We start from the raw sequence: 72089 nt of genomic DNA on the forward strand, positions 1-72089 counted from the left end.
TTCAAGACATGAACTACCTTATGCAACAACAACTAAAACACATTATGATTGCTGTCCGATCGGCTGGGCTAGCCGATCGGCTGGCATCTTCAATGAAGAACAGTTTGAAGAACATAAACTGATGATTCAAAAATTTTATGCTAATTATTACAAATTGAGCACAAATCCATGTTCCTGATGTTGTCGCGATCAAAACCCTATGTTCATTCTTGTCTAATTCGTCCTAAACAGAGTCTAATTTCTCAAAGAACATGCCGACTGCCGTAACCATGTAATCCTAGATCTATCACATTTAAACAAGATTTTTCAAAAATTGATCCGGTAAATATGTAGATCTTTGCATTGCGAACAAAACCCTATAACCAGATTTCATCAAATATTTCTAAATCTTCCTAAATCTAAGTTCAAAGGACCGACTGATATGAACATGAAGAACAATAAGGATTTCAAAGATTTTGAAGTTAGAAAAATATACCTTTGCCATTTGAAATGATGAGTAAGCCAACAAATCAAAGATATTGATGCAAAGAGAAATCAATGAAAACAGTGTAAACAGTGAGTCGGCTGAGAGAGTTTTTAGTTCGATCGAAGTGCGAAAAGGTACAAATGAAGCATGAACTCCTATTTATAGGCTGTCAAAGAACCGGCTAGGCAGTTCGATCGGCTGGTCCAGCCGATCGACTGGCCTGTTCGATCCAAGGCACTTTGACTTTCAAACCGATTTGACTTTTTAACCCTTTTCACATTATCAGTGTTCGAGAAATCCACTTAAGTATCTAGGTCCAAGTTAATGACCCTAGGTACTTAATTTGTCGACCAAGTTCAACTTAATGACCTTGGTTGACCCGAAGCAAAAACAAACTGATATTTTAAACATTTTTCGGAAAATTTTACAAGTTTCAACTTAATGAACTTGCATTTTGACCTTTTATATTCTCTGTTTGTATCAAGATTAGCTCCCAACTTGCATTTCCGCTCAGAACAACTTCCTGCAACTTGCATCAGACTGTGAATCTGAAGATCAACCCTCCGCTTTGGTTTGTCAAAAATAAAGCAGCAAAAATGCAAAATTTTTTTTTTTTTTTTTGAGTTTTCAATGCAGATTCTAAACTAAAAAAGTATAACTGAAATTGAAAGACAAAATGTAAGAAGGAAATCTATATACAAACATATTTTTGTGAGCGTGTCAGGGAATCATATCAGCTACCGACATGTTACAAGTACCGTTAAGCTTAATTCATACTCAGAATTAAACAATTCACCTAGATTGTCGATATACTGATCCATTTTAAGTTTTCTCATAGATTTCAATTTATTCAGGATACGATTTAGATGTCTTATTAACTTGACTCATTCATGTGTCCCACCTTTTGAATATACTCCCGTATCAAGTTCCCAGTATTCAGTCTTACATGTGAGTATACCACAAAGGATATCTGTAAGGGGTTAAATGCGAGGGCCGTGAGAGCTCAGGTCGATACTTCCGTATACGCAGAGAGAAGACGGCTTCGACTTTTCGGTGTGTCCCCTTTAGAGGATCTTTTGATTTCAACAGCAGCGACTATCAATTTTATTGTTTCATCAGCTTGCTGAGGGTGATGCTATGTTTCAAGCATTTTGCGAAAAGTATTATTCAGGGACTAGGTCAGAACTTCCATTCAGCAGAAGTCCCGGAATAATACCCCAGATATCACTGAGTATAAAAACCTAGTATCTCAGAATAAGGGACCTATCAAGTGAGATTTCAGGGGTTACCTATATATCCAAATAGTGTTCCCCACAAAGTAAGTCTCGTTATGAATTTTTAAGTTTATATCCCGAACAAATCTACTGACTGTGTAAAAACCTATCGACACATCATTAGTGAGACTGTTTAAACCTTTTAAAACTTTACAAATCTTTAGCATACCGTAACAGTCTAGCTGATGTACTATCATTTTCCCTTTTTACACAAGCTCTTTTACATTTTTATTGTTTTTGGATTTTGAAATTTTATCATGTTTTTGGCTTTTTGATTTTTTTAATGTTTTTGGCTTTTCTAAAAAATATATACAAATATACCTATCTCCCCCTAAAGACCAAAACAGGTAAAAAATCGACAAACCATTGCAGATAGATTATCAACATCATCTACAGTGGTATCCTCATCAACGCCAACAATCCCATCCTTCACTGACAAAAGCATCATACCATTCAGTTTTAAAAGATATTTAAAACATGTTCTATCAAATGCTTTGGTATGTAAATCAGCTTTTTGCTCGTCAGTGTGGATTTTCTCAATTCGTATCAACTTTTTCTCGAAACAATCGCGAATAAAGTGATGACAAATTTCTATATGTTTGGTTTTAGCGTGATGTACCGGATTTTTTGTTATATTTATTGCGGCCTCATTATCAACAAAAAGAGGAGTGTTAAGAAACTGCAAACCGTAATCGCGCATCTGTTGCTGTATCCACAGGATCTGAGAACAGCAACTGCTGGCAGAAATTTACTCTGCTTCACATGTGGATAGCGCCACAGATGTTTGTTTCTTACACTGCCAGGTAACCAAGCGAGGTCCAAAGAACTGGCATCATGCAGTTGTTGATTTGGCATTGACTTTGCAGCATCCGATATCCGAGTCGGAATACCCTTCGAGCGTAAAATCGCCTATTCTAGGATACCACAACCCCAACGATGGAGTTCCCTTCAGGTAACGTAATATCCTTTTCACAATGATCAAGTGCAAAGCTCTCGGGTTAGATTGAAATCTTGCTGCGAGGCACGTTGGATACATAATGTCGGGTCTTGAAGTAGTTAGATACATCAATGAACCAATCATGGAACGATAAAGTGTTTCATCTGCCTTATCTCCGGTGAGATCTGGGTGAATTCCATGATTTGTTGCTAATGGGGTTGCCGCAGGAGTAGAACCTGACATTCCAAATTTCTCTAGAATATCATGAACGTACTTTGTCTGGTGTATGAAAATTCCTTCAGGAAGTTGATTAACTTGGAGTCCCAAAAAGAATTTCATTTCCCCCATTGATGACATTTCGAACTTTTGCTTCATCACTTGTTCAAAATCTTTGCACAAGTCCTCGTTTGTTGACCCAAAAATTATGTCATCCACGTAAATTTGTACTATCAGCAGGTGACCGTCGACTATCTTTGTGAAGAGGGTGGCGTCTATTGTTCCCCGGATGAAGTGATTGGCTAGCAAATGCTGAGATAATGTCTCATACCAGGCTCTCGGGGCCTGGTGTAAGCCATATAACGCTTTATCCAAGAGATACACTTTATTCTTGTGGTGTGGATCGACAAAACCCGGTGGCTGTCCCACATACACTTCCTCCTTCACTTTGCCGTAGAGAAAGGCCGACTTCACATCAAGCTGGTAGACTTTAAAGTTTTTCCATGATGCAAATGCTAGGAAAATTCTGATTGCTTCTAGTCGTGCAACAGGAGCGTATACTTCGGTAAAATCAATTCCCTCCTGTTGACTGAAGCCCTGAACAACAAGTCGAGCTTTGTTTCTGATCACTACTCCTCTGTCATCCCTCTTACACTTGAACACCCATTTGGTGTTTATTTTCCTATGACCTTCAGGTAAATCCACCAGTTTCCAAACACCTAATTTCTCAAACTGGTTCAGCTCTTCTTGCATCGCGTTGACCTAAGATTCTTCAGTAAGCGCCTCTTTGTACGTTCGAGGTTCAATCTGCGAGATAAAACAACATAGTGAAAATTCAGTTTGTAGAGGTGCTACTGATGAATAAAAACTAGTAAGCCCTTGGTCAATTTGATGTCTGGTGCGAACTCGTGATTGAAGCTCTCCGATGATCAGCTCCTCTGGATGATATGAAAGAGTTCTGGGCATTACTTCACTCGGAACATCTACATTGCCTTCCAGATTAGTGACATTTTGATTTGCACCTTCTTCACTGATAGGATCTGCTTGACCTAAGATCTGGATTTGCTCCCCCTCAGATTCTGAATCTCCATGATCAAAAGTTGGACCAACATCAGATGTTGTATCATCATTTGTTGCTGTCTGATTCTCTTGAGTTTGTGGAGTATCATCTTGTTCACCAGCATTACTAGGACCTGCTTCATCATCATTTGAAGTTTTCTGAGATTGCCTAGAATACTGTGCTGGAAATCTTTCTTCTGATGACTCATAATCTCTAAGAATATCCCACTCATCAAAGAAATCTTCTTCATCTTCAGGTTCTTCCATCACATCAAATGAATCCCACAACGTGTCGTAGTGGTAACGCCATGAATCTCCTGGGTTCTGAGGCGGCATCGTATTACCTTGACATTCAACATTTGCAGCTTCAATAATCCGCTTTTCACTTGGCACAAAGACACGACGCAGAGGACTTGCATATCCAACAAATATACCCTCAATGCACTTCGGACCAAATTTTCCAAAAGGTTCTATCACCGTACAGGGTGACCCGAACGGTTCAAGATACTCCAAGTTAGGCTTGCGGTTATTGATCAATTCAAAACATGTTTTGTTGAATCTCTTGACAGTGAGAACTCTGTTGAGAGTATAGCATGCGTCAGAAACAGCTTCAGCCAAGAAATTTATTGGAAGTTTTGAATCTGTGAGCATAGTTCTGGCTGTCTCGATTAGTGTCCGGTTTTTGCGTTCTGCTACTCCATTCTGCTGCGGAGTGTACAGAGCACTAAACTCATGCAATATACCTCTTTCTTCACAAAATTCTTCCATCTTGAGGTTTTTGAATTCAGTACCATTATCACTTCTAATTCTTCGGATACGCCTCTGGTACAAATTCTCAATCTTTTTGAATAACGCCATCAGACTGTCAAACGTTTCATCCTTTGTCTTCAAGAAAGATACCCAAGAAAATCTAGAATAATCATCAGTGACGACCAAGCAATAGTAATCTCCTGTAATACTTTTGACATTCACAGGACCAAATAAATCCATGTGAAGTCTTTCCAACGGTCGAGAAACTGAATTGACTTGCTTTTTGGGGTGCGACTTTTTCTTCTGTTTACCTTTGATGCAACTTATACACTCCCCTTCTAGATGAAAACCTTTGATGTGAACTCCTGTAACCAGATCATTGTGCACCAAGTGATTCATTTTTCTAAGATGTATATGCCCCATCTTTCGGTGCCACAATCTTGACTCCTTTTCAGTTGCTCTTGACACAAAACAATGAGCCTGACCCGTTGTTGTCGTTGCTATGCTCATATCCAATACATGCAGGTCGTTGACTCTTGGTGCTCTCATGATGATCCACTCCTCAGGTACAACAAATCCCGGTTTTAGTATCAAACATTCTTTGTCAGTGAAATGAGTGGTGTACTTTCTGTCACAGATTTGAGAAATACTTAGTAGATTATTTTCCAGCTCAGCAATGTAATTGACTCTTTCAAACGTTACAATCCCATTGGATAACGTTCCTTCACCAACTATACGACCACCTTGATTGCCCGCAAATCCAACATATCCTCCATTTATATTCCTCACATCGTACAATAATGCAGTCTTCCCTGTCATATGTCTGGAAGCTCCACTATCCATGATCCATCTTGAAACAAGTTGTGGAAGATCCTGCATATAAACCAACATGATTAGAACATATCAATTTAGGATGCCGATTCATGCTTCGCGATCAAGGAAGCTCCGGCAATTCAAATTGTTTAGTCAAACATCGAGTCCACCCAGGCCTAATCAGCCTTAGGTGTAACTTTGACTCTTGCAATTTGAATTTTGAAATTTTCAGCCTTGAGAAGTGGAAAATTTGCATCATAATCAACCGTAATTGATTCTTCAGACTTTTTCACCTCAGAAATTGAAATTTTCTTCTCACTTTTTGGTTTCCAAACTTGTTGACATAATGGAACCCTTTTCTTTTCAGGAACACTCATCTTTACCGATGTGGTAGAAGATGATTGTTTTTCCATTTCAGAAACTTTCGGCTTCCATGTTTGTTGAATTGTTGCGACCCGTTTGTAAAATTTGTCATTTTTAATTATCATCTTCTTTATGGGTTCAGTTTTGGCTTTGGTGTTGTCATTTTTCAAACTCTTTCTCTCAACAACCAATGGAGCCTTTTCTTTCTCATCATTTTTCTTCTTTTGATTTTCAACAACATCAGTCTTAGGCTTCAAGTTGGTACACTTTCGTTTGATTGCATCTGAAACAAGTTGAAAAAATTTCAGGTTCTTCATTTGAATATGAACTTGAACTGTTCACAACACTTTCCTTTCAACAGACTTCTTGTTTTGAGCATTTTTCTTCTGATAAGACTTACCCACCTTGTTAGTGCACTACATCTGTTGATTGCGTCTAAGTGTCTAGGATCAGATCTTATGTAGTATTGTATAGCATAGGGCACGTAATACGAGAAAACAGGAGTCTGTATAGGTTTTATAGGCTAGGTCCGCTCATAGGGGCATAGAGTACTAGGTTCGCTTATTTGTCATGATGGTCCGCTTTTGTGTACCATTGTGGTCCGCTCTTATGGTCATGTGACACATAAGCGGACCCAAATGTCTATATATAGGGATTGTTCGAGCGGACCTTATAACGTGATTGTCGGATTCCACGCCGAAGCTCTGCCGGTGTGACGATTGAGCTGTAAAACGTTTCAAATCAATAAAACAAGCAGTTAGGAGGAAGAACAAGCTATATCTACTTGCATTTCTTATTATTCCGCATCTGAAACGCAAGAGACAACCTCTAAACGACTCGTTCGGGTCAACAAACGATCCTACAAGTGGTATCAGAGCTTGGGAGGAGGTTTTCTGCAGATTATAACCGGATTTCATCATTTCTTCTCACTTCTACACCTTCTTTTCTCATTTCAAAGAGATTTCACGGTCAATTTTCGTTCAAAAGCTCACAGATTGTGTATTATCATACAAAGGCAAACCCTTGAAAGTTTCAGGCAGAAATACAGCTTAAAAACAGGTCAAATCATGTTCGGTATATGGTTCGCTCGTACTGACGTCATCAAGATCCGCTCTTAGATCACGTCTGGTTCGCTTTTCAGGTCGTGGTTGATTCGCTTATTTGTACACGTTTAAGTCTGGATCGCTCCAAATTAGTAGTTTGGTTCGCTAGGGTGTACATTTTTGCTTCTGGTTCGCTCAAAATCACTTCAGGTCCGCTTATCTGTCAACACTGGTTCGCTCCAAGGAAGTCTTTTGGTTCCGCTCCAAAGTACATGGTCGGTTCGCTTTTTTAACCAAATTAGGTCCGCTCCAAAGTACATGGTCGGTTCGCTTTTGTAACCAAATTAGGTTCGCTCCAAAGTACAGTTCGTTTTTGTGAACATCTGGTTCGCTTATTTGTTCAGTGTTGGATCGCTTTTCTGTCATCTGTTTAGTTCGCTTATAAGTCAGTATGGATTCCGAGTTTTACAACGCTTTTGCTACATCGACTACTCCAGCCGCAATTGCTCAAGCAATGAATTTAGAAAACGAGACGGGAACGACTCAAAAGCCCCCTAGATTGATGAGTATTGAGGAGTATTATGGATGGAAAGATCGGTTTGAAAACTGGGTTCAGGTAAATCATCTCAGATCATGGGAATGCATATTGAATAAGTACACTTTGCCTCGAACAGATTTGCAAGTTATTAAAGAGATATCCGAGTTTACTGATCAAGAACGAGCAATGTATAGAGCCGAGAAAATGATGATCAGTTTGTTGCAGCAGGCGATTAAGGAAGATATATTCATTTTGTTACAGCACGACAAAACTGCTAAGTCAATATGGGATGCTCTTAGGGTTAAATTCGAGGGAAGTGAAAACATGATCAAAAGCAAGAAAGCATTGTTAAAGAAAGAGTTCGATTTGTTTAGCTGTTTACCGGGAGAGGATACTAAAAAGCTAATCGAGAGATACTGTCACTTCGTGCGATCGTTGTCTATGTTGGGAGTTGAAAAAGGTCGTGAGGAATGGGTGGATAAATTGGCTGACGCGTTACCTCAGAAAGAGTGGGGAACGTATTTGATGATTTTAAAGAATACTAGTGTGTATGACGGGCTGACAATTTCACAGTTCATTGAGAAAATTGAGAGTCGGGATCTTGAGCAGCAGAAGATCGCAAGGATGAATAGTCCGAGTGGTCAACAGGATGTGAAGATGTATTACCGAGGTAGTGTTCCAGTCACTGAGTCTGAAAGAAGTCCGAAGATACAAACTGCATTCAGTGCTGGTGATTCATCTGAAAAAGCTGATCAGGGTTCGAACAAGAGTAGCAGCGGGTTTTCATCGTTTCCGAGTGTGAATCCGAAAGAGACTAACACGAGTTTTCAGTCTCAGAGTACAAAAACCGGAAATGGATACATAATTCAATGTAACATAGCTCTTAATCTTCCAGAAGGTCAAAGCTTCTCTGAAGACACTGCTAAAGACCACATGGCACTTCTGGGTTCCGTACTGTTATCTTATGAGGGTCTTGTTGTTGGTCGGATCGGAAATCCTATGCTTACCAAAGAGGATTACGATCAGATAGACGCCGAAGAAATGGAACTCATCGATATCAAATGGTGTCTTGCTAGTGTTCTTCGACGAGCTGAGAAATTCAAAACCATTACCGGGAGAAATGACTTTCTTGATGCACATGTCTCTACTTTAGGTTTTGATAAATCTAAAGTTACTTGTTTTCGATGCAGGGAGAAAGGTCATTTCAAGCGGGAGTGCAAGGGAAGAGAAGCTAGCGGAGCACAGAATCCATTCGGGAAAGATGATTACTATCGCAAAGCTATCTATCAGCAAGTTGGTCAATCCCAAGAACCGCAGACAGCTCACGGAAGAAAGATTGAAGCGAAGAGAGCATGTTTGGTAGATTTCAGCTGGAGTAATTACATATCATCTGAAGCCACAACAGCACGCATTAGTGATCAAGATGATGAGAAACTACCAGAAGGTTTCAGTTGGGATATGTTTGTGGATAAGAAGGGAGAGTTCAAAGCCTTCATTGCCAAGATTGTCCGAGAGCCAGATTTGTTCGCTACTTGGATGAAATCTATTGGAGAGACTGTGAAAAGCGAAGATGAAAAGTCTGTGTCATCTGATGAAAGTTCAGACAGTACTGATAAACTTTCAGAACATTCTGGGGAAGTTTCAGAAAGTTCAGATGAAGAATTACAAAGTTCTGATAAAAGTGTACAAAATGAAAATGTTCAAGAAAAAGAAGTTGTTTTTGATAAAACACCGTCTGATTCTGATGTATCAGATGGTGATTCTGATAAGTCTGTACAGTTTGATCAATCACCTGATCACAGCAGCAGTGATGATGAGGAAGAAAAACACATAAATATTGCAAAAACTCATCTTTCACCTGAAAGTTTTCATTTCTATTTTGCAGAAAGAATGGAGAAACTGAAGGAGAAACGAGCTGCTAAAGAACAACATTCCGAATCTGAAGGTGATATTCAAAACGCTGAGAATGTTGTTGAGAAGATTACTGAGGTTGTGAAAGAAGAGGAAAAGGTGATTGAAGTAGAAAAAGTGGTAGAAGTTGTTAAAACAATCGAAGTTGAGAAGATTGTTGAAGTCGTCAAGCCGTGTGAGAAGTGCTTGGAAGCTTGCAAGGATTGTGCTGCTAAAAACGACATCATAGCTGAGTATGAGATGAAGAAGGAGCAGTTACTGTTCAACCTCAACTATGTGAAAGAATCTTACGATGTTTTGAATAAAACAGTAACTGGCCTTCAAAAGACTAACTCAGAGAGGGAACAAGCACTGACGATGTTGAATGCAGTTTTAATGACAAAACAAAAAGCAATAAATTTCTACATCGAAGAGAGTGCTAAGTGGAAGCAAGAGTTGGAGACGGAAAAGATAGAGAATGAGAGAATTAGACGCTTATTGCAAAGTTATTCTAGTTCTGATTATCTCATTGATCGTATTTACCCAACTGTTGCAGGTATGGAAGCTTTCAAAGATGAGAAGCTAAAAGACAAGAAAGACTGTGGTAAGAAATCGACTGTTAGTTACAACAAATGTCCACCTCCGATTTGGGATGGTTATTCACCTAGGAGACCAAATGAGGAGCAATTGGAAAAAGCAGTCAATATAAAGCTTAAAACCGACACAACTGACGTTTTACCAGATAACATTGATGTCACGTATACCTCGTCCGATACTGATCATGAGTCTGAATTAATCAAAAAGGTGGTCGATCAGGTGTTGGATATTGATGAGGAGTCTGAGTCGAAATCTGGGGTTGGAAAGTCAAATTCGTCAGTCAAAAGTCAAAATTCGTCGGATAAACGGTCCTATAGTAAAGAATTTTTATTGTCAAAAGCAGATTTGAATGATGAAACATTCGAAGTTGTGTATACTTTGAATGGTTCGGACAAATTATATTACAATAAAGAGTTCCCAATAATGAGTATTAAAACGGAACTAATAAACAAAACTTTCAAATTAATAGAGATTAATATTCCAGAATTAAAAGTTTTGAAAAGTTTTGAAAAATCTAAAAAATACACTTCTAGAGTTCAGCAACGTTTAAATAAGAAAAAGGGCAACAATTCTGGTTCTGTTTTTCAAAAGAAATCTAACCAGAATCGTAGCTACAAAAAGAAAGGTCTTGGTTTTGTTCCACCCGAAAATGATAAAAATATGAAAAATTCTAAAACAAAATCGGAATTTGTGTCAGGTGGAAGTGCTGAGGAAGAACAGCAGAAACCGTTCTGGAGACAGTCTAATAAAGAGTTTCTTGCTGAGAGAAAGATGAAGGGAGCTGATATTTGTTATCAAAGAGAGACTATAACCTGTTATAAATGCAATGAAACTGGTCACATTGCATGGAATTGTTCGAATAGTGATAAATCAAAACAGGGAGTTTCTCAGAAGTTGAAAGAGAAAGTTGTTGATGTTGACACACCAACCAATAAACCTAAAATTTTTGAGAATTCAAAATTTGAGGTTGGTGAGTGTTCGGAAAAGAATTTTTACAAAAAGAAAGGAAAAGACAACCAGGTGTGGGTTGCGAAGAAAGGTGAAGTGAATGTTGGCGATGAATCTGGTTCCACAAAGCCAGAAGAGCCACAGGTTGAGAAGAAGATCTCAGTGAACGATGAGGAGTTTCCATCATTGAAGTTTGAGGAAGTAAAGAAGAAAGTCGGAAAAACTGAGATTTCTAATCAGTTTTATAAAGAAAAAGATGAATTTGATGTCGAGAAAACATTCAACGGGAATGTTAAAAAGATATTTGGGAAAATGTTGAGTGGGAGAGCTAAAGGGGTAAAAGATTTTTACGCGACTAAAAAGGCAACATACAACCCTACGGCTCAAGAGTTGAAAGCCATCAAGTCTGAAAAGACTTGGATGGAAGTTTGTTTCCCATGATAGTCGAAGGACTATGCCGGAGATCCCAAGTTTATATCGTGGATCAGGAATCGGCATCTTTCTAGTGTTTGAAAAGTTTGTTTGTAAGATTTTGAAATGTGTTTATGTTTGCAGGATGAAGGACTACGCCGGAGCTTCCAGGTTGGTAAGTGCGAAGCAGGAATCGGCATCCTGATTGGTAAAATGGTGATGTAGACGTAACATTCCTACAAGTGGTAATCTTGATCTTACAAGTGGTATTTGTGATTATATTTTGAGATGTTTGTATTTTTACAAGTGGTACAGAAGGTTCTAAAATGCAAATGGTAAATCAGGGACATTAAATTGTACTTGATTTACTATTCATGGAAAAAGATAGACAAGATGATGAACCACATCCCCGTTCTTAAAATTGATAAATCTACAAGTGGTTTTTATCAACACAAACTCATTTTCCGGAAAAGTCATTTCGATTAAAACAAACTTAAGTGTTTTGAAATCTGAAATGTGAAAATGGTTTGTGATAGGGGGAGTTCTGATTGTTTATGCTGAGTGAATGGCGATTTGATGTGATTCAGTGTCAGTTGTCAAGTTTCTGTACAGTTTGTATTGTTTTCTATGTTTTTCAAGTGGGTCAAAAGTCTTTTATTTTCAAATTTTCTTTGAAATGTGTTTTCATTTTAGGGGGAGTAAGAAATTTCTGAAAATCCAAAAACATTAGAAAATTTGAAAAAGCCAAAAACATGATAAAATTCAAAAATGAGTTTCGTTGTAAAAAGAGGAAATGATAGTACATCAGTGAACTATCACGGCATGCTAAAGAAATTTAAAGTTAAAATGTGATAAACAATCTTACTGCGGATGTGTCAGTAGATTTTCGCACATTTAGTAAGTTGAAACGAGATATAAACCTAATTCAAACTTGCTTGATTCTTGAATATATGGGTAACCCCCGAAATCTTGTTTGAAAGGTCCCATATTCTGAGATACTAGGTCTTTATACTCAGTGATATCTGGGGTATTATCCCGGGACTTCTGCTGAATGGAAGTTCTGACCTAGTCCCAGGATAATACTTTCTGCTAAAGCTTTGAAACATAAGCTTCGCCCTCAGCATGCTGATGAAACAATAAAATTGATAGTCGCTGCTGTTGAAATTCAAAAGATCCTCTAAAGGGGACCCACCAAAAGTCGAGCCGTCATCTCTCTACTGAACGAAAGTTCTGACCTGAGATCTCACGGTTTCGCATCTACCCCTATACAGATATCAGCTGTGGTATACTCACCTGTAAGACTGAATATTTGGGATCTGGATACAGGAGTATATTCAAGTGGAGTGATACACAATTAAGTTTAAGTCTCTAAAACATTAATATCGTATCTCGAATCGATTGAAATCTGTGTGAGAATTTAAGTGGACAAACATACTGACAATCTACGTAAATTGTTTAAAGCTTAAGATGTAATGAAGCTTAACGGTGTTGGTGACTTGTCTCATAATACTGATATAATCCTCTTGCATGAACTCACAAAAATATGTTTGTAAATATTTCATTCTTTGCATTTTATTTCTTTTCATTGAAAAATCCAAAAAGATTTTAGTGTGTTTTAGCTAAATTTTGAAAAAGTCAAAAAGATTTTCGACAACTGATGTTGGAAAACTGATTTTCAAAATTCCGAGTGCTAAACATGATGAGCAGCATTTGAGGGGGAGTGTTTGTGTAAATCTAACTGTTTTTGTTAAATCTAACCTTCTTCAAGTGGTTCATCATAGAGATTTGAGAGAATCTGAGTTGTTGCGATTATATGTTTGTTTAGTAAATATGAGAGTCTTAGTTGGTGTTTATGAGGGGAGTCATGTGTTGGTACACAGGTATTTGATATGTGATAAAATTAGAAAATTTATTTCTGGGTTGAGATTGTGCAAGTAGCCAGGTTTCGAAAATTTATTTCTGGGTTGAGATTGTGCAGGTAGCCAGGTTTCGATTCCTGAAGATCTCTGATGGAAGAGAGCCAAGTTTCGATCCTGGAAATCAATTCTGAAAGAATGAGTAGAGTCAGTTTCTGATCCTGAAGATCACGTCTATCGTTGATGCTGATGAACTTAAGGAATCAAGAGATCTGATCAAGAGAATTAGAGTGTTTTAAAGACAGACAACGATCCTGAAGATGTTACTGAAGAACAAAAGAATACCAGTAAATCGAGAAGGGGAGCCTGAAGATTGAAAGAAGATAAAGCCCAGAGACTGATCTAGACTGAAGATGTGAAGATACAGTTTTGCTGTCAAGGTGTATTGGCGACTCCATCAACATCTGAGGGGGAGTCTGTTAGTGCACTACATCTGTTGATTGCGTTTAAGTGTCTAGGATCAGGTCTTATGTAGTATTGTATAGCATAGGGCATGTAATACGAGAAAACAGGAGTCTGTATAGGTTTTATAGGCTAGGTCCGCTCATAGGGACATAGAGTACTAGGTTCGCTTATTTGTCATGATGGTCCGCTTTTGTGTACCATTGTGGTCCGCTCTTATGGTCATGTGACACATAAGCGGACCCAAATGTCTATATATAGGGATTGTTCGAGCGGACCTTATAACGTGATTGTCGGATTCCACGCCGAAGCTCTGCCGGTGTGACGATTGAGCTGTAAAACGTTTCAAATCAATAAAACAAGCAGTTAGGAGGAAGAACAAGCTATATCTACTTGCATTTCTTATTATTCCGCATCTGAAAAGCAAGAGACAACCTCTGAACGACTCGTTCGGGTCAGCAAACGATCCTACACACCTGATATCCACCAGACCAATTGTTTCGATTGTTATTAGAAAAACGTGGAGGAATAACAGGTTTCTTGTAGTAAGCTTTATCTTTTTCAAAATTCATTTGTCTTTTTGTTTGGTTCAAATTCTTCACTTCTGTCAGCTTAACTTCGATCAATTTGTAAACATTTTTCAATTTGTTGACATTTACATTCTCAATCGGAAACTTAGTATCCGAAAACAACTTATCTGAACCCAACATCTTGTACATGACAAGATTTGGTTCTTCATTTAAGTTGTTCTTGGATTTTTGTTTCGGAATGTATTTATCCAAGAAACAACCATCATCTTCATTTGGATCAGACTCTAAGACACTTTCTGCCATGCTTTTGACAATATCAGTCTGAACACTATCATCAGATGATGATGATGAGAATGTAACATCAATCGACTCTGGAAGTTTTATTTCATCTGAATTTTCATCATCATTAACCAGTCCGGACTTTTTCTTTGAGAAATTGTTTAAAACAGGTGGTGGGACTTGATGATATCCCACTCCAGTTCCGTCCGAAAATACATCTTCGCCAGCTTTGTTTTCCCGATGGGTTTGGGAACAATGTGCTGCAGAACAAAGCTTGCGGAGTTGTAACTGGTTAATTTTAATTGGATGCGTTCGTTTTCGATTTTTGCTTCTTGAAATTTAAGCTTCAGGTTAGCAATTTCATCCAATTGTTTGTTTATTAACTCCTCTTTCACCCTTAACACACCCGACAGTTGAACATTTTCTTTTGTTGTTTTCCCATTTCGATCATCCGAATCTTTAACCGTTCGCTTAAGCTTCTCAAAATTTTCAGTGATGTGACGATTTTCAAGAATGAGTTTTTCATTTTCTTTCTTATTCTTTCTATGTCACTTTTATCACTTTCAATTTTTTCAGTTAACTCTTTTGCACGATCATTTGAAGCTTTTAGCAATTTATCCCGGTTTAAGATTTGGTTTTCAACCTCTCTGACTCTTTTTGTCAGATCTTCAACCTTTTTGTTGTTGAGATAAGCGATAGTACTACAATCTTTGCAGTTTTTCTTGCAATTCTTGCAGTCACTTTCGCTTTTCTCTTTCTTACCTGACAATTCATTCGTGTTAATCTGACTGACCTTGCTGTTTGACTCAGTTCCAGAACTAGAATCTACCTCCAGTTCTTTAGCAGCTAGAACTTTGTCTGCCATCTTCATCAGATTTTCGGCTGTGAGCTCCTGTGATGTATCTATCACCCCATCATCGATCTTCTTTTCTGCCGACTTCACCTTTTCTTCTTTTTCTTCCACTTTCTTTTCACCTTCACCCCACCATTCTCTTTGTCTAGCTTCCTCTTCTTCAGCATATTGCTGAATGATTGCATCAACACTGAGTGAATTTGGATCGATTGCGATATTACCTTGAGGATCAAGGTAACATTCTCTGTCTGGATCCCACCTTTTAGCCCTTTTTGCTTCTTTGTAAATGGTATAGATTCTGCTTACTTTTGTTTAGACTTTCATTCTTCTGTTCACAAACTTTTCTTCTTCTGTTCTTGTATCTTTGAACGGAACAATCTTCCTGCTGCGAATGCGTAACCAACTGCATCTTCTTCAGGAAATATCTCACTCCAGTCGTATCCCTCATCATCATGAATGACTGCTAGAGCTCTTGACTTTTCCTTATCTTTTTCTTCAATCTGCTTCAGCCTTGGAGGTTCCGATTTGTTCTGATGATAAATGGCTTTCTTATTGTAATCTTCTCGGAACGGATTAGCAGATTCATCAGCATACTCGTTTATGCACTCTCGTTTAAAGTGACCTTTTTGTTTGCATTTGAAGCATGTCACTTTAGACTTATCGAAACCCAATTTGGTAGATGGACCACCAATTGTTTTCCTGCCAGTTATTTCCATGAAACGCTGTGCTCGACGAACAGCACTGGCCATAGCCCAACGAATATCGATTAGCTCCATTTCTTCAGGATCTATTTGATCGTAATCTTCCTTCGTCAGGTTGGTATTGCCAATCTTCCCAACGACTAACCCTTCATATGACTCCAATACAGATGCTAAGAAAATCATCTGTTGTTTCGCCGACTCCTCACTGAAATTTTGACCATTTTTCAAATCAACAGCGATATTACATTGAAAGACATTCTTTGGTGCAGTTTGCTGTTGGTTTGATGTGCTTGAAGATGGTCCTTGACTTGGATTGTTGGAAGACATTCCACCATGAAAACCACTGTGTGAGGTTTCTTGAGTCGTTGGTTGTGAACTTTCTGCAGTGAAGGCTGTTTTCGGAGATCCTGTCTTTTGCATCAAGCTCTTTGGATAATAAAGTTCCACATTTTGTTGATATAACGAGTGATTGACTTTATGTGTTTTCTTTATTTCGAGCTCATGACTCTCAAGTTTCTCTATCAGCAAATCAACTGTTAGAACACTTGGCTGGATTGTATTTTTGATCATCATTGCGAAGTATTGCCAATCCATTTCGTCTGACAAAGAATCAAATAACTTGTCTACAAGCTCTTCTTGAGTAAACACAATCCCATGCCTGGCCAACTCTAGCTTTAGATGCCCGAAACGTTCAATCATTTTTGGAACAGACTCATTCTTAAGACATCCGAACAGATCAAATTCTTTTTTTAGCAGTTTCTTTTTGTTTTTAATGATTTCTGTAGTACCGACACATTTCTTTTGTAATTTATCCCAAAGATCCTTTGCGTTTGAATACTCAATTAGTGAGATTATATCTTCTCTCACTGATTGGTTAATCAAAGCTAAACATTTTTGTTCGGCCACAAAGTATTCAATCTCTTCACTTTCTGACATGTTCTCAAAATCTTCTCTACCATTGCTAAAAACCATTTTTTAAGCTTTTCCAACTAGGGTACGCGAAGGCTTTCAACCATTCCTCGAATCGTTTTGCCCACCGGTTATAATCTTCAATTGCTAACAGCTTTGGTGGCTTATTATAGGTTCCATAAGCGCTTTCCACACTAAGTGCTTCCGGCAACGTCTTTCTCGTACTTGGAGTATTCTCATTCGTTCGGTTTGTTGAATCATCTCCACTGTTACCAGCAAACGCATACATTTCACTGAATGGGTTCATGAATTCTTCCACTGTTAAGTACTTGAGATGTTTATCAAACACTTAGAAAAATTTTGGAGTTTTTAAAGATGTAAACACAAGGACACTTGGATCGAATGGCTCGTTCGATCGATTAGCACACCCACAATCGGCTGGCTTGTTCGATCGATCAGCTGGTTTGATCGGCTGACAAACACAAATATGTAAAAAGTACACAATTACTGTCCGATCGAGTGGCGTATTCGATCGAGTGGCGTATTCGATCGGCTAGCAATATGATTTCAGCAACAATATCAAGAGTCAACAATGCTGTCCGATCGAATTACTCGTTCGATGGGCTAACACTGATGATGTCAGCAACACTTTTTAACAGAAAATATCTGAACGGTTATTGAACTAGAATGATGACGTCAGCAAGTACATGAATTGGCTAGGTCATTCGACCGGCTGACATCAGCAAACATGAACAGTTTTCCATAGATTTTGATCAATTTGAACAAGTTTTAGATTGAATCTGATTGTGAAACTTTGTAGGATTGTAATTCTAATGATTGCGATTCGATTGATAGCAAATTTGTCAATTTTTAACCGTAAAATCTCACTGAATTTTAAGTTTTTCCGGTTTTATGATGTAAAAGTGAAAAATAAAGCTAGATCTGAGAAGAGTATAGAAGAATCGGTCAAATTTCCGGCGAAATTTGAGTCGGAATGATAGAAATAACAAATTTCCGGTGAAATTTGTTTCTGAAACAGCAAACACGACTTGAATTCCGGTGAATTCGTCTCTAAATCAACAAGAACGGCTTGAATTCCGGTGAATTCGTCTCTGTAGGTCTCGATTCAGCTTCCTAAAGCTCTGATACCACTTGTTCCCTCGGATGGGATCTTCTTGTTCGAAAACGTAGTTGAATCGTAAATGATTAATGCGCGGAATTCATGTAATCACATAGCAGATATACAAAGACAATATTCTACTCTGAATCACCGTCTGAAATTCTATTGAATGATGTGAAAGTGTACAGGAACCAGAAAGAACTCAGACTTACAAAAGGTAGCTAGAAAGTGAAAGTGTCAAAAGGTTCTCAATAAACTGACTGAGCAGCTATTTATAGGCAAGGACAGAATAAGAGAGTGATGGCCGATCGGCTGGGCTAGCCGATCGGCTGACAATGCTAACCGATCGAATAGCCTGCTCGATCGGCCGGGCTGTCCGATCGGCTGGCAGCATAAGCACTTAACAAAAACTTCACTGTATTCTGTCCTGCTTTACATATAAACATACAAAACATATACACAACTATACAAAATGTGACTACATGTTGACGGAAGCTACAGACGTTATTGCACTAACATCTGATGAGGTCAAATTTGAAAAGTCATTGAAAGAACTTAGAAACAAATTGGCTGAAAAAGATAAAGAGATCAGCAGTTTAAAAGAAGAACAAAGCATAACCAAAACTCAACTCCAAACTATGGTAGAAAAATACCAAGTTTGCAAAAAGGAGTTAGAGTCTACCCAGATCACCTGTGAAAGATGGGTGGAGTCTTGCAAAGGGTATGAGGTTATGCTTGAGAAACAGCTTAAAAGCAATGTCAAGTTTGGTATAGGTCATAGAAAATATGATGATATTGCAAGCACTACTGCAATGCAAGCTGTTTCTTCTGAAATCATACCAACCAACAAAAATGGCCAAGAGGTTAAAATAACCTACAAACTTGGTAACAAAATTACTCTGGAAAGATCTGTGGGATCCTCAACTTTTGAGGAAATTGAGAAATACCAATTTAAACCCACATGGTCTGATGAGTGTGATATCCTTGAAAATTTCAAACCAATTGTTGGTGCACTTCATCTGTTGACTTCGTCTTGGGTCGAGTCATTCACTTAGACTGTTAGATCAGGGCTCGAATTACGAGATAATAAGCAATTGTATAGAGTTTGGCTAGTAGGTTCGCTTTTAGGTCCATTAGGTTAGAGGTTCGCTCGAACGGTCTGATTGTGGTTCGCTCATGTGTCAAAGTATTGTGGTTCGCTCGAGTGACCATCTAAGTGGTCCGCTCGAGTGTCAGTTCATCCGGTTCGCTTATGTGGTCCATGTTCACATAAGCGAACCCACATGCATATATATAGTTGTCCTTAGAGAGAATCTGTAACGTTGATGTGTGATTCCACGTCGAGGTTCTGCCGGTGTGACGATTGAAGCTGTAATTGATTGTCAAAGCAATAAAACAGTAGATTAATTGAATTATGTGCTATTTCTACCTCATTTCTTGTTATTCCGCACCTGAAATCGAGGAGAAAGCCTCTGAATGACTTGCTCGGGTCAGATCTCTATCCTACAATTGGTATCAGAGCCTGGGAGGAGGTTTTCTGATGAATATAGCTGGAATTCGTCGTTATTTCTTACTTCTACACCTTCTTTTCTTCGTTCGGAAACTTTCAACAGTCAGAATCGTCTCAAAATTTCAAGGATTGTTCGCAACAGTATAGAGACAAACCCTGGAAAGTTTGGTGTAAAAATCCGAATTAAAAGTGGTTCAAAACTGTATCTGAAACAGACCCGCTCGAACGGATAATTACTGGTCCGCTCGAACAGACATTCTTTTGGTTCGCTTATTCGGTCCAAATTGCTCCGGTCCGCTCCAAGGTTTCAAACAGGTCCGCTTGAAGGTCATCCGGTTCGCTCCAGATTACTCGGTCCGCTTATTGGTTATCCGGTTCGCTCCAAGAATCAACTGGTCCGCTCCAAGAATCAATTGGTCCGCTGCTAAGTCACTGGTCCGCTCCAAGAACAATTGGTCCGCTCCACTTTCAGCTGGTTCGCTCCTAGATCAACCGATTCGCTCATCCGGTTCGTTTCAAAGTATCTGGTCCGCTCGATTAGCTGGTCCGCTTAACTGTCATCAGATCGGTTCGTTTGTTTGTCACTGAAATTGAAAAACGTGTTTTCAAAACCATGGCTGAAGAGTTTTACAATGCGTTTGCGACACCTGTTGCCCCTGTAACCCCTGCTGAAGCATTGTATAATGAGAATGAGACGGGCACTCATCAAAAACCACCGAAACTCATGTACATTGAAGATTTTCAGGGTTGGAGAAATCGATTTGAAAATTGGGTTCAAGCCTACAGATTCGAGGCTTGGTGTTCACTGCTAAAAGACTATGAGAAACCAAAGAATGAATGTAATTTGGAAAAAGGTTTCGATGATTTTACTGAAGTTGATAAGTTGAAGTACACTAGTGAGAAGATGATGATCATCATCCTTCAGCAAGCAGTCAAAGAAGATATTTTCATCTTACTTCAACATAACGGAACAACTAGATCTATCTGGGAAGCGTTGATTCAAAAATTCAAAGGGAGTGCTGATATGATCAAAAACAAAAAGGCATTATTGAAGAAATCGTTTGACATGTTTACTGCATTTGATCATGAAACAACCAAGCAGACTATAGATAGATATTGTCATTTGGTGTTGGAAATGGGTAGGTTGAATATTGTGAAAGATGATGATGAGTGGGTTGATAAATTGGCTGAGGCGTTACCACAGCATAAGTGGGGAACATATTTGATGGTTGTGAAACTTATGAGAAAGTCCGAGAGCATGAATTTGGCTCAGTTTATTCAGAAAATCGAAGAGCAGGAGCTGGATATTCAAAAGACAGCTATCATGACAAATCCAAATGCAAAGCAAGATGTCAGTCTGTACTATCGAGGGAACAAGTTTGAGACCACTCCCAGTCAAAGTCCAAAGATTAGTACTGCGTTCAGTGCTGATGGTTCTGCAAGTCCAAATGCAAGTACTACAACTCAAAGTGGTGGATCTACTTCATCATTCTCAAGCTTTGATCCAAACAGTAACACACCTAGCCCTCAGAAGCAAAATTCTACAAATCTGCAGTGTAATGTGACCTTGAACATTCAGAATGGTCAACATCTTTCTCCTGAGGTGGCAAAGCAACACATGGCATCTCTTGTCGCCATGTTGGAGTCATATGAAAGCTTGATAGCAGGAAGAATTGGTAATCCGATGCTCACAAAAGAAGATTACGACCAAATCGATGCAGAAGAGCTTGAGCTGATGGATGTGAAGTGGTGCTTAGCTAGTGCCTGCAGGAGAGCTGAAAAATTTCAACAGATTACGGGCAGAGACGAGTTTCAAGGAATGGCTACCTCTCCACTTGGTTTTGATAAGTCAAAGGTTACCTATTTCCGATGTAAAGGAAAAGGTCATTTTAAACGGGAGTGTAAGAACCAAGAATCAACTGGTAGTCAAGAAAAGAGCAATTATTATCAGAAATCAATCTTTCATCAAATTAATCAAAAACCTCAACAAAAGGAACCGCAAACTGCTCATGGGAGAATGATTGAAGAAGCCAATAGGAAAGCTTATTATGGGATAATAGATCAAAGTGATGAGGTTGTTGCACAGGGATTTGGCTGGGACAAGTATATACCTAGTGGAACTAAATCTGATGTGGCACTTGTTACCAGGATTCTGGATCAAAATGAGGATTGTCAGAAAAGGATTCCAATATTTCCAGATCTTGGAAGTGATGTTGATACGGATGATGAGGAAGAGTATCTTAACAAATGTAGAAAAAGCATTGATCCTGACAGTTTTAATTTTTTTCTATGCAGATAAAGTTGAGATGCTGAATCAGAAGAAGATTGCTCGATTGCAGAAAGAGCTAGAAGCAGCAAAGCTACTCGCTGATGAAAAGGCGAAGACTGAAGCTGTAAAAACAAAAGATGAAGAAATTGCTGAGATTGCACCAGAAAAGATTGTTGAAATAGAAAAAGTAGTGGAGAAAGTTGTTGAAGTCGAGAAACTCGTGGAAGTTGAGAAAATAGTTGAAGTTGAAAAGGTGGTCGAAGTAGAAAAGATTGTCGAAAAGATTGTTGAGGTCGAGAAACTTGTAGAAGTTGAAAAGACTGTCGAAATCGAAAAGATAGTTGAAAAGGTGGTTGAAGTTACTAAGCCTTGTGAGAAATGTTCAGAATCTTGCAAAGAGTGTGATGAGAAAGACAAAAGGATTGCCGATTTAGAGAAGATTAAGGAAGATTTATTGTCAGATGTGAAGTATGTGAAAGAGTCATACGATGTACTGAATAGGACAGTTGACAGTTTGAAAAGAGCAAATGCAGAATTTGAAAAAGCAAATGACAAGATGAGTGCAACTTTAATGACAAAGCAAAGTGTCATCAATGACTATATTGAAGACTGTGCTAACTTGAAGAAGGAGTTGGAACTTGAGAGAATCGAGAGTGAAAGGATCAACCGATTACTTTTGAGTTATACTACTTGTGATTATCTGATTGATCGTGTTTATCCTACTGTCGCAGGTCTTGAAGCGTTCAAGAAGAAAGAAAAAGAAGAGGATACTGGTAAGAAACCAAGTGTCAAGTATAACAGATGTCCGCCTCCTATCTTTGAGAGTTATTCCCCCAGGAAACCAAATGAGGAACAAGTAGACAAGGCTCTAAACATCAAATTAAAGTCTGAAATCACTGATGAATTACCAGAAAATATTGATGTCACATTCACAGCGTCTGACACTGATCATGAGTCTGAGTTAGTTAAGAGAGTTGTCAATCAGGTGTTGGATATGGATGAAGAGTCAAAGTTGGAGTCTAAGTCAGATAGTTCGAGTTCATCTAAGAAAAGTCCGAGTTCGCTGGTTAAGAGAGTTTACAATAAAGATTTTTTGTTATCAAAATCTAATTTGAATGACGGATCAATCAAAGTAGCATATACATTGAATGATTCAGACAAATTATATTCTGATGAGGAATTTCCAATAAGAAGTGTCAAAACTGAAATGATTAAACAGGTTTTCAAATTAACAGAAATTAATATTTCTGAAATAAAAGATTTAAATCTTGCTGAAAAACCTAAAAAGTACACTTCAAGAGTTCAACAGAGATTGAACAAGAAAAAGGGTTATGATTATGGTTCAGGTTATCGAAAGAAACCAAACCATAATGGTAATCTCAAAAAGAAAGGTCTTGGTTTCAATTCTTCAGAAAATTATAAAAATCAGAAAACTTATAAAACAAAACCAAAATTTGTTTCAGGTGGGAGTTCTGAAGATGAGCAGAAGAAACCTTTCTGGAAGCAGTCGAATCAAGAGTTTCTTGCTGAAGTAAAGAAGAATGTGAGGAAGTTTGCTTCGAGAGTTGATAGAAGAACCTGTTTCAAGTGTCAAAAAGTTGGACACATAGCATGGAATTGCCCCAAGCCCAACTACCAAAAACAGGGAGTTTCTTCTAACTCTGTTTTGAGAAAAACTTGTATTGATAAGAAAGAACAATCTGAAAAAATTGTTAAAAAGTTTGAAAATTCTACTTCTGAGGAAGGAGAAAGTTCAAAAAGGTTTTACAAAAGAAGAGGTGATTTAAGTAAACAAAAATGGGTTGTTAAATCTGAAGGTAATTCTGACAATGAATCTGATTCAATAAAATCAGAGGAGTCATTGGTTGATAAAAAGATTGTGAATTCCGTTCCGATGTTGAACGATGAAAATTTTCCGTCACTGTCAAAGGAAAATTTGATGAAGAAAGTTGGAAAGGTTGAGATTTCAAATCAATTCTTCGCTGATAAAGGAGAATTTGATGTTGAAAAGGCTTTCAACGGGAAAGTCAAGCACATTTTCGGGAAGATGGTTGATAGGAAGGTTAAAGGTGCAAAAGAATTTTATAAATCAAAATGTTGGTGGGACAGATGTGTTCCAAAGTCACCCAAGGCTGGTGAGGCTTGGGTGGACATTATGTTTGAGTAAAACACCGGACTTGCCGGAGATCCCAAGTTGGTAATCGTGGATCAGGAATCGGCATCTTTCATGTTTAATTAGAATGATTTGAAAGTGTTTAAAATTGTAAAAATTTTACAGGTTGAAGGACTATGCCGGAGCTTCCAGGTTGGTAAGCGAGGAGCAGGTATCGGCATCTTTCTTGAGGAATTTGCTATGGTAATGTCAATCATGTAAACGGTAAAAAGGTTTGTTTGTGTTTGTTTACAAGGGGTTAGTAGATTTAATTGTACATAACTTGTGCATATGGTAAATCAAGGACATTAATTTGTACTTGCATTTTCCTACAAGCAATTGAGAGACAAGATGATGAACCACATCCCCGAACTTAGTATTGATATACTTACTAGTGGTAAAATCAACCAAACTTATTTTCCGGAAAAATCATTTTGATTAAAACAAACTTAAGTGTTTTGAAATCTAAATGAGAAAATAGTTTGTTGATAGGGGGAGTTCTGATTGTTTATGCCAAGTGAATGGCAAATTGAGGCGATTTAATATCGGTTGTCATGTTTCTGTACAGTTTGTTTTTCAATTTTCGTTAATGTGTTTGCATTTTAGGGGGAGTAGATAATTTCAGAAAATCCAAAAACATTAGAAAATTTGAAAATGTCAAAAACATGTTAAAAACCAAAAATGAGTTTGTTGTGAAAAAGAGGAAATGATAGTACATCAGCGGACTATCACAACATGCTAAAGAATTGGAAAGTTTAAAAATGATAAACAATCTTACTGTGGATGTGTCAGTAGATTTTTGCACATTCAGTAAATTGTGACGAGATATAAACTAAATTTCAAACTCGCTTGTTCTGTGGGTTAACACAAACTTGGATATATAGGTAACCCCTGAAATTTTGTTTGAAAGGTCCCTTATTCTAAGATACTAGGTCTTTATGCTCAGTGATATCTGGGGTATTATCCCGGGACTTCTGCTGTATGGAAGTACTGACCTAGTCCCCGGATAATACTTTCTGCAAATGCTTGAAAAAGCGCCGCCCTCAGCAAATCGATGAAACAATAAAATTGTTAGTCATTGCTGTTGTTAAAAAGATCCTCTAAAGGGGACCCACCAAAAGTCGAGCCGTCATCTCTCTGCTGAACGGAAGTTCTGACCTGAGCTCTCACGGTTTCGCACCTAACCCCTTACAGATATCATCTGTGGTATACTCACCTGTAAGACTGAATATTGGGATCTAGATACAGGAGTATATTCAAGTAGTGGGACACACGGATAAGTTTAAGTGTTTAAAACATTAATATCGTATCTCGAATCAGTAGAACTTTGTGTGAAAATTTAAGTGGACCAGTATACTGACAATCTAGGTAAATTGTTTAGAACTTAAAATGAAATCAAGCTTAACGGTGTTGGTGATTTGTCTCATTAGCTGATATGATCCTCTTACACAAACTCATAAAAATAATGTTTGTAAATATTTCTTTGCTTCATTTTATTTCTCTTGTGTCAAAAAATCCAAAAAGATTTTCAGTGTGTTTTAGCGTAAATTTTTGAAAAATAAAAAAAAGATTTTCGACGACTGATATTGAAAAGCTGATTTTCAAATTTCTAAGGGCTAAACATAATGAACAGTTGGTTTGGGAGGTGTGCTTATTTTGATAAAAAAATTGTTATAATTCCAAGTGGTTTATCAGTATCTGATTGGATGATTAGTTTGTTGTTTGGTGTTTGTTTTTATATGCTTAAACGTTTATCATAAAACTTATGTTTGTGGTAGAGTTGTTGTGCAGAAAGAATCAACATTTGAAGGGGAGCACATGTTGGACTTGATAAACTCAAAAGATGTCAAATTTCAAAGTGAGAGAGTCTGTTGGTGATAAAAGAGAAAGAGGTGAAGATAGAGAGAGAGAAGCCCAGTGATTGTTCAAGATTGAAGACTTGAAGATTCTACAGTGTGGAGACTCGATGGACGACTCCGTCAACATCTGAGGGGGAGTCTGTTGGTGCACTTCATCTGTTGACTTCGTCTTGGGTCGAGTCATTCACTTAGACTGTTAGATCAGGGCTCGAATTACGAGATAATAAGCAATTGTATAGAGTTTGGCTAGTAGGTTCGCTTTTAGGTCCATTAGGTTAGAGGTTCGCTTGAACGGTCTGATTGTGGTTCGCTCATGTGTCAAAGTATTGTGGTTCGCTCGAGTGACCATCTAAGTGGTCCGCTCGAGTGTCAGTTCATCCGGTTCGCTTATATGGTCCATGTTCACATAAGCGAACCCACATGCATATATATAGCTGTCCTTAGAGCGAATCTGTAACGTTGATGTGTGATTCCACGCCGAGGTTCTGCCGGTGTGACGATTGAAGCTGTAATTGATTGTCAAAGCAATAAAACAGTAGATTAATTGAATTGTGTGCTATTTCTACCTCATTTCTTGTTATTCCGCACCTGAAATCGAGGAGAAAGCCTCTGAACGACTCGCTCAGGTCAGATCTCTATCCTACACCAATGGATTTCACAACCACTGATGGTGTAAAGGCTCCAAAAGCAAGAGTTATTCATATCAAAGATATCCCAACAGAGGTTCAAAACTCTGTTGCAAAGGAATCTGAGAAAAGGAAGAAAAGAGAAAAGATCAAAAACTTGTTTTGTGAATTCTGTGAAAAGAAGAATCATCTAACAAAAGATTGTTTTCATCTAAAAGCATATGATATAAACAAAACAAGCATCATTTTACCTGCTGAAAGCTGCACCATCTGTGGTAAAGATAATCACAAAACTCAAGCATGTGTCTATCTCAAAAACTTTGACATAAAAAAGAATGAATACACTGCAAAAACATCCTTGAGTCCATCAACATCATCTGTCAAGTTCACCAAGAAACAACCACTGTTTGTCCCTGTCCAAACAGCTGTCACAAAATAGCTGAACCAAAAGTCTGTCCAAAGAGATGTACAGGTGACTGATGCACCCCCTGCCAATCAATTCAGAAAAGGCAAGGAAAAAGCATCATACCAAAGTATTCCACATGTTTATGAGGCTTACAAAAAGCCCTCTAAACCAAGAGTGAACATACATCCTTTTGGTTATCAACAGATGATGGGTCAAGACCCCCAACAGTGGTTAGAGGAAAACATTCTCAAAAATGTTCAAACCCCTGTGCTAACCACTGTCCATGCACCTGCCTCCATCCCAGACACTGTTGAGATCCCATCCAAAGCCCTGTTGGCTTTGGAGACGTCTATGAACTAATCCTTTTACTTCATGTGCAGGGAGCTTCTGCATGCTTAGATAGTCTTTGGTATGTAGATAGTGGAGGCTCCAGGCACATGACAGGATGTAAAGCCCTTCTTCAAGATTTCAAAATTCATGGAGGGGGTGATATATCCTTTGGTAATAATAGTAAGGGAAAAGTTCTGGGGTCTGGCACAGTAAAGTCTGGAAATGTAAAATTTGAAAATGTCAATCTTATTGATAATCTGAAATTCAACCTCCTGAGTGTATCTCAAATAAGTGATAAAGGGTTTAGATCATTCTTCACAAAGGATTGTTGTAGGATTGTTGGACCAGAAATGGTTAGTAAGATTGAAGCAATAATCAAGAAAGGCTCACCAAAACTTGTTGCTCAAAGAAGTGGCAATGTTTATGTTGTTGACATGTCAAGAGAGCGTCCCAGAGCTGATGCCTGTCTGTTCTCAGCTGCCTCTAACAAAGAGACAGAGCTATGGCACAAAAGACTGGGACACACAAATCTCAAAACAATCAATGAAATTTCAAAAAAAATGGCTTAGTAAGAGGCTTACCACAAAAAATGTTTTCATGTCCTGAACACTGTGTTTCCTGTTTAAAAGGAAAACAGCACAAGAGCTCTTTTAAGTCCATTGAAGAGTCCAAAACAACCCAATGTTTGCAAATGCTGCACATGGATTTGTTTGGCCCAGTGCAAGTCATGAGTCTCAAAAAGAAAAGATATTGTTTGGTTATTGTTGATAACTTCTCTAGGTTTACATGGACCTTCTTTTTACACTCAAAAGATGAGACTGCGTGCATTTTGCAAGACTTTGTGATACAGGTTGAAAAGTAATTTGACCTTCCAGTAAAAGTCTTCAGGAGTGACAATGGCACAGAATTCAAAAATAAGGAGTTGGATGCCTTCTGTGTGTAGAAAGGGATTGTAAGGCAGTACAGCATCCCTAGAACACCAGAGCAAAATGGGGTTGTTGAAAGAAAGAACAGAACATTGATTGAGGCTGCCAGAACCATGCTTGCAGATTCAGGTTTGCCATTAACTTTTTGGGCAGAGGCAATAAACACTGCTTGCTATGTCCAAAACAGAGTTTTGATCAACCCCAGGCACAAAAAGACTGCTTATGAAATTCTGTATAAAATAAAGCCATTAATCTCATATTTCAAAGTTTTTGGTTGCCCATGTTTCATTTTAAACTTAAAAGATTCTATCTCAAAGCTTGCAGCCAAAATCGATATGGGATATCACTTGGGATACTCAACCACTGCTAAGGCGTACAAAGTGTTTAATACACGGACCAAAGCAGTGGAAGAGACCTTGAATGTAAAGTTCAATGAACTTTCATCAATGAAAATCCCTGCAAATCCTGCAGAATTGTTTAATCTTGAAAAATTCACTTTTGAAAATACTGCTGTCAAGACTAACACTGCAGGTCCATCAGAAGATTCATCACCAGACTATGGATATGAGATCATCATTCCTCAAAAGTCTGCTTCAACAGGGAGAGCATCAGTTGTTCAAAACAACTGTCAAAGCTCAACCACTGCTACCTCAACAGTTGTTGACCAAAGTAGCCCTTTAACCACTGCTTCCACCTCATCAAACACTGCTGACAAAAGTCCTCAAACAGTGGATCAAAGTCAGCAGGTGTCCATACCTTTACCCCCAATGCCACCACCTTTTGAAGCCACTGCTGGGCCATCAAAGTCACCAGCAGTGGTTAGCTCAGATGATACACATCTGCAGCCTTCACCACAAAATGCCATCATTCCATACCAAGGAGAGCTAATCTTCTTGAAATCTCATCCGGCAGATCAAATCATTGGCAACATCAATGAAGGGGTGCTCACAAGAAAGTAGTCCCAAAACATTTGTCTTTTTGCAAGTTTTCTATCACTCCATCAGCCAGTCAAGTACCAAGAGGCACTGAAAGACAACAGCTGGGTAGAAGCTATGCAAGAGGAGCTCCAACAGTTTAGAAGACAACAAGTATGGGAGCTTGTTCCATTGCCAGAGGTGTGAGTCCTATAGGCACAAAATGGGTCTTCAAAAATAAAACTGATGAAAGGGGTATTGTTGTCAAGAATAAAGTCAGGCTTGTGGTTCAAGGTTTCAGACAAGAAGAGGGCATTGACTATGATGAAACATTTGCCCCTGTAGCAAGACTTGAAGCTATCAGACTCTTTCTGGCCTTTGCTGTCAACCACAACATCAAGGTGTATCAAATGGATATCAAATGTGCATTCCTCTATGGTAAAATTCAAGAGGAGGTTTATGTTTGTCAACCTCCAGGCTTTGAGGATCCATTTAATCCAGATCATGTCTACAAGCTAAATAAAGCTTTGTATGGCTTGAAACAAGCACCAAGAGCCTGGTATGAAACTCTTTCCACCTTTTTACTTTCCATTGGTTTCACCAGAGGCAGGATTGATAAAACACTGTTTTTAAAATGGAGAGGGAAGGATTTGATGATTGTCCAGATTTATGTGGATGATATCATTTTTGGAAGCACATGTAATAAAATGTGTGAAGAGTTCAGGCAACTCATGACAGCTGAGTTTGAAATGAGTGCAATGGGTGAACTCCAGTGCTTTCTTGGTCTCCAAGTAAGGCAGCTGCAAAATGGTACTTTCATCCATCAAGGCAAATATGCCAAAGAATTGTTAAAGAAATTTGATATGGATGACTGTAAACCATGTAGTACACCCATTGCAACAAATAAATTGGTCATGTCTGAAGAAAAAGATGATTTGGTTGATTAGACCTTATATAGAAGCATGATTGGGTCTTTATTGTACCTAACAGCATCTAGACCAGACATCATGTTTGCAACATGTGTCTGTGCAAGATCCCAATCAGCCCCTAGAAAGTCAAACCTTATTGCTGTAAAAACGATATTTAGATACCTCAAAGGTGCTCCCACACTTGGTATCTGGTATCCAGCAGATGGTAAAATTGAGCTTTCAGGTTTTTCAGACAGTGACTTTGCTGGATGTGATAAAACAAGGAAGTCCACTTCAGGAGGGTGCCAATTCCTAGGCAATTGCTTAGTGTCTTGGCAAAGCAAAAAGCAAGTAGCTGTTTCTACATCCACTGCTGAGGCAGAATACATAGCTGCTGCAAGCTGTACAGCCCAACTGCTCTGGCTTCAAAATCAGTTACTGGATTTTGGTATCACTGCCTTGAAGACACCACTTATGTTGGACAGCCAGGCAGCAGAAAATATCATCAAAAATCCAGTTTCTCACTCAACCACCAAACACATCGACATCAGACATCACTTGTGAGGGATTGCTATGAAAAAGGTTTGATTTCTCTGCATCATGTTCCAACTGAGGATCAGCTGGCAGATGTGCTAAGCAAAGCATTAGACACATCCACCTTTGAAACCTTGATCTCTAGGATTGGCATGCTAAACATGGAATAACAGGCAAAATCCTGTTTTTCCATGAATAAAAGCATTAAAATGATTTCAGAAAATCAAAAATCCATCCTTAAAAATAGTTAAAAATGAATTTTTCATTAAAATCCTAAAAGTCTGCCATAACCACTGATGGGTTCAAAAAATCTGTGCTACTACAAAAAGTCTGTCCACTGCTGAAAGTCATCCCCTGTTCTCATTTTATTTGGTTACCCACTGATGGTCAAAATCAGTGTTGCATCCACTGCTGAGCTATCTACTGATGGTAAAAAGCATCCACTGTCCTCCATTATCATTATCACTACTGTCTTCACCAGTTGTTTTCACAAACAGTACTGTTCAAAAGTACCGTCCTCCACTTCACCAGGGGATGGCATGCGGACAGTACTTAGTGGTCAGACCTTTTGTAACTGCTGCCACGTCAGCATTCACTTTTCCTCTATAAAACCCCCTTTCAAAACCCAAACAGGGTTTCACTGTCGAATTTAATTCTCAAAAATTCTCTTCTCAAAGCAGTTTCCATCACATTTCGTCAAATTTCTCCACAATCTCATCTTCGATTCTCATCTTCAAAATGACAAAATCGAAATCATCCGCAAAATCTTCAAAAGGGGCCTCTCAAAAGGCTACCTCCACAGAAATCCCACACAAACCATCTCACTATCTTCTGGGTCTCCTCACAAAACCCAGCCCCATCGATACATTTGATTCCATTCTTGATATGCTCAATGCGTCAAAGTACAAAACTTTGTTAACCGTTGATGCACCCATTTATCTGCAAACTCAGAGAGAGTTTTGGACCAATTGCACCCTTGAAAAACAAGGAGAAGATGTCATAGCCATTAACTCTACTCTGCAGAAGAAAGCAGTCCGAATAACACCCCAATCCATATCTGAGGTCTTTCAGCTCGATGATCAGGAAGGTAAAGATTCTTTCCCTAAAAACGAGTTAAAAATTGACTTCATTGAGAAAGGGTATGCAGACACAATGAAGAGGGACACCTTACAAAAAGGTTTCTTCCCTTCTGCAACCAGATTTTTATTCCATACTCTTCTCATGTGTGTTTCAAACAAAACCACTTCTTTTAATGAAATACCAATGAAAATTCAAAACTTGGGATATGCTATTTTACAAGGAGAAAATCTTAACTATTCCAAGGTAATTTTCAATGATTTGGTTAAAAATGTTGAAACAAAATCATTCTTACTGTTTCCAAGATTTTTAAGTTATTATTTTGAGAAAAGGTTCAGTAAGGATGATATTGCGGTAATAAACCAAGGTGAATCTTTTCAAATAAACAGCTTAACTGCTGAAACATTTTCAAGAATGTTAACACCTTGCAAAACACAAGCAGAGGTGCCTGAGCAGACTTTAGCAGCACACACTGCTCCTCAGGTATCTGCTGCTGAGCCCACTGCTCAAGGTGATCAAGGCAGCCATACAACTGTCTTGAAACCCACACCTAAAATCACCAAAAAGCCACAGAAAAAGAAAAATAAAAAACCCCCCAAACCCATAAAAAAGGCAACTCTGGAGGATGAGATACCAGAGCAACTGCCTGTGATTGCACAACAGTCACAACAAACCACTGCTACTACTTCCTCACATCAGTTGGTAGAAATATCTCAACCCATACCTGAAACTCCTCCTGTCTCTTCACAAAAAGAACAGGTTGTACAAACAAGGTCACCACATCATGAGGCTCTGGAAGCACTCGTTTCCATCCTCCACAGCCCAATACCCGGGGCAATTCCGCTTTCTAAACCTACCTTCACATCCTCAATTCCACCAAACACCAAACTGCTGTTGGATGCAATTGATTTGAACCTAGCACAAACCAGTCCTTCTCACTCCCCTGTTCATGAGATAATACCTCAATATGAGACTGGGCTTGATGTATCAATCTTTGCTAACCCACCAACACAACCTGAGGAGGTTACACCCCTTGAGTTACAAGTAACTCTTGGTGGTATTCCAAGTGAAGCAGCCACAACAAGTGTTGAACCTACAGGTTTACACTTGGACAGTGGTTACATCAATAAGACTTCCTTGGAGGCAATTCCTTCTATAACACCTCTGTTATCTGCTAGTGAGTTTGTATTAACCACTGGTAACATTAAAAGGTTATCAAGTGTTGAAGGAAGAAGACCCCAATACCAAGAAAAAGGGGCATCAGTTGTTGATGTCTGGAGTACACTCCCTACCTCAACTTCTGATAAAACCACTGCTAGTGGGAAATCAGATGATCCCATTAAATTGGGTGATGGTTTAAAGTACCAGGAATTGACGGAACGTGTTGAAAAACTGGACGCATCTGTTGTACAAATTAAAGAAATGCTGCAACAGTTGTTAACAGTTCAAAAGGTACCATCCACTGCTGTTCCACCTTAAACACCTGCAGATGTTACAAATGAGCTCTGGAACCTCTTTCAACCTTTTCTCCAACAACAGCATCACATGGCTGAGCAGCAGCATGAGAAACATGTTCAAGAGCTCAAAAATGTAATGGAGTCTAAGTACAAAGATACAAAAGATGACATTCAGGCTCTCAAGGCCCATCTGTTGACAACCACTGGCACTGCTCCTCCTACAGTTCTTTTCATTGATGAAATCCCCTCAGATAATGCCAAAAAGGGGGAGAAAGTTAAGGAGTGGATAAAGAAAGGGATTGATAATGGGCTACATATTGATACAGAATCAAGTGCAATGCTCAGAAAAATTCCCTTGCCAGATGGTAGTAAGAAGGTTGATGTTACCCAGAATGCATTTGATGATGCTGTCATAAGTGTAAAAAGGGATAGAGTGGCAAAGGCCTTGTCAAAATGGAATGAGGAGAAGAAAGCTTTCATGGAGCTGAATACGCAGGGTTGTTCTGGTGAAAAGGATGTTCAAAATTCTGCTCCTAAAAGAAATCTTGCTAAAAAAGTAAGGAAACCCAAATCCACACCATCCAGTCTTCCAAAGCATACTCCAAAACCATTGCCCAAAAGCCACCAACATCAAACCTCCATCCAAACAGTTGCTGAAACTCCTGTTGTATCAACATCTGCCGGTACCTCAGTTGTTACAACAACTGCTCTCACTTCAACACACACTACTTCAACACACACCACTACCACTGCCTTACCACCACCATCGGTTCCTGCCCTAAAGCAGAAGACAGCAGATGTTAAAACATCTATTGTAATGACAACAATGGTTGAAACACCAGTTGTTTCAACAGCTGTTAGTCAGTCACAAACCACTGTCACCCAAATCACTCCCACTGTTCCATCCAAAGCATCATCTGCCTCTCCTAAAATAAAAAGGAGAAGGGTTATCATACCAGATGATGATTCTCCATCACCACCACCAACAGCTTCAAAATCCCAAGCACTTGTCACAATTCCAAAACCCATTCCTCTCTCTTCAGCTCAAATGTACAAACCCTTACCTCCTGCAGGTGTTCAATTTCCTCTTGAACTCATAACAGTCAGAGATGAAATTAAGTCTTTCTATTATGAGGATGACCCTGCCAAAAGGAGCTTGCCATCGATTGAAGGATATCCCAGGCCAACTAATATTGAAGAATACTTGAAAATCAAGGCCAAGCAAGCAGAAGATATCTCAATCAAAAACAAACAAGGGAAATCTGATAGAGAGTATCATCAAAACTATCAGTTTCTACTCACACAGGTCAGAGCTTTGGAACAGTTTGCAAAAAATGTATGTCAGCAAATCTCTGAGAAGGTAGATGAGTCCTTGAGAAAAGACTACATTGAAAACATCATGACCTACAAGACATACAAGGGGGAGAAACACATGTACAGAAACTGGACCATTCCTGAGCTTGAAAAAGAAGTAGCCAGGATTCATGAAATGATCAAGAATAAGGTCAAGCAGACTCCCCCTGAAAAATTCAAAAAGGTTGAAGCTGATAAGGCTTTAGAGCTGAAGAGAATGAAAGAGGAGCTGATTATTGCTGAATATGGGTCAAAGAACTCTGTGTCTAAGTGGGGAGAAGCGAGGGTCAGGGCCACCTACAAAAGGTTGGAAGAGCTTAGGAAGAAAGATCCAACAGCTCCACAAAAACCTGATTACTCCAAAGCAGAGGTTTCAAAAGGATCATCAAAGCTACATCCCAAAAGAACCACTGCTCCTGCTGGTACTGCCATCTACAAAAGAAGGAGACAAAGCCAGTTAGGTTCTGAAACAGTTCAAGATATACTTACTGGAAATGCCATTGTGAAAAAGGGCATTTTGTTAATGTTGAAAGATGAATCTGAACTGGAAAAATCTGCAAGTACTGCTCAGCCAGTTATGAACAGGCCAGCATCACCAAATTCCTCAACAAATAAAAATCTCCCAAGAAACCCATTATGCTTAAAAATACAAAAGTGGAAAACCGATAAACAGAACCACGTATTGACTACGATCAGGGCGGATGGAGAAGTGAAGAAATTTACAAGGGAACAAGCTCTTGGCCTGAGTCTTGAAGATTTGCAGGATCTCCTTGATCTTCCACTTAGTAGGGATGATGATGATACAGATGCCTTAACTTTTGAACTACAATTCAAAGGGCAAATAAGGGAATTGTTGCTGAGGCAATAAAAATCTACAATAATGGAGAGTTTTGGCATTATCTGTTCCAGGGGGAGATTGTTGGGATTGAACCCTACCAAAGGAACAGATAATAAAAGCCAAAACTGGATCACAGCAGTAGATTCAGAATAAGCAGATGTTTGATTGCAAGTCTCTCCCCTTGAAAGTGGTTTCAACATCTGCTGACCTCCTATCTGCTGATCATGCAAACTGCTGACCTACAACGGCTGATCAAGACAAAGTCTGATAGAAGAACTAAAGCTCTGCTGCTCAATCTACTGCCTTGGTTCAAGCACTGCTGATCATGACAAGAACTGCTGGGTTCACAGCAGTGGAAGGATGCAGCAGCAGTTTGAGTTTGTTTATGTATTGAAATGTAATATCAGTAGTTAGCATAGCAGTGTTTGTATAGATCAGAGGTTAGAGTTTGTTAGGAGGTTAGATGTCACTTTCATGGTGATGTCAGCTTTGATGCTCAGTGGTTTGCAAGTGCCTATAAATAGAATAGTACTCTGTATTGTTCTGTTTAGCTCTTTCACCATCTTCTTTCTGCACGAACAAACACTGAGCTCGGGCTGAGGGGGAGTTTGCATATCATACATTCATTGTAATCGGAGTTTAAAACCAAATTTAATCATTTGATTCAGTGATGAAAATGTATGATTGAAAGCATATCTTCTGTTTGATTGTGAAAAGTTTGTTTCCATATAATTTCCGCTGCACTACTCTTTCATTTGTTCATCTAATTTCAAACACAAATCACAATCAATCCAAACTCAGATCCTAACATCTACTAATCTCCAAACTCCTAACTTCTCGAACTGCTGCAATTCTTCTTGCATAGCATTTACCCAGCTTTCTTCCGTTAAGGCTTCCTGATACGTTCTGGGTTTAATCTGCGAGATAAAACATTTAAGTGAGAATTCTTCCTGTAACGGAGCAACAGATGAATAAAAACAGGTAAGTGCTCTGTTGATCTGATCTCTCATCTTTACACCACTCTGTAGGTCACCGATAATCTGCTCCGACGGATGATAAAACAAAGTTCGTGGCATAGCAGTGTCAGGCACATTAACTTCCGATTGTAGGTTCGTAATGTCTTGATCACCGGTGTGATCCTCAGCTTCTGTCGTTGTAACATTTGGTTCCTCGTCAAAAGTCGGACCGGATTCCGATTCTGAGTCGTCAGAATTGTCAAATGTTGGATCTAGTTCCTCTGGTGGTTCGTGAGCAGTTCCACTTGGACCAGCCTCATGATTGTGTGTACCCTCGATGGGTGGAGAAACAACTAGCGGTCTAGGCACTTGTTCTTGTGACATGGACTGCTGATATTGGTACAAAAGTGCTAGTTCCTCATCACTTGGCTGAATTGGTAGTTGGAAAGATTCCCAGAGTTTGTCGTAATCAGACAAGAATCTTTGTCCGGGAAGTTGTGGTGGGGCAGTGTGCTTCTGACAGTCTACATGCTGAACTTGAATTACTTTTCCCAGGCATGGCGCAAACACCCTCTTCAACGGGCTCGCGTAACCTACAAAGAAACCATCATTAGTCTTAGCACCAAATTTGCCATCTGGATCTATGAAGGTACATGGAGATCCAAACAGTTCTAAAAATTTTAGATTGGGCTTATAACTGTGTAAAAGTTCAAAACATGTTTTCTTATATTTCTTGATAGTGAGCACTCAGTTCAAAGTATAGCACGCTGCTGCAATTGCTTCACTCCAGAAGAAAATTGATAACTTGGAATCGGTAAGCATTGTTCGAGCAGTTTCAATCAAAGTACGATTCTTTCTTTCAGCTACGCCGTTCTGCTGTGGAGTGTATGGCGCGCTGAATTCATGAAGAATCCCTTTCTCATTATAGAACTCGAGCATTCGATTATTCTTGAACTCCATTCCATTATCACTTCTTATTCTCCTGATCGGTAGCTTATACAGCGTCTCCATCTTCTTGAATAGAACCATTGGTGACTCAAACGTCTGATCTTTCCTCTCCATGCACACCACCCAAGAGAATCTTGTAAAGTCATCAGTAACGACCAGACAGTATAAGTCACCACTGATACTCTTCACATTAACCGGCCCAAAGAGATCCATGTGGAGTCTCTCGAGCGGTACTCTGATCGAATTCAGCAACTTCTGCGAGTGTGTTTTCCTTGTCTGCTTTCCTTTATTGCAAGCTACACAGTCGACATTCAAATGAAAATTTTTCAAATTCACACCTTCAACCAGATCATTATGTACAAGAAAATTCATTTTCCTAACATGAATGTGGCCCATCTTTCGATGCCACATTATCCACTCTTTTTCTGTAGTTTTAGTTTTTGTCACAAAACACTGTTTTTGATGATCTGTTGTTGTTGCGATACTCATGTCAAGAATATATAAATCATTTTCTCGTGGAGCTCGCAACAACACCATGTCCTCGGGAATTTTAAAACCTGGTTTTAAGACAAGACATTCATTTTTAATGAAATGAACTGTAAATGATTTGTCACAAATTTGTGAAATACTGAGCAAGTTGTTTTCCAGTTCAATTATGTAGTTCACTTTTTCAAACGATATAAATCCATTCGTTAAGGTTCCTTGACCAACAATCCTTCTACCCTGATTCCCAGCGAATCCGACGTATCCACCATTGATAGATTTCACGTCATAGAGGAACGCCTACATTCTAATCATGTGTCTTGATGCTCCGCTGTCCATTATCCACTTCGAGATGATAGACCTCGGCAACCCCTGCAATTATCATAGAAAATCATTCAAACAATGAGGCCCATGACTTCTTAACCGTTGAAACACTGCCGAACACTAGATCACAATCCACTTCAATTTTTGGAATACTAAAAATGACATTTGGGATCTCAGGTTTAGATTTTGGCTTTGACTTTTCTTCTTTGATTGGAGGAAACTCCTCAAGCAACTTATCAAGTTCAAATTCAAGCTTTCCATATCATCTTTAAAAACTTTTGTTTCATTTTTCAAAACATTCTCCATCTTTTTCACTTCAACTGATGATTTTGGTTTTGCAACCCATGATTGGTTCTCAAAAACTTTCATTTTTGGATAAATCTTTGAAGCCTTTTGAGTCTTCGAAGATTCGCCAATCTCAAAAGTTGATTTTGGCTTATCTTCTAACTTCAGAGATTCACCCCTCTTCAAAATGCGAACAGGTGAAATCATTGGGTTTTTACCCTTGTTATCAGTTGGAGTTTTAGGTCGGGGTTTTTGTAAAACAGGTTTTTCAAAGACTTTCTTGCATTGTTTAGCCATCTGACCAATCTCATTGTAGCGATAGCAAACTCTTTTGTCATATTCGACAAAAATTGATTTGAACGACTCTTCTTTCAGTTTCTTCACTGCATTGAAATCATCAATGACTTTTTGACTAAAAATGTACTCTTTTTCAGCATCAACACTTGGACCAACAACGAAAACATCATTCATGTTATCCTTTGGCTTGATATTCTTCTTAGCCATTTTCTTTTCAAATCCAATCCCTTAGTTTTTAAAATTGTTTCCATTTTTCTTGTTATTACCATTTCCCTCCCACTCTTTCTTACCCGAGTTGTTAGGTTGTGACTTAACAAAAGACCTTTTTGGTTTTGAAAAGAACTCTTTGTTATTTACCTCAGAAATATCAATTTCGACCAATTTAAACACTTTTTCAACATTCTCAATCTTTGCATTTTGGAGCGGATACTCAAAATCAGAATAAAGCTTGTCAGTTCAAATCATTGTGTAAACTACAATAATCAGATCATCATTCGCGACTTTGTCTGATTTTGGTATGAATCTGTCTAAGAAGTTACCATCTTCTTCAGAATCAGACACAGAATTTTCAGAATGAGTTTTCACAATCTCAGACTCCGAGTTATCACTCTCTTCGTCTAACACTTGGTCAACAACGGTCTTGATAACCTGTGACTCATTGTCAGTGTCGGACGGAGAGAATGTAACATCAATACTCTCCGGTAACTCATTCTCAATGGTCCTCAGTTTGAGATTCAACGCAGCTTCCACCCCATCTGGATATTTCTGAGTGTAATGATTCCACATTGGGGGTGGAACACTGTTAAAGACAGGTGTTGCATTTGGTTGTTGCGGGACAATCTGCTCAGTCACATAAGAAGATGAAACATAGCTCATTAACTTCTTATCAATTATTTCATTCTCAATTTTGGTTAACTCTAACTCTTTCTTCAATGAAACAATCGTGTCTAAATGAAAATTGATTTCCACTTGTTTATCAAAAATTGTTGATTTTAACAATCTTGTGGCTTTATCATTTTCAAGACTCTCCTTTTGAATCATTTTTATAGATCTAGCCAATGTGTCATATGCTTCTTTTACTTGACTTAGATCAAATTTAATCATATCAGTGTATTGTTTCAAATCCTGAAACTTTGTGTCCTTTTCAAGACACTCCATGCAGGGTTTTGAACAGTTTTGGCATGAAGTTTCAGAAATTGAATCAATCTTCTCGACAATCTTTTCTTCCTGATAAATTTTAACACCCTGTTTACCAACACCATCCGACTTTGACTCAGACACTCCTTCGGTTTTGACCTCCTCACTTTCTGACTCCTCATCAGACTCCTTTTGTACTGACTCCTTTTCGACCGAAATGAGAATCTACCTATATATAGTGCCTTAATTCCGCACGAAATCAAACTAGACATTTCAAGCGGAATTACATATGGTAATTCCGTGCGGAATTAGGCCATGACCATTTCATGCGAAATTATAATAATACCCCTTAACTTTACAATTTTTTAACTTAGACCCCTATACATTATGACCTAGACACAAGACGTAGGCTGTAGACATTGTGCACCAACAAGCTACAAACCAAAAATCCGTACGGTTTACAACCCAGAAGCGGAGTATGATTACAATCTGATTTACCGACCAGCAGAAGCTGCTGAAAACTCAAAGTTTGTCAAAGAGATTGCACTAGCTCCCCTTGAGCGGGCAAAAATACCTTCAAATGTCGGGAAGTTCAATGGATTATCAGATCCTGATGATCACTTGCACGTGTTCACTAGCGCAGGGTTAGTCGGTGGATGGACACTTCCCATGTTGTGCCATTTGTTTATCCAAACCCTAACAGGCGTTGCGCGCCTTTGGTTTGACAACCTATCAGTGGGCAAGTTTCCTGGGTCGATCTGAAGGAAAAATTCCGGATCTATTTCAGTCAGCAGTGCAGATCCATTCGAGACTCCGTGGATGTTATGAATATCTGGCGGAGGGACGATGAAAGCTTAGAAGATTTCATCACAAGGTACAACAAGGAGGTGTTAGAAATTGGTGACGTGCACGAGCACTTAATTCGCACGTAGTTCAAATACACGGTAAGGTGCGATGACATGATCAAAGTATTATCAGGGACTGAAGATTTGCCGAAAAGTTGGGAAAAGTTGATGGCGGCAGCCAAAGTCTACGCTCAAACAGAACATAATTTAAGTTCCAACAGACCACCACTGCCCCAAAACCGCCCTCAAGACATGAGCGGAAGCAGTGGTAGGAAATTCAAGAAGAACTGGAAAGACTTAACCTCATGTGCTTACTCTTCAGATGACACCCGCGCGACAATCAACAAGATCACAGCGCAAAAAGAAGCCAAACAAGAAAACCGTGAAAGACAGTGGACGCTTCTTACCAAACACCCGCGGAAGTACTTAGCACTGAGGATTACCAGTTCAAAACACCACCACCAATGAAAAACAAAAGAGGACAAGATCCGAACCTTTACTGTGAGTACCACAAAGACAATGGCCACACCACGAACAACTGCATTAGTCTCCGCACAGAAATAGAAAAAGCACTCAAGGGTGGAGAGCTTACCCATCTGGTTCAAAACGTGCGCAAAGAAATCAACCAGATCACGTATGGAGATGAGGGGCCAAGTAACAAACAAGCTAAACAAACCTAAGGGTCTACGGTAGTTCAGTGTGCATAGCTCCTTCATATTTGGTAAGTTCCTTAACTTGTCAACTTATGGTACAAGGACTATTTACGCGCGCAGCAACTTAAGTTTCATTATTTATCCTAACAACGGCTTTGTAATACATGGCCTCTGTGCCCTATCCGAATTAATACAAAGTTCGTTATATTACCTCTTATGTTTTATTACAAATGCATGCAATTCCTTTTGGTAAGCGTAAAAACACTATGGGAACCTAACACAAGTTTCATGAACGGTCCGCGATCATAAGTACCGCGCAAGGTCCAGCCCTACGTTTACACATGAGCTTTATACTATCTTTATTCGCCTTACCTAAACAAAGTAATTGTACTCATGCAAAACATTGTAACTAAAACATACCATGCATTTAAAAAGTTACATGCGCGGCAACGCATTAACAAAAATACATACGCGGCAGCGCATCCACAAAAGGTACTTGCGCAAACAGCGTAATAACAAACTTACAAACGGGATCTACATCCCAAACCTATTCAACTAAGTGTTCAACAATCATAAAAAGTACAAATGAAACCTATTCTAGGCCTTCATCATCTTCCGCTTCATCTGGAAACATTCTTTCAGTTGCGCCACAAAATCATCAGACTCGAGTGCAGCAACCACCAAATCCATCATCGGAAGGTGCAAGTTGTTATACTCAGTCTTAGCAGCAGCATGGGCGGCTTCAGTATCAACTCCATGCAGAGCAGATCTGTTGTTGTCCTAATCAACCTTCAACGTATCATTAACATGTTGGGTACATTCTATATACCCCTGAGCGTATCCGTCATTACGCGCAGTAACCATCAGATTGGCAACAGTTTGATCCAAGTCGATGGAGTTGAGGACATAATTTGCAACCTGCGCAACACAATAAATCACAAATCAGAAGATGTGCAAACATATCAGAAATATAACGAGTAGGTCACGCTTACATTTATAATCCCATGATGCTTCATCCAGAGCATATCATCCTTCAAAGGCTCAACCAGACTCTCCGCCGTCACTCGAGCAGTTTCAGAATTTTGTAACTTCTCTTCCGTTACGGCTAGACGGCGGGAAGTCTCAGCTTTCTCAACTCTCTCAAGCTGCAAATCTTTTTTGCCAGATTCAAGCTCCGCCTTAATTTGTTCCTGATCAGATAATAAAGAGGTAAGTTCGTCTATCTCCTTATTTCTAAGGGCAAGAGTGGCGCAGGTTTGTACCTCTCTCTGCTCGCTCCTCTCCCGATTAGAACGCGCTTCATCGCGGGCTGCCTCAGCCTCTGTTTTCTCTCTCTTCAACTTCTCAATCTCCGCCTTGCGATGGTTGATATTATTCTGAAGACCCATCTTCTCGCTATTGTCTCTTTCACAAATCTCTCTCCAACGTTTACGCTCTTCTGAAAGGAGAGCAGCTTCAGCCTCAGCTTTTCTTTTCCATCCCGCAGCACACCACTCCTCAGTCTTCTGCTCGCTCTCAAACTTGGTTTGATCAGCCTCCAACTTAGCCCCCAGCATGGCAACCCTTGCCTTCTCTTCGCTAGCTTCTTTCTTAGATGCCTCAAAAGCAGCCCACTCTTTGTGCATATTGTGTCATTCACACACTATACGGTGGGTGGTGGAAGTAGAGCTAGCAGTTTCTTCAAGATAAGCATGATAAGTTTGATCATGGGAGCGCTCTTCTTGAAATTTAACCTCAGCGGGAGGGAAAACACCTTGAAACCAGTCTCGGCAGATCTGCCAATCTGAAAAGGTATCGCCTTTCTTAAGTTTCCAAACGGTCGCATGAATTTCAGAAGCCCTCCTATCTGAATATGATCTATAATAATAATCCCCTAGAGTTTCCTCTGGGCGGACGGGAGAGTCTTCCTCATTATGAGTAAAAAAGCCCTGATTAACAGGAGCTGGGCTTTTCTCAACATTTACTGGAGCAGAAGTAGTGGCGGAAGAAGGAATGGTTATTACTGGGTCCTCTTGAACAAATTTCCTTTTCTCTGACTCTTGCGCCACCACCGCAGGAGACTTGGGCTTGGCAGCACCAACAACAATGTCTCCCATTCAAAAACCTTCTCCGCCTCAACCACAACAGGCTTTTCTGCTTTAATAGTCTTCTCTACCTCCGTCTCCGCAACCTTGGTACCTTCCAACTGTTCTTTAATAGATGCACGAGGTGGAGATGGCGAAAGATCATCATTAAAAACAGACGATGATTCCGTGCGAACAGAAGGAATATGCTTTTCTGCAAAATGAAAGTTCATATTAACTTAGCGTGCATAAGGGAACCTAAGTCAAGAAGATACTCACCTGGAGAAAGCTTTCCAGCAAGAGCATCCAGGTTACCCTTCTTGCTGATTCTCTTCCTAAGGATCTTCTTCGCAGGCTGCGTCGCAGCTTCACTATCAGGTTTCCTCTTCACCGCCTTAGCCCTCAGCAAATGCTCTGGACTTAATTCCAAGTCAATGGGGTCACCAGGGTTCGACGCCAGAATATCCGTGGTATCCCGGGGCTCCACCTTTGGTTTCCTTAAAGCTACAGGCGCAAGTCCTTCCAATGTGTCAGACACCACTATATAATCACACCAGGATTCAGAGAAACGGTGCGTACCTTTCTTCTCTTCCCTTGGAACTTTTGCCTTTGGCGCCTCAATCTTCTTCGGCGCAGCAGTAACAACAGGCACACGTTTCTTTTTCTTTTCAGGGCCTATGCCCAAATTAATCAACTCGCCTATTCGAAAAGAAATATTGCAATATTACCCAACACGCAAAGACAGTAAATAGTAATATTGCAATATTGATCAAAAATTTAAAATAAACTTACAAGCACCGGTAGGAGGTTGCGCTAATAAGTCTTCATCTCTCGGAAGTGCAAAGTTCCTCACTATTTGGTGATACCAGAGTTCTTCATTCGCACCCTTCGGAATGGTTGTCATTCTTCCTTTCTCCCTTTTGTATGCAACAACATACAAAGAAACAACTGCAAAAGCAAAACAAAATTGACAAATTTACGATAACTACGAAAAAGAGAAAAAAAGGTAGGAAGATCCCAAGTCTTACTTGTGTCATCTTCCATGTACACTGGCTTGTCCTCGCGATCCATATTCCAGTGAAGACTCATGCCAGCAGCAACCAGGGCCCTCTCAGGAAGTTCAATAGAAGGAATATCCTTCATATCCTGGTACCAAATCTCCGACTCCGGAGTCTTCAGATTCTCCACATCAATATCTTCTGCACCCCTAAAAGTCATCTTTATTGGAATCACTCCATCTTTGATAAAGAAAAATTTGGGTTTCCAGTCATGAAAATATTTGGGGGGGGGGGGTTCAGCAACATCTTCTTGGCCGATGAACGTTGGGCAAAGGAATAAAAACCTTGCCAGCAATGCAATTGATAAAATACCCAGAAATGATTGATTGTTGGTTCAATACGCATCGATCGGCAAAGGAATTCGAAGTGTCAAAGCCGAACCATTCCCATGGTATGTAACTGAGAAATATAGAACTTGTAGTAACCAAGAACGTCAAGAAAAAATCTTGTAGTTGGTAATCAGAAGTTTCTGTCAGTAAAGTAGTCCCAAAAACGGGTAATATAACCAGCCGGAGCCTGGGCCACCGTCTGACCCTCGTCAGGATACACCACACCCCAACTCGTGGGGAACTTGAAGTTCTGCACCAAACAATTAAAGATTTCTTTCGGCCACTTCAGCGATGGTAACAAAGCAGACATCTCTTTGGAAGAATCTTCAGGATGTTCTCCGGTAGACATAAAGGGTAGAACATACAAGTTGCAGGTTTCTACAAAGAAAAATCGAAGAAGACGAAAGGATTCAGTGACAACTAATGAAAAAAGAAGCCACTCAAAGGTTTTATATACCCATCGCCATTAATGTTCTCGAAAACCGCAAACCCCCTTTTTTAGGAAAATGCGCTTACCAAGGCAGTAAGGGCGAGTGGGGAACAAATAACAAACCCACGCACATGTGTGAACCACGTTTAATGACACCCAATTAATGTGTGGCGTTTGACAAGTGACAGCCTGTCACCCAACCGTCATATGTCACACATCAACACAATACCTTTTACCTGCTACCTGCCATGAGTCAAAATTTTCAAAATTTGAAATCATGGAAACCTCAACTTGAAGAAACAAAGAAAATATCTTCCACAAGAAGATTCTTCATGATTCACGCAAAACAAGCCTGCTACTTCTCGAAGCAAAAAGCACACACTTAATTTTATATCGTCCAGTGCTCCACCTACTTACGTAGAAGCAACACTGGACTGGGGGGACTTGAAGGGGTATGGTCCCAAAAACCTTGCGCAGGCGCATAGGACCATACCACAGCCTTATTCCAAAAACATCTTGAAACAAGACCCTGCGCGGCCGCGCAGCAGTCCCAAACAAGATTTGGAAGAAAATAGTCTTCGATAACCACGCGCCAGAGAAAAGGAGAAACAAACATTCAACTAACACCTTGCCCGGGCTCGCGCAAGGGAACAGTTAGACTTAAAGATAAAAATCTAAACATCTCCACGCGTCCGAAATTCTAAACATGGACAGTGGCAAGGGCATAACGGGTTACAGCTGTAGATCTTCTAGAAGCCTTAAAATGCTCATCGTGCATGGCCATTCGGTTATAAGTGAAGATGACATGGCATAATCCCAGACACTCATCTAAATCACGATGATGGCACTAACTTGGAGAAGGATCTACCCAAAACCACTTTCCACGTGGCAACTCCCCAACCGTTGATCAAGACTCACGATCCGTGTGCAAAGATTAACGGAAGGAAAAATAACTACCAAACGGAAAAGCACTTTCCGTTACTATCTCCGTCACACCAGTTTCCCGCCAAAAACTGGCTATAAATAAGTCACTGCAGGTATGATCTCACAAGTTACTTTCACTTCACTCTTACTTTTACTACTTCTTCTTCTTCCTCGAGATCACTGTACTTATTCTCATGCCGGAGGGTGGTCACGGTGAGAACCCCCATTCTCCCTGTGGCGAGTCTAATGGCTTTCTGTTTTGCAGTGATCACCGGAGAAGGAAACCAGCTCAAACCCCAAATCAACGAGAGGATTAACCCCTTTTATGCGGAGACTAAACCCCTGATCGGATTGATTCCGGCCAATTCAGATCACTGTTTCTTCACCTACGTAGAACCAGTTGTGCAAAGGAAGCGAAGTTTGGGAACAGAAAAAACTAAGGCGATGAATGAGCAGGTCACAGAGTTGCTGAATGTCGGAATCCTCCGCGAAGTACGGTATCAAACATGGGTGGCAAACTCGATCACGATAGAGAAGTCGAACGGGGGATGGCGCATGTGCGTAGACTACAAAGATCTTAACAAAGCATGCCCCAGAGATTGCTATTCTCTTTCGGAGAAAGACAAGAAGATCGACTCACTCGCGCCATTCAGATGGAAATGCTTTCTTGATTGTTACAAGAGCTACCACCAAGTGCAAATGGCCCTAAAAGATGAAGACAAAACCACATTTCACACAGAGACGGGTATCTTTTGTTATACCAAGATGTCGTTCGGCCTGCGCAATGTCAGCACAACTTATCAATGCCTAATGGATCAAACTTTCAGCGATGACATTGGTAAGCATATCGAGGTATACATTGACGATCTGATCATTATGAGCCCCGAAGAGGACCAGATGTTGAAAGACGTAGAGAAAACTTTCAAGTCTTTGAGAAGCGTGAACATGAAGCTCAACCCAAGCAAATGTTCATTTGGAATGGAGGAAGGCAAATTCTTGGGATTTATTGTCGCAAAGGGTGGATTCAAAGTCAACCTAGAAAGGTACAAGCCATAGGGTGCATGCCATCTCCTAGCAGCATCAAGGAAATTCAACGGTTAGCCCACCGCCTGGCCGCGCTGAACCGTTTCCTGTCCAATCACGCCGCAAAATATTTTCCTTATATAAGCACGCTGCGTAATTGTGTAAAAAAGAATGAGTTTAGATGGACAACAGAGGCTGAAACTGCTCTCAAGGAAATGGAGGAGTGCCTGATCTAACTCCAAACCCTGACCGCCCCGTGCGAAGAACCACTCGTCCTATACTTATCGGCCTCTGACAAGGAAGTGGGTGCAGTACTATTAGTGGAAAGGGAAGGGATTCAAACTCCAATAAATTATTTTTAGCAGAATGCTCACCGATCCTGAAACTCGATATTCAATCATGGAGAAGCTAATCCTGGCTTTGGTTCACGCGTCAAGAAGGTTGCGCAGATACTTTACTGGTCATGTTGTCAATGTTTTAACCAATTATCACATTGGCAAAATTCTGAGAAAATCGGAAATTTCGGGAAGGCTCGCAAAATGGGCAATTGAGTTGGGTGGCCATAAAATCGTGTATAAACCACTTCAGCAATAAAAGGGCAAATCCTGGCAGACTTTGCCATGGAGGTCCCAGTGGACAAGGTTCACGAATATGAAATAGTTGAAAACCTTGCGTCAAAGCCATCAGAAGAGCTATGGTTTGTCACACCCCAACCGATGGCGGAATCATCGGGGCATGGCACTGAGCGAAACAGATTGTCCAGAAGTTCCCATAACAACTATCATCACTATTTAGTTTAAATAACACGTCCCATACCGTGTCCCAAATAATAAAACAAATTATTACAGATAACAACCAGGCAAATATTCTGTTCCGACAACTCAGATTTAAATAAAAACAAATACATATTGTTCAAATGCTTCTAGGGACCCGGTCTGACAAGATCTACAGACAACTATGCTCTAGCCGCTTGTTCCTGACAGACAACTATTTGTTGGGGGGCTCTAGAGCTTTATTCTAGCCTCGCTTTCCTAGCAAGCAAACATCTTAAACACCTGTCACATACGTTAAAATACAGTCAATACATAAATGTAAAGGTGAGCATACAAGTTTGATAATAGCATATAGAGTTCGAAATAGTTTACGCATAACCATCACGTACACAGAGGAAAACGAAGCATGTTAATTATCGACATGGATCTATCGATACCAATGACTGCGAGTTGACTGTCCGAGACAGTTCGCAATACATGATTACCACCGTAATCCATGCAAGTAATTGTCCTTAACAACCCCCGTGTGAACGGGTGCTGAGTCCAAACTACAGTACTACGTCGTTAAGGCAGGTAGACAGCATTCCACGTGTAAACATAACAACAAGCATTCATTTAGTCATGTAATACATGCGAATCGGTTAGCGTTCAAATAATTGAGTAGTGTGTTCGATTGTGTTTTGAAATAAGTAACGTATGTAACACCCAAAAGTGCTAAAAGCAAAAAGGGATCGAGTATACTCACAGCGATTGATTGATGGATTGAAGGGAGTGCTTGAGAGTAGGGTTTGCCTGAATAGTTCCATAGCATAACGATGAGTAACATGCAGAATGGAAACAAATGATGAAGGGGCGAACAGCCTGGTCGATCGAACAGCAGGTTCGATCGGACGGGTTGTTCGTTCGGTTAGACAGTCCGTTTGGACAGTCTGTTCGATCGGCCGGTAGGCTCGATCGGCTAGACTATTCGAGTGGTTTGTTTCTTCCTTTGAGTAAGATGTGTTTGTGTATGATGGTTTGACCTTTTGAGTTTTCGTTGTAGTATTTGAGAACACTGAAGTGTCCTTACCCTTCAGGTCGATCGATCGAACTGACCGTTCGATCGGCCGGTCTTAACCGATCGGTTAGGATCTTCAGCAATGGGTTCTCAGCTGGATGTCACCTGATCAAACAACATGTTCGATCGGGTGGCACTCCATACTACGAACGAGTTGTAAATCGATTAAGTGTTGAAGCATAGTATCTCATGATCCGATGAGTAATGTTATCAAACAGCTCGTTCGATCGAACATCACCTCGTTCAACACTATACTTCATGAAATTGTCAAAGTGTGGGGCCACTTGCTAGCCGATCGACTGGCCTGGTCGATCGGCTGACACGTCCGATCGGTTGGGCTGTTCGTTCGAATAGCCTGTTCGATCGGTCAGCATCCTGACCTGGTCAGCCTGTTCGTCTAACACTTGACTGTTCTGATTGTTTGATGTTATATCGGGGTATTTTGACAACGAGCTGAACAATGGAACCTTCGTTCTTACTTGTTTCGCCTGCTCGGACAGGAATCACCCAAGTCCGGCTGGTGAACGATTCGGAACGGTAGTTTAACGTTTAACCCGAAGTCGGTGAACCTCGTAGATAGAATCCGAATCTTGAACCACACAACCATGAGATTGATTAGTGAGTTGGCTCAAGTTCCGTTTCTACAGGTTTGAAAGCATTGAGTGTAAAAGAGTTGAAAGAAAGTTGAAAATCATTCATTCAATCCTTCACATCATGTAAATGTTTAGATCTGTGATAGATCTTAGTTTGTTTATGTGGAAATCGGCTAGATCCAAGTGATTCTTGGTGGCTTGAGGCCAAAACATGATGTTCTTGAAAAACACCATGATGACATCATCCTAGAATGCTTAGATCTTGATGATTTCACGGTTAGAAATCAAGATTTGAAAGATAGAAAGGTGTAGGAGCATGTATTCATCAAGAAAGTACAAGATTTAGGATGAAAACTTACCGAAATCGGAAGAAATCTGAGAAAAGAAGGGGAGCACGAGCTGGTCGGTCAGAGAGTTTCCAAAAGTGGAAAGAATGACAATGACAGCCCTATTTATAGGCTTCCCAAAGAGGAAAGGGCTGGCCGATCGGCCAGGCTTCCCGATTGGACAGCCTGCTCGATCGAACAGCCTGCTCGATCGAACAGCCTGTTCGATCGGCTGGGTTGTTCGATCGGCTAAGAGCCTGATCGATCCTCAGCCTGTTTCGAGTGTTCGGGGCGACGATTTCTAATATTTTGATTTCGATTGACGACGATACGAATACGATGGAGTTCCCTATTCAAATTACTTTTAATACCAACCACTATATCTACATACAAGCATCTATATCTCGCTTAACCTCTTTTCCACTACTATCATGATTCGATTTCGATTGCATTCGATTGGGTTTCGAGTTTCGATTGATTCGATTGAATACCACACAAAACATAAAGTAAGCACGCACAGGTAACACATAAGGCACACACACAAGTAATATAACACCAAATTCGCATAATTAGAGTTTCGAGTTCGATTGATGATTCGATTAGCTTGATCATTGATTGATTAACTTTATCGCATTGTTACTTCCTAGTATTCAATGTCGTAAATCAGTTCGCGTCGATTAAACATTCGATTACTTCGATTTATTCTGATTAACAACACTTACTCCACATATACAAATAAAACATAAAATAGACTATTTATAGTCAAAGAAGTCAAAGTTGACTTGGACTTTGACTTTGACTTTGGCATACGAAAACACGGGGTGTTACAGCCTCCCCTTGTTTAGGGAATTTCGTCCTGAAATTAGGCTTGAAGCTGCACAACACCGTGAATCACGTTAAATTGTACATTCTTACCAATTTCTCGCTTCAGATCTTTATTTAAACAACTGCGGGTACTTAACCTTCATGTCGCTTTCGAGTTCCCAAGTAAACTCTGCGCCTCGTTTGCCTTCCCATCGGACTTTCACGATAGGGATGCGGGAGCGTCTGAGTTGCTTGGTTTGGCGATCCATGATTTCGACAGGCTTTTCCACGAAGTGTAGCGTTTCTTTGACCTGAAGATCGTCGAGAGGTACAATCAGATCATGCTCAGCTAGGCATTTTCGGAGGTTCGATACATGGAAAGTTGGGTGGACGTTACTAAGTTCCTCCGGTAGTTCAAGGGGCATGCGTCTTCAATCGGCGTAACTTTTCTGTCTATCCCTGGCTTTTGACAAGTTGTCTCGAATCTGGAGGATTTTGTCAGTCGTTTCTTGTAGTAACTCAGGACCAGTTAATTGCGAGTGACCGATCTCATGCCACACAATAGGCGAACGACATCTTCTTCCATATAAAGCCTCGAATGGTGCCATTTGTATGCTGGCATGGTAGCTGTTGTTGTACGAGAATTCGGCTAATGGTAGGTATTTGTTCCAACTACCACCGAAGTCTATGACACACGTGCGGAGCATGTCCTTAAGAGTACGGATCGTTCTTTCAGTCTGTCCGTCGGTTTGGGGATGGAATGCGGTACTCAGGTTAAGCGACGTACCAAGAGCGGCTTGAAATGTTTCCCACAATCGCAAAGTAAACCGAGCGTCACGGTCTGAAATGATGTCTCGAGGCGTACCATGATTACAAATGATCTCGTCGGTGTAGATTCCGGCTAGTCGTTCTACCTTGGAGTCTTCCCGTATTGGCAAAAAGTGGGCTGATTTGGTCAGTCGATCAACTATAACCCAAATGTTGTCGTGACCTGATGGCGTGGGCGGAAGTTTGGTTATGAAATCCATAACTATACTCTCCCACTTCCAGATAGGGATTGGAGGTTGTTCGAGTAAGCCCGAAGGTCGCTGATGTTCAGCCTTGACTCTTGCACAAGTTAGGCAACTTCCAACATAGATAGCGATATCCCGTTTCATACCCGGCCACCAGTACTTGTAACGAAGATCCTGGTAGATTTTATCGGCACCGGGATGAATAGAATATCGGGACTTGTGGGCTTCGTCCATTATGACCTTCGGCAAATCGGTCCGCTTAGGGATCCAAATTCGGTCTAGATAATAGAAAATCCCATTCGCTTTGCTTACAAGCTGAGCTCCATCGTGATAGATCCTCTCTTTCTTCAAAGTGTGTTCGTTAAAACAAGCATGCTGGGCTTCGCGGATGAGAGTTTCGAGGTTGTGCTGGGCTTGGGTATTGCGAATACTGAGCACGTAACTCCGTCTGCTGAGCGCGTCGGCAACAACATTTGCCTTGCCTGGGTGATAACCGATCTCACAGTCGTAATCGTTAAGAAGTTCTACCCATCGGCGTTGACGCATGTTAAGTTCTTTCTGATTAAAGATGTGTTGTAAACTCCTATGATCGGTGAAGATCGTATACTTGATACCATACAGGTAGTGTCGCCAAATCTTCAAGAACCGCGCCTAGCTCGAGATCATGGGTTGTATAGTTCTTCTCGTGGATTTTGAGCTGACGAGACGGGTAAGCTATAACCTTGTCCCGTTGCATGAGAACACAGCCGAGACCAAGGTTGGAAGCATCACAATAGACAATGAAATCATTGTTTCTGTCGGGCAGTGTGAGAACAGGAGCATTGCAAAGCATATGCTTAAGGGATTGGAAAGCAGACTCTTATTCGATTCCCCAAACAAAAGACTTGTCTTTATGAGTAAGGGTGGTAAGCGGCACAGCGATCTTAGAGAATCCTTCGATAAATCGTCGATAATAGCCCGCTAATCCAAGAAAAGAACGAACTTCGGACGGGTTCTTAGGTGTAATCCAGCTCTTAACTGCTTCAATCTTTGCGGGATCGACATGAATACCCTGACTATTCACGATGTAACCCAGAAATTGGACCTCCTCCAGCCAGAATTGACACTTGGAGAACTTGGCATAGAGTTGGTTCCCCTGGAGTAGCTCGAGAACCAAACGTAGACGTTGCGCGTGTTCGGATTTTGACTTGGAATAAATCAAGACATTGCCGATGAATACGATGACGAAACGGTCAAGATAAGGCTTACACACGCGATTCATTAGATCCATAAAAACTGCGGGTGCGTTGGTTAGTCCAAAAGGCATAACAACGAACTCATAGTGGCCGTAACGAGTGCGAAAGGCAGTTTTGGGTAAGTCTTCCTCTTGTATGCGTAACTGATGATAACCTGAGCGTAGATCGATCTTTGAGAAACACAATGCATCTTGTAGTTTATCAAACAAATCGTCGATTCGAGGTAGAGGATAATGGTTCTTGATGGTCAGCTTATTCAATTCCCGATAATCGATACACATCCTGAACGACCCATCCTTCTTTTTAACGAAAAGGACTGGTGCGCCCCAAGGAGAGGTGCTCGGGCGAATAAAGCCTTTTTCAAGTAACTCCTGGAGTTGGTTTGAGAGTTCCCTCATTTCGGATGGCGCGAGTCGGTAAGGGGCTTTAGCAACAGGGTTAGCTCCAGGAATGAGGTCGATACGAAAGTCGATATCACGACTTGGCGGTAGTCCATGAAGATCGTCAGGGAACACCTGAGGAAATTCACAAACCACTGGAACGTCTTTGACTTCGGCCTTCTATTTCTTTTCCTTCTCCGCTACTACAATGTTGGCCAAGAAAGCGTTGTATTCCTTGCGGAGATACTTGCTAGCTTGGACGCATGACATGAGCTTGAGACCTTTTGAAGCTGTTTCACTGCATACACATAATAGATCACCATTTTCGAGCGAGAATCGAATCATCTTATCAAAACACACAACTTCAGCATGGTTTTCGCGTAGAAAGTCCATGCCTACTATGACGTCAAAACTTCCGAGTTGCATCGGAATAAGATCGATTGGGAAGATGTGATTGTTGAGCTCGAGGGTACAATCACGAAGAACAGAGTTAACGGCGACGGTTCTTCCAGTAGCAACTTCGACTTCGAATGACGAGGGGAGATGAGAGCGCTTACGACTAAGGAGCTTCTCGAATTCAAACGACACAAAGCAGTTATCGGCTCTAGTATCAAACAAACATGATGCATAAATACCATTCACAAGGAACGTACCATTAACCACGTTGTTGTCAGCCTGCGCTTGACGGGCGTTGATGTTGAAGGTTCTGGCACGGGCTGCTTGCTGTTGTTGATGAGGCTGCTGCTGTTGCTGTTGGGGCTCTTGTTTCACCACCCTGTTTGGGCACATGTTTGCAACATGGTTAGGGTCACCACATGCAAAGCAGACTCGAGCATTGATTGTGGATGCTTGAGCTACGTGTTGGCCTTGAGGGGCTGGGAGTAGAGCTTGTTGAGCAGTGGCTTGAACTGGGGCTTGACGGGGACCATAGCGACAGTTCGCAGTGAAATGACCGTAGAGGTTGCAGTGAGCGCAAAAACGACAGGCGATTCCCACCGGATGATGATACGGGCATGTCGGGCAGAGCGGGTGGGGACCTGTGTAAGCACGCTTCTGGCGGTGCATTGGTCACTGGAGCTGGTCGGTGATAAGACTGCTGCTGAGCCGGTACGGCTTGCAGAGATGCAGCAGTTGTTACGACAGCACAGTTCTTGTTGCTGGAGCTGTTGTTGTTGTGCTTCTTCTTGCGGCGTGATGACTTGGAGGGTTGAGCAGTGGAGTCGGTGGTTGGTGCAGTAGTAGCTTGATGCAGAGACTTGGATGGCTGATCCCAGAACCCAGCTTTTACCCTCTTGTCTTTGATCTCGGCGGCAAGCAGATAAGTCTCTTCAATCGATGATGTCTTGGCGGCGTGAACAAAATCGGCAACACAGTCGGGTAGAGCTCGAATGTACTTCTTGATGGCCATGTCTGGCGTCTTGACTTGATTGGGACAGATGATACTAAGCTGCTTGAAGCGAGCAGTTAAAGCAGCGTTGTCTCCATCCTTCTGCTTGATGTTCCAAAACTCGTCCTCCAGCTTTTGGCGTTCATGGGGAGGGCAGAATTCGTCCATCATGATGGCCTTCAGCTCTTCCCAAGTCAGCTCATAAGCTTGCATCATTCCCGCGTTTGTTTCATTCGGCCGTCCACCAGTCTAGAGCTCGGGACTGGAAGACACCGGTTGCATTGAGGGTACGGAGATTTTCAGGACAGCCGCTTTGGCGCAGAGTGACTTCGACTGAATCAAACCATTGAAACATGGCGGTAGGGCCATCTTCTCCGGTGAATTCTTTGGGTACGCATGCTTTAAACTGTTTGAAGCTGAAACCAGTCTTGTTGGCATCCTTAGGAGCTTCAGTTCGTGACTCCTCAGACGATTTGCTGACATTTTCATACACCTCGCTTACAGCTTTTGCCACACTTTTGGCAATGATAGCAGCGAGACGCTTGTCACTCTTCTCTTGGCGAGTAAGATGGTGTCGGGATCCAGACGACATTGTCTGCAACAGACATCGTCACAGGACTCAACACAACGTGATTGAATCTCACCTCACACGTCTAGTTCTAACTAAAGCTTAGGAACACGTCGAAACAAGTATCACATAAACACATAGGCACGTAACCACAGATTCACGTAATCACAGAAACACCCAAGCACGTAGGCACGTAGAGCACAGAGACACATAAACACAGAAGCACATATACATTTAATCACAGATGCAGTCAGAATACAGAAACCTATCATTCAAAGCTCGCGTGTCGTTCGTATATAGTGGTCGCGTATAGTATATAGAATATTATCGTATAATCGTATAGCATGTCGAGTATAGTATGGTGTATGTCATAGTATAACATCGTCTAAGTTCGTAACGATTTGTTACCTTTTTGAGGTAGAAGAGCAATGTGAATCGTGTGTGTCGATCGAAGTGGTAGCAAAAATCGAATAAATCCTCAAAATTTTTAAACATATAAACAGTTAAACACATACAACACATAAAATCAACGAGTCATCAGAGTCGGCAGCTGCGGGCTCAGAATCGAAAACACATAAAAATCGGGAGGTAGATTGTCTGCGGCTACTAGACATTGACTACCCAAAGCGATTCGACTATTCACAATAGACTTGTCATCACTTTTTAACTTTCGGGCTCGCGTTGTTGCCTCGATTCTTGGGCATTCAACACGTATTCCCTAGGTCATACTTGTGAGTTCAGGTCGTTGAAGTTCCGTCGAGGCTTTGGTGAGATAAGCAAAAGTTGGAATAAGTTGCAAAGGTTCGGGTTTGACCCTTGGCTTAGCAATTTCTTCCTTGTTTTAGTAAAATAGAGGAGATTATTCATCAAAATATGGATTTCAATCCCGATTTGGTATAATTCTCCTCGTTTGTTATCGAAAATAATGAGGAAAGCATAGATAAATCGATAAAATCAGCATTAATCAGGTAATCTAGTCGGGAGTTTGCGGTTTTCACACCTAATCCTGACCAGATCGCCTTCTTATCATTGAAAATTTCGAGTATAGTGATAGTGTAGAATAGCAGGATTTAGCATATACGCTTGGTCTGTGTAACACCCCGAAAATAAACAAGAGATAACCATGTAGAAATTTTTAACCTAGTTAAAAATTACAAGTCTTGAAAATAACTTACACTTGGTTAAAACACTAATATTTAAAAATAAATGATAAGTGAGGGACTAAAGTTGCCAAAGAATGAAAGTTATAGGCTGATTGTAACAAAATACACCAAACACACCATTTTTGGGGGTGCCTGGTCGAACAAGAGGAAGGGGGCGACAAAGGGGTTCTCCAAAACCCTAAGTTTCACACAAAAATTCCCAATTGAAGCCTCAAATCCGTTCCAAATCGAGTTTTAAACACATATTAGTGAACACCTCGTTGTAAGGATCAAAAGGTATGTAAAATTTAGTAATTTTGTTACATCACAAATTCTAGATTAAATGTGAAACATGAAAAATTCAGCTTGATTACTGATGCATGGGTGAAATTAGAAGGGTTATGAGGTTTAGGATCAAACCCTAGATGATTTCTTGACATAATCTTGTATAATATTTGTAGGGTTACATAATCACCATTGTAGTTGAGTAGTGAACTCTAAGGAACTTGATAGATGCAGAATTTAAAACTCTTGTTCTAGCACAATCAGAGATTTGGAAGTGATTTCTGAAATGTTAGAATGATAAGATATGTGCAAAGTTGTTTAATTAAAGTGAAATCCGAAGAAAACTACAAGATATGAACTTGGTAATGATTGTAGGAAAATCTGACCCGTTAGGTGTTTGTTAAAATGCCTAAGTGAGGATTTAAATGTAAAATGTTGATAAAAACGCAGATTTGATAATGGTCCATAATGATGTGATTGTGGTCATAAAAAGAGTTCTAAACATGTTGTAAACTGAAATTTCTAGGCAAAGAGTCCGGATCGTCAAGCGGACAAGCCGAAGGGAATCCACGGGGAAAGGGTGTGCTCTAAAGGTACGAAATTACCGTTTCGTTACGTAAAGGTTAATTATTGTGTACTTTATGTCATAGTATAAAGCATGGTAAACAGGTTAGACCCTCGTGTCACGAAAGAGACTTTTCGTCTTAAACAAGTGAACGGGTCAAAATAAGTGATAAGCATGAAATTTTGCATGTCCCGAATGGTGTGTAAATTCAGCACCCAAACGGGTCAAACAAGTTTTTGTAATAAGCAAGAAGCAAGACACTATTACGTAATGCACGTTCTACATGACGTGTAAGCCGTGTAGCTAATACCATAAGCAAGATAAGAAACTTTGCTCTTAATATGGGAGTTAAAGTTTAGATATTTGATGCATGACAATAGCACGAACGACTAACTAGATGCCTTGTAATTTAGTCGTAAGCTAATCCGTAGACATGCCCTCATGATAATAGTTGAGTATTATCATAAGTAAAATACAAGTATGGAGAAATTAGCCCAGTCGCTTAACAATTAATGTGAGATTAAGCTGTTTGACGCTCGAAAATAACCAGCAAAACTGCATTTGAAACAAAGGGGTTTTGTGCAGGGCACACCGTAAATTACGGTGGTACCGTAATTTACGGTGGCCAGCATACTGTTACGGTGGGAACCTACTGAGTTACGATAGGTTCCAAACTGCCCAGAAGCCACCGTAATTTACAGTGACACTGTAAATTACGGTGGAGCCCAGCTTGATGTGAATTCTATTTTAATCTCTCGAATAACGTGTTCGAATTTGATTGTATACGTGAAATTCTAGAACCATAATGCTAATGCTTGTTTAAAACATTTAGTTTTCAGGTACTCAAGAAAAAGGATGATGATCAAGCAATCGTGTCGAACCGAACACACATATTATAACGCTTCCGCACTTGATCTTTTGTTTTGTAACTATGTAAACGCTAATAGTTTTACCTTGAACATCGTTAGTAGGTTAATGATGCGAATGTTGTAACTAGTTGGCTTTAAATCAACAAAGGATTTTTGTAAACTCTAAAGTTTTGGCACTAAATGTACGGTTCTAACTTATAAACATTTAGTATTATAAACTGGGTCTTACAGTCTGTTGGTTCCTAACTATAGTCTAGGTCTCTAAGACAGCGACCCGGACTAGGTCGTGTCCAGCCTAATTCCCTATAGTTATGGCTCTGATACCAATCTGTCACACCCCAACCGATGGCGGAATCATCGGGGCATGGCACTGAGCGAAACAGATTGTCCAGAAGTTCCCATAACAACTATCATCACTATTTAGTTTAAATAACACGTCCCATACCGTGTACCAAATAATAAAACAAATTATTACAGATAACAACTAGGCAAATATTATGTTCCGACAACTCAGATTTAAATAAAAACAAATAAATATTGTTCAAATGCTTCTAGGGACCCGGTCTGACAAGATCTACAGACAACTATGCTCTAGACGCTTGTTCCTGACAGACAACTATTCGTTGGGGGGCTCTGGAGCTTTATTCTAGCCTCGCTTTCCTAGCAAGCAAACATCTTAAACACCTGTCACATACGTTAAAATACAGTCAATACATAAATGTAAAGGTAAGCATACAAGTTTAATAATAGCATATAGAGTTCGAAATAGTTTACGCATAACCAGCACGTACACAGAGGAAAACGAAGCATGTTAATTATCGACATGGATCTATCGATACCAATGACTGCGGGTTGACTTTCCGAGACAGTTCGCAATACACGATCACCACCGTAATCCATGCAAGTAATTGTCCTTAACAACCCCCGTGTGAACGGGTGCTGAGTCCAAACTATAGTACTACGTCGTTAAGGCAGGTAGACAGCATTCCACGTGTAAACATAACAACAAGCATTCATTTAGTCACGTAATACATGCGAATCGGTTAGCGTTCAAATAATTGAGTAGTGTGTTCGTCTGTGTTTTGAAATAAGTAACGTATGTAACACCCAAAAGTGTTAAAAGCAAAAAGGGATCGAGTATACTCACAACGATTGATTGATGGATTGAAGGGAGCGCTTGAGAGTAGGGTTAGCCTGAATAGTTTGATAGCATAACGATGAGTAACATGCAGAATGGAAACAAATGATGAAGGGTCGAACAGCCTGATCAATCGAACAGCATGTTCGATCGGACGGGTTGTTAGTTCGGTTAGACAGTCCGTTCGGACAGTCTGTTCGATCGGCCGGTAGGCTCGATCGGCTGGATTGTTCGAGTGGTTTGTTTCTTCCTTTGAGTAAGATGTGTTTGTGTATGATGGTTTGTCCTTTTGAAGTTTTCGTTGTAGTATTTGAGAACACTGAAGTGTCCTTACCCTTCAGGTCGATCGATCGAACTGACCGTTCGATCGGCCGGTCTTAACCGATCGGTTAGGATCTTCAGCAATGGGTCCTCAGCTGGATGTCACCTGATCGAACAGCATGTTCGATCGGGTGGTACTCCATACTACGAACGAGTTGTAAATCGATTAAGTGTTGAAGCATAGTATCTCATGATCCGATGAGTAATGTTATCAAACAGCTCGTTCGATCGAACATCACCTCATTCAATACTATACTTCATGAAATTGTCAAAGTGTGGGGCCACTTGCTAGCCGATCGGCTGGCCTGGTCGATCGGTCAGCATCCTGACCTGGTCAGCCTGTTCGTCTAATACTTGGCTGTTCTGATTGTTTGATGTTATATCGGGGTATTTTGACAACGAGCTGAACAATGGAACCTTCGTTCTTACTTGTTTCGCCTGCTCGGACAGGAATCACCCAAGTCCGGCTGGTGAACGATTCAGAACGGTAGTTTAATGTTTAACCCGAAGTCGGTGAACCTCGTAGATAGAATCCGAATCTTGAACCACACAACCATGAGAATGATTAGTGAGTTGGCTCAAGTTCCGTTTCTACCGGTTTGAAAGCATTGAGTGTAAAAGAGTTGAAAGAAAGTTGAAAATCATTCATTCAATCCTTCACATCATGTAAATGTTTAGATCTGTGATAGATCTTAGTTTGTTTATGTGGAAATCGGCTAGATCCAAGTGATTCTTGGTGGATTGAGGCCAAAACATGATGTTCTTGAAGAACACCATGATGACATCATCCTAGAATGCTTAGATCCTGATGATTTCACGGTTAGAAATCAAGATTTGAAAGATAGAAAGGTGTAGGAGCATGTATTGATCAAGAAAGTACAAGATTTAGGATGAAAACTTACCGAAATCGGAAGAAATCTGAGAAAAGAAGGGGAGCACGAGCTGGTCGGTCAGAGAGTTTCCAAAAGTGGAAAAAATGACAATGACAACCCTATTTATAGGCTTCCCAAAGAGGAAAGGGTTGGCTGATCGGCCAGGCTTCCCGATCGGACAGCCTGCTCGATCGAACAGCCTGTTCGATCGGCTGGGCTATTCGATCGGCTAAGAGCCTGATCGATCCTCAGCCTGTTTCAAGTGTTCAGGGCGACGATTTCTGATATTTCGATTTTGATTGACGACGATACGAATACGATGGAGTTCCCTATTCAAATTACTTTTAATACCAACCAATATATCTACATACAAGCATCTATATCTCGCGTAACCTCTTTTCCACTACTATCATGATTCGATTTCGATTGCATTCGATTGGGTTTTGAGTTTCGATTCGAGTTTCGATTGATTCGATTGAATACCACACAAAACATAAAGTAAGCACACACAGGTAACACATAAGGCACACACACAAGTAATATAACACCAAATTCGCATAATTCGAGTTTCGAGTTCGATTGATGATTCGATTAGCTTGATTATTGATTGATTAACTTTATCGCATTGTTACTTCCTACTATTCAATGTCGTAAATCGGTTCGCTTCGAATAAACATTCGATTACTTCGATTTATTCTGATTAACAACACTTACTCAAAGAAGTCAAAGTTGACTTGAACTTTGACTTTGACTTTGACTTTGGCATACGAAAACACGGGGTGTTACATGGTTGTTGTTCACTGACGAAGCATCAAACGAGGACGGCGCATGGGCATGCTTGAGATTGGTCAGCCCCGAAAAGCATGAGTTCACGTATGTTGTCCGACTGGACTTCAAGAGCACGAACAATGAAGTAGAGTATGAGGCATTTCTAGCGGGCTTGCGCCTAGCAGTAAAGATGGGGGCAAAGAATCTGCAAGCATATGTTGACTCCCTATTAGTGGCGGGGAAGATCAATGGTTTGTACGACGCAAAAGGCGAAGTCATGGCACTCTATCTTGTGCAGGCCAAAGAATTAATTAAAAAGTTTTATTCTTTCAAGGTTATGCACATCAACCGAAGTGAAAACAAGCTAGCAGACGCGCTAAACAAGTTAGTTTCCACAACATTCCAACATTTAGCAAAGGATGTCAGAATAAAGGTACTTAAGAATCCCTCTGTACCCTTGTGCCAAGTCAATGTCATCGAATTAGATTCACCTTCGTGGATGACACCTATCATTTAATACTTGCAAGTGGGGATCCTCCCTGATAACAAAGCAGAAGCAAGGAAAATTCAACACAAAGCTTTGTTTTACCAGATGGATAGAGGAATTTTGTACCGAAGATCATATTTGGGTCCACGACTGCGCTGCGTCGACCCATAAGATGCCAGTTACCTCATTCGCGAAATTCACGAAGGCATTTGTGGAATCCATGCAGGACTACGCATGGTGGTAGCCAAAATAATTAACGCAGGATATTATTGGCCCGACATGCATCTGGATGGCGTGAAAGAACTGCGCAAATGTGATTCCTGTCAACGCCATGCACCGAAGACGCTCAAACCAAGAATGACCTGATACCCGTTTCCACAACATGGCCATTTCAACAATGGGGCATCGATAGGGTAGGTCCTTTCCTAGAGGCACCGGGCGCGGTCAAGTTTATCATCGTTGCAAGTGATTACTTTACGAAATGGGTAGATGCGAAGGCACTTGCATCAACCTCCGCAATGATTGTGCGGAAATTCACATGGGAGCACATCATTTGCCGGTTCGGCTTACCCCTGTGCATCGTGATAGACAACGACACAAATTTTGCCTCATAAGATCTTCACAACTGGATGAAGGAGCTGCTTATTGAACATACCTTCTCTTTCGTTGCGCATCCCCAAGGCAATGGTCAGGTAGAGAGTGTCAACAAAGGCATTATGGAAGGGATCAAGGCCCGTCTGGGTACAAAGCGAAGAGGGTGGGTCGATGAACTCCCAAGCATATTCTGGGCTCATCGCACCATACCCAAAACTAGTAACGGCAAGACCCCTTTTAGCCTAGTCTTTGGCTAAGAAGTGGTTATCCCGACGAATATCGGCCTCCCCTCACCATGCTTGATGGCTGTCAGCGCAATCGATAATGAGTCAGAACGCCAACTTGATTTGGACTTACTTGAAGAACGCCGTGAGAACGCGGCCATCACGGAAGAAAAGTAAGAGTCTAAACTGGAGACGTACTACAATGCGCACGTGCGCATCTGTACGTTCAATCTAAGTGACTATGTTTTCCGTGATAATGAGGCCTCCAATGCCAAACGCCCAGGAAAACTCGTGCCAAAGTGGGAAGGTCCATACCTTATCCACGAGGTCCTGGGCAAAGGCGCATATAAGCTACATACTTTGGACGGTCACATTGTTCCACGCATGTGGAATGCAAACAGCTGAGAAAATGCTACATGTAATACACAACCTTTTGTAAGCAATAGCCATGCGCCTGACAAGTTTATTAATACAAAGTGTTGTTTACATTATTTTCCCTTGTTGTTTCCTACATTTAATTTAAGTTACAAATGCATGATCAACTTTTAGTTCACGCAAAAACAATAACTAAATTACGAGCTCATGAACTGGTTCATCTCTAAGATTCCCGCGATCACAGTGCGGAGTTGGATTACAACGTTTAAACATGAGCCACATGTACATTTATTCAAGCTACCTTAACAAAGTTTCTAACACAATTTAATAATTGTAACATAATAATCAAATGGCAGAAAAGTCACTTTGTATTAAAAGCACAACGTGCGCAAATCACAGGTTTGCTTATTCAAAATACAAGATAACTAATAAAAGACAAGGCATAAGTGCCTTCTTTACAAACTTCAAAATAGCAGGCTCTCACACCACTTCACCAACTCCCTCTTCATCTTCATCATAGTCGAAGCCGAAATCTTCGTCGCCATGGACTTTGAATATAGATTTTACGCGTGTAATATAGTCATCATGTTGAAGCGCGTCGGAGACTAAATCCATAATAGGCAAGGCAAGATGGTTATAACTTTCTTGAGTTTTTGCGAAAATCGTCTCTACCTCAGCACTAGTGGAACAATGGCTATCGTCTCACTTGACTTTAAGCGCGACCGCAACATGTGACGCACACTCTGTATAACCTTCACGATGATCCATGTGGCGTGCTGCAACTGTAAACGCCGCCACAGTTTGGTCAAGCTCGACCGAGTTCAACACCGCATTCGTGACCTGGTGTGAGATTAAAGAGTTAATTTATTAGATGGTAGTAAGTGCAACAAAAGACTTAAGTAATAAGTAACTTACATGTGCAATCCCATACTACTGTAACCACTCCGAGTTGTTGACCAAAAGACTCGACGACAAATTGAATTTCAGCAGAGTTGTCTTGAGCCACATCTAAGGCTGCTTGAGAGATTTTGCGTGCCTCGATGGAACTCTCGACCTTCTGCCTCTCTGCTTCAAGATTAATTTCAAGAGAATCCACTTTCTCTTGTGACTCGCGCAAGCGACGTTTGAGTTCTGCAATCTCAACATCCTTGCTAGCCGTGTCTCTGTCCTTAGAGACGAGTTGTTACCTCAACTCTTACTGCGTAGTTAAAAAGGACATTTAGCCTTTGAATTTCATTTTCTTGTTGAACACATACAGAAGCAGTACAAACCTAGTTTTGCTCCGTACGCTCACGGTGCATCTTCGCCGCTTCATACCTCTCTTCAAAATCAGTTTTTGACTTGGTAAGCTCCTCATTCTGAGAACTCAAGTCTGCAATGGTTTTGGTAGAAACTTGAGCCTACGCCTTCAGGTTTGTGATCTCAATGCATGCGCAATGCATATTGTCGTTATCTTTCTTGCACCCCTTGCGCCATTGTCGGCGCTTTTCAGCAAGTGTGTCTTCGGCAGCCTGCAACTTTTTCTTGAGGCCCAAAAGGCCCCACGCTTCTTTTTTTCTTTTCAGCCTCAAACTGAGCTTGTTTGTCAGCCAACTCAGATTTGGCTTTTTCAAAAATTTTGGCATCAACGGCCAAACGACTTCGATACACTTCCCGCTCAGCACGTTCGTGATGCATGGTGCGCCATTCACGCATGATCTGGTTACTAGTCGAAACCTGATTAGCCTGCGCGACCACGTGCAATTGGTACAGCTGTTCATGTTTGCGTTTTTTCTAGTGCAAGATCTCAGCAGGGGGTAAGGTCCCCATAAACCATTTCTGGCATGACGCGAAGGTGGAAAAAGTGTCACCATGTTTCAACTTCCAGACCGGGACATGTATCTCCCCGGCGCGACTGTCGTCGTATGAACGGTAATAGTGATCGCCCAGGGTGTTTTCAGGACGGATTGGTGAGGGTTCTTTGTGCTGCATATGGTAAGAACTGACACCCTCACCACCCGCGCCTCGCGCTTACTGTATCCAATCCCCCTTATCCTTACCAATATCATCGACTTCTTGCCTGACCCCTTAAGTCAACTTCTCAACTGCTTGAACAGGTTTCTCGACCCCGACGGTTGCAGTCTTCTCCGCTTCAGTGGGTTTTTCAACCCCAACTACCTTCTCTACCTGAACCATCTTTTGTGCTGCCTTCACAGGCTCACTGCTAGGAGTGACACCATCAATACTAGGAGCGGCAGCAGAGACGGGAACTTCAGCTTCAGGTTGCGCAGTTTTCTTGGTGCTAGCACCAGGTGCACTTACCACCTTTTCGGCGACACCAGTGGGCGGAGGTGAAGGTGCCCTCGGTCCAGACTTAGAATGAATAATTCTGAATTTTGGTTGGGCTGCCTTCGGCTCGTGTAACATAAACAATGTTAGGAAACAAAACATAATAAACAAACATTAAAAGTATGAACTCGTACTAGACTTACCAGGAGAGATCCCAGATACTAGGGACCCAAGATTAGCCTTTTTTTTCCTATAACCGGCTTGCAGAAGACCACCTTTTTTTGCTGTCAAGGCAGGGTTCAGGCCTGAATCCTCGCGCTGGCACTTTGAAGCGTTCTTCTGGGTCAGCTGCGAGTTAGACCTCAAGCTCCTCTTCTGCAGGAGTAGAAGTGGGGTCGCGCCGGAAGGTTGGCTTTTAGAGCTTACGCTCCTAGAACCCTTCGCGCATGCCGCACCAGCAGCTGTGAACTTCCCACCTATTGAATAAAGTTCTTCCATAGAGTCAACAACTATTACAAAGTCGTCTAAGCTAAGTTGTTGAGAGCGAGTCGTGCCTTTGCGCGAAGCAGCATTAGACGCTGCAACACTCGCTTCTGCCTTCTTGGGGCGCAACCCTCCAGCAACCGTAGCACCCTTTTTCTTGCTTGGCCTTTTAGGTTTTTGGCCATCTGGATCCACGCCTAACTCACACAAGCTACCTGCAAACATGTAAGGAGGGATGTCTAAACCATGTTTGGAAGAAGCAATAGATTCCTTGCTGGAAAGCAGTACAATCTCATCCCCAGCAGAAGTTATGGCCCTACAGGGCTGTCACACCCCAACCGATGGCGGAAACATCAGAGTGAGACGAAAAAGATTGCTCGAGACATCATAATGCTAAATGTGACAAGTATTTAATAAATAATTTCATTTCATTACTAATAACAAGTACATTGTTTGAAATCCAAATACAACAAGTTTAAAACAAACAAATTACAACAATTATCGTATGACTAAACTAATAAACATGAATTTAAATTTGCGTTTCTAGGCATCCTACTAACTTCTGTGCATCATCATCATCATCATCATCATCATAATCCTGCAACATTTATTAAAGTATAGTTCAATACAAAAGTATTAGAGAGTATACAAGTTTTGAGTACTAGCATATAATTGTAAGAGTTTGAACAATCGACATAGCAAACTTAGTTGTCAAGAGTAACGTATAAACTAGCATGTGAATAAACAAGTCAACCCAAAGATTACCGCAAGTATGAATGAATGACTTAACATGACCTCACGAACACGGGCGGTGTCTTACTCTTCTAGCGTAATACATGTTAAGGGTAGGCTTGTACGAAGTTAATGACAAGTTCATCACAAAAAGAATAAACCCAGAGTAACGAAACAAGTATAACGTATTAGCGTGCATGTATTGGATTGTTTGTATGATTGTATAAAAGTATGTATGTTGAGTGTGTTTTGTATATGTACACATATTGCACCCAAAAAGTGTAAAAACGGTAAAAAGGGCGTCGATATACTCACATGTTTGCAAAATCTTTCCATTTATTCGTGTATTGACGAGTTAATGAGAATAGGAGAATGAAGGTGTTCGAGTGTTTGGAGTTTATGGAATGTTTGGATTCGGAATTAAGTATAAAAGTATATGCATGTAAAAGTATATCTCGTCTAGACACTCGTTTGGACACTAAGTTTTAAAGTGTTTTCATGGGTCCTAACGTGCCCATTAGACTCATAAATGAGGAATAGAGATCAAAGATAATATAACTTATATTCACGACGTGTAATCATGATCCTATTATCATCAAGAATTCGGTAATGTTTATATTTATATGTTATATAGTATGTCTAATATTAAGTCCGCCATATACTATCATAGAGTTCATGGAAGTCAAGCATAGAGGTATGAACACCTCATTGTATGTTAGGAGGCTTGTTTATATAGTGGAGGATTAGGGTTAGGATTTAAGAGTGTTTTAAATGAAAGGTGAGAGTTGGAGATGCACAAGTGACCAATCCGTGAACATAAAACAACTTTCTGCGGATCCAGGGGCTAGACGCCCCGTGGAGGTGGAGGGGGGCTATGCGTAGCGCCCTCTACCAAGTACTTTCATAAATCAAGTATTGTGAATGCATTATTATGTATATTGCACGTATAATGAGTATTAATCACGTATTTATGACTGATTGTATGTAAAACAAGTACGTGTTTGCGTGAATGATGAATATGTATCAAACATGTATGTAATTTGAATGTAAAACGACTATGTATAATCAAGGTATAATTCACGTAAAAAGATCAAGTTTTATTACGATTAACGCCTCATATTAAAATGATTGGTAAAGAAATACGGTTACAAGAGAATACGAGTTTCCAGAAGTAGAAGTACGAAACAACTTTCTAAATAAGGAAAGTTTCAAAAAGCGAGGTGTTACAAGGGCCTAGGGTTCAGTACATGTGCACCTTCAGTAGCAACAGGCGGCGTAGCGAAGGCGTCCACTGCTGGGTACATGAAGTTGCCTCTTATGTGCTCGTACTAGTATTCCTCTCCGTCTCCGAGAGGCCTCACGCCCATCACACCCGCGCCGGCTGGGAAAGCCTTGTTGTATAGATCAACCTCCAGTAAGAAGAGAATCTAGTGAGCTTTCTAATTTTAAACAAATAAGACTTGGCATAAAAACAAAGAGTTAAAGATTACATGCGCCTTCCATGAATAACACAAACACTGTTTGCTATCATGTGGCCACTTGTCGCTCATACCAGCCGCAACAAGCACATTTTCGCTAAAAGCCTAGTTGGGAAGCGTGTGCAAACCCTCATACCAAGCCACGCCCTTGGGCACCTTCATGTCTTCCTTCGGAACAGGAACAGGCTCACGGAATTCCATGGCAATGGGGATTACCTCCTCGCGTATGTAAAATAACTTGCCCTTCTAGTCATGGTAACTTTTAGGAGGGTTGATAAGAAGCTTCTTCGCGTCGCACGTGGCGAAAGAATAGAATCCCAAGTTACACTACAACTAGTAACAAGCCCTAAATCTATCAAGAGTCGGTTCAACTCCCTGCGAGCGACAACAGAATTCAAAGTGCCTAATCCTAACCATACCCAACGGGATCAGTTGGGAGATATGAAAACCATAATGGGAAAGGATAGACCCAAAGAAATGGGTAGTAGGCAGCCGGAAGTTACCATCACCAAAGAAATCGGTGAAAAGAGTAATATAGCCAGGAGGCACGTTGGCAGTGGTGTGGCCCTTGGCCAGATAACGAGCCTCTTACTCGTCGGAAAACTGGTAGCCCCAGACCATTTGCTCCAAAAGCCCTTCCTCCCACTTAAGTGGAGGCATCCCACCACTATTTTTTCAACAACTGCAACTTCAACAATCTTTGACATATTAAAAGATGAATTTGAAGGAATATGTGAAACGGATGAAGAACGGATGAAGAAATCTGGAAAAGATTGAAGAAAACTTGAAGATCTTAAAAGAAAACCTTGAATATTTGAAGATACAAAGGAAAGGAGAGAGAGAGAATTCACGAAAAGGTGTTGAATCGATTACCCTCTTCTCCTATTTATACCTATCGCATTTAATGCAATGGGTAACCGTGCCCAGCAACTTGCGGCGCGTGCCCAACAAGAGTTCAACACATCAGGCGGCAAAATCAGAGTGACGGTTTTCACGCGTAAGTGAAGTCCACTCGCCTGCCATAAGACGAAACGGCGCGCTTACACAGTGATAACATGCTCGTCACTGTGTCAGCAGTCACATCAGCCGTCGCTTTCGCCACCAACTTGTCAGAAGATGCTCTTTTCAAATTTCGAGGTTTTGCCGCGCAAAAAGAGAGATAACTTCAGTAGCAAGCTAGACAACTGCGTCATGTAAGCTGCAGGACAACATACACGCGCGCCAACTTTCTAGCACACATGTTGATTTCCTGAACTCCAAATCAAAGCGCATACACTTAATTTTCATTTCTAGTCCAGAGCTCCAACCACTTGCCTCGCGCATGGAAGCAGCACTAGACTTGGGGGACTTGAAGGGGTATGGTCACAAATCCTACGTCGGCCACATGAGTTAACCTCAGGTTGCGTGCGAGACCATACCCAAAGTAAGCCAAAGTGATGACTTTCCGACCTTGCGCCGACTACAAGGGTGTGTCCCAAGTCGCGCGCGAGGTCAAGATCAACATAAAATCATTTCTAGCACTTTCCCGACCTTGCGTCGACTACAAGGGATATATCCAAGTCGCGCAGAGGCAAGAAGCGCAGGATGACATCGGACAAGTAAGAGGGTACGAGTGGTAGAGCAGTGGGCCAATAGGTGCTCGACAGGCTATACCGGATCATGCTGCATGATGAACAATCATGCAGGGGACAAGAAGTACACAAGGACACATACGTGGCACCAATCAGCTTGCGCCGACCACTGCTCCATGATCTCCACTTAACTACTGATGACAGACCAGACAACAAAGACAATCGTCAGGACACGCGGATCCATTCAACATGCGCCAACTACCCTCTCGTCTGGAATCACTAACGGTCGTGACACGCGGATCCATTCAACATGCGCCAACTACCCTCAGGCCCAAGGCCCATCAGCCCATCTCCTTCACAAATCACCTCGGCTATAAATAGAGAACTTCACCTCCAGGTTTAATCATCACTCGTTTGCTCTCTCACTTTATACACACACTTTTATCCTCAAAACAAGTTCTTATTCTCACGCCGGAGGGTGGTTACAAGGAGAACCCCCTATTCTCCTCCTTGTAATGAGCTTCACGGTGTGTTGATTATTTTGCAGGATCCACGTAGCTGTTATCGAGTTCAGAAGAAAATTAACCTTATTTGGATGAGACACTAACCACAAGTTAATCCCCGGATTAACTTGGTGTTTCTTCAATATGTATAAATAAATAGACATTTAAATTCATCCTCTATTTTTAATCGAGTAAATTACAAGTTTTGTCCTTTATGTTAAAACCCTTTTGCAGGCGGTGTCCTTTGGCGTAAAAGTGGACGAGTTTTGTACTTAATGCTTTACAATTTTGCACATTATGTCCTTTAGCCATAACTCAGATAGATTTTTGGGACAATTGCATATTTCCCCTTAAAGAACTGATTAATTGCATATTTACCCAATTTAAAATTTAAATTGCATATATCCCCTTCCTTAACTATTAGAATTGCATATATCCCCTTACTTAACTAATATAATTGCAAATTTACCCATTATGATTTTTTTTTTTAAAACAAGTTATATAATGACTTTTTTACCCTTATTTTTACTAAAACTAAAAAAATACAAATTTAAACATTTTTACTAGTCTTTGTGGATTTTTCACAATTCTTTAAAAAAAATACATATTTATCCATTTTTACTAAAACTTAAACACTGAAATAAACCGCTAAACTAGTAAAAATCTACAAAAAACTAGTAAAAATAAATAAATATGTATTTTTTAAGATTTAGTAAAAATAAGGGTAAAAATGTCATTATATAACTTGTTTTTAATGAAATAAATCAAAATAGGTAAATTTGCAATTTTATTAGTTAAGGAAGGGGATATATGCAATTTTAATCGTTAAGAAAGGGGATATATGCAATATTAATTTTAAGTTGGATAAATACGCAATTAAGCAGTTTTTTTAAGGGGAAATATGCAATTGTCTCTAGATTTTTTGGTTAAGTATGATCATGTGCCTTGCACATTAGGGCATTCTTGTTATTTCACCTTCCTTGAGACTATTTTATAAAAAATGTTATTCAGGGACCCAATTTTCTCTCACTCTCCTCACCATCACATTTTTCTTCGTTTATCTACTAACTAGGTTTTTACCCGGGATTGCTTCCCGGGCTCGGGAAAGTTATTTAGATTAATTAATTACTATTTGTTATTAATACGACCACATTACATCAACCATCTTATTCTATTCAACAACATTGTCTCAAAATCACGGAAATAGATCATGAACCGATATTATAGATCAAACAAAAGCACAACAGGACCACATGAATAATATCGTTTCCAATTTTACTTCAATGCACTTAAATGATCGGGTGATTTGGGATTTTGTAAAAATGTTTGTTCTTGTACTTCTTAACAAAATAAGATTTTCACCAAAATTCAAACAGATGTTGACCAAAAGTAAATCAAATGTTCAACATAAACACTGAATTGTGCTATCTTCAAAGGGGGATCAGACATTGAATGACAATGCTTTGATCTTCAACAATGCTTGGATCCCATATGTAGTTTGAGCTTCAATTTTTATACTTCATCAGTGGTTGGATTCCAATGTATGTTGAAGCTTTGCTGAGCTGTCATCTTCAAGTGCCATTTTCTTCATAGCCTCTTTAAAATATACAGCTTCTTGCTCTTTCTCTTATGCGTCAGTCAACTTTTGCCTCTTTCTTTGGTTTAACATAATGACAGAGGTATCTGATGATGTGAACAGTCGTTCAGAATTGTGGACCTGCTTCTTTGCATATTAATAGTTTTGTAATCAGGCTTCTTTGGAAGGCTAGGATCTGTTTCTCTCCTTTTTCTCAGCCTTTCATAAGCTTCATCAGTGTACTGCCTTGTCTATTTTTCTATGACCTTGGCAGGTGCAACCTTTGCATCAACCAACTCTTGTTTCTTTCTTTTATACTCCAAGGTAAGATCATCAATAGGCTTTTTGTATTTACGCCAGTTTGGTGCTGACCTTTTCATGCTTGGATCTCTTTTTACTCTTTCAATTCTATTGAGTTCTACTTTGAGACCAACAAGTGGCCAATCTTGGAATTGTTCTTCCTTGGCAGGGTAGAACTTCTCACTCATGATCAGTGCCAGAATGTCTTTTCTCACATCTTTTTGCAGGCCAGGTTCTGGTGGTACATTTGACATTTCTTTACTCAAATCTCTAGCATAGTCTTCCATGAGCTTGACTTTCATGAGTAAAAACTGATAATGACTTGAATACACATTGTCATTTTCTCCTTTGCATTCAACCCTAGCTATTATTTGAGCTTGTTTAGCTTTTAGTTTTAGATATTCATCCATGTTTTTTGGATCTCTAAAACCAAGCAGAGAAGGGAATTTCCTTTTTGAAGGATCATCCACTGT

This window comes from Helianthus annuus, chromosome 8, assembly GCF_002127325.2.
Source record: "Helianthus annuus cultivar XRQ/B chromosome 8, HanXRQr2.0-SUNRISE, whole genome shotgun sequence".
NCBI lineage: Eukaryota > Viridiplantae > Streptophyta > Magnoliopsida > Asterales > Asteraceae > Helianthus > Helianthus annuus.